Source organism: Apium graveolens, chromosome 2, assembly GCF_009905375.1.
Source record: "Apium graveolens cultivar Ventura chromosome 2, ASM990537v1, whole genome shotgun sequence".
Classification (NCBI taxonomy): domain Eukaryota; kingdom Viridiplantae; phylum Streptophyta; class Magnoliopsida; order Apiales; family Apiaceae; genus Apium; species Apium graveolens.
Window position 1 is genome coordinate 229234394 of NC_133648.1, and position 72089 is coordinate 229306482.

A 72089-nucleotide genomic window follows, 5' to 3' on the forward strand; every position below is an offset into this window, starting at 1 on the left:
CCTACGTTAGACGTCTAAGTATGCTTGACATATCCTCAATAACACATCTACCCATTTGATTTCAAATCCCGACTCATAATTATATAAATTATAATAACACATGCAACAATTAGGGTTCACATTCTTAGAAATAGGTTCAGTGTTTGTTTCCAGAAAATACGTATACTAGTTATTTTACGAAATTAGGGTTATTGGTTATAGCAAAACAATTTACCACTACATACAATCAGGTTTCGCACAAAATATATGTATATAATTATTTATACTTTCTCGATGTTCCGATAATTACAGGGTATATCCCGCATTTTCGAATTTAATTTCCAAAAATTCGGGCAGCACTTCCTCTATTTATCGGCCTACCCGTCGAACAACTTGACGTCAATTCACAAACGCAACCAATCAATCACACAATCCAACATTCCACAAATTCCAATCGTTGACTTATATCAACTAACTATTATTATTCACGTTTGTATATTTATTTATTTTAAAATATTAGGACTCAGAAATAATCATCACGGTCCACCGTCGGCTCGCCGAGGCTCATCACCGGCGGCGGCAAAAATTTGTCGGTGCCCGATTAATTTCGGGTTTCCATACAAATTTTCACCGATTAATCCAATAATAATCTTCCCGCATAAAATAATTATTTCACAAACATTTCTCAATTGATTTTTTTGCAGAAAAGAATTAAAACTAATAAAAATTGTAGCCCAGCAGGAAGCACGCGCAACACGCGCCCCAAACGAGAAAATAATTAAAGAACACAACGACACAGGGGAGACAATGCACACAGGCAACCCGCACGTGCTGGCCACCTCGCCGAAAAAATCACAGCGGAGGCCAGAACTAAGGGAGAATCTGGCAACAATCGGCAACCAAGAAAACGTAGAGCCACACAGACATAACATATATATATATACAGGCATGTGTATATACACGCACCATCACAGAAGTAATTGAAGCAGCCACCAAGCCGAACTGGCGGCAGCTCGCCGGAATAACAAAAGGAACGACGCCCAGAGCACAGAAAACAGGGAGAAGAAAACGGGGAATACAAGAAATAGAAGGAAGAAGTATATTTATATACCGAGCAGAGAATAGAAAATAAAGGGAGAGGAGACAGTTGAGATCGAGTGAGAGGAGGAAGAGGGTTACCCTGTGGTTTGTTTGTACCGAGTGACAGATGCTGCAAAAAGGAACATTACACGTGTCCTTTTAATTTACTAAAAACTGACACACAAGTTTTTAAGATAAATACGATAATTTAAAGGCCTATTTCGGCCCTGGAATTTAAAATTAACAAACTAGGATACGCATAAACAATTTCAGAAAATTACAAAACTAGCCGTAAAATGTTACAAATATTCCGGAATAAGTAAAAACATAAATTTTGTAGAGTTAAAATGATTTCTGAAACTGGCTTTATACCCGGTTTTATCAAATAAACGAATCAGCGCGCGTTTGAAATTAATTCTGAAAATTCCCGAAATAATTTGAAAATTCTCGGAATATTCCAAACTTAAATAAATATGAGTTTCAGAATTTTTGAAGAATTCTGGAATTAAATACGAATTTTACAAATAAATGCACTCAGAAAATCATACAGGGCTAAATAGTTAATAAAATTTTAATTTCTAAATTTTATAAAATCCCAAAAATAAATATTGAGATTATAAAGTCATGAAAACAATTTTAGAGACAATCCACATTTTGACACAAATAATCTTGTATTTAAATCCACTTTTAAAAGTGAAAATAATTCAATACAAGTCCATAATTAATTACGAGGACAATTCCAGTACATCAAAGATCACACATACCTAATAATAAAACAACACATAGCTGACAGAAGCTATACACATATTTTGCTTATTTAAAAATTCCATAATTACGTATTTAAATAATACAGAAATACACGAGTCGTTATAACCTTAGCTAACCTTGTCCTGCGAGCAACATCTTCCATTTTCATATTAATTCCTGACAATACAGATTAAATAAGAAACATTCATATTAAGTAAAAACATACAACTAAAAAGAATCATTACTGATAAAATATAGTAATAAAATAACTCATTCGAAGTGCCGCATAAATATTATAATAAAATAAAACTCACTAAACAAACAAACATGATGAAAACAAATTAAATGAACACAAATATTGTCTTAATGTTTTTGAAAACTTGTTAAAGCATTTTATCAAACAACTGATATGCACATAAAAGTAATAGGATAATGGACCCAAAGAAAGGAGCTCACGACCAATGTGACATGTGATAACAAATATATGTAATCACTGCCTAAAAATCCATAAACACATCATAATCACCTACAATATTCATATAATCAAACACAAATGCTACGATTAAAGCATGAAATATTTTCAAATCAAAATCATAATAAAGAACATCATGTTAGGAACTGAATAACACACAGAGGGGGGAATGTGTTTTACTGTTTTAGTGCTTTTCTTGAATGTTTATGGTTGAATAAAGTAAACTAAATCTTGTAATGAAATGTGTTCATGCAGAATTTAAGCTTCCAGAAAATAAAGAACACAGATCTTCAAAACTCACTTAATTTATATTAAAATTAAGACTGTTTTGCTACAAAATTTCTAGGCTCTTTGTTGATAAAGAGCTTAGCTTCTCCTTGAGAGTGTTACAAGAAATTTTATCTAAATTGTTGCAACCGACTAAAGGACCAGTGTTAACTTTATAACTTAGTTAACTGTTGGTTTACACAGTGTACAATAAGACATGCTATTAGCTTTTCTAAACCGTCACTTGTCATTTTTATTTATAGAAAAGTAGATCTTCCATTTCTGGCTTAGCATATCTTTAGCATCCCGTGTTCACTTTGATCTTCCTTTGTCAGTTAATCTTTACTATTGATATTGTACATTCTTCAAGCTGCTTTTTGTAGACTTGTCAATCCAGCTATTTAGATTGTTTGTTGATTGTTAATCTTGGATATTGAACTGATCTGCAACTTTGTACTTTGAGATTTTACCTCGAGATCTCCAGTTTAGGTCTATAGAACACTTGACATCTCGATAAGTATATTGGCATATCGAGATCTCTAGTACTCCATATTTAGTTTGGCTTGTAGAAGTCTTTAGTTCTTTATAAGAGAATTTTGGCTTGTCGAGATCTCTAGTCTTCATATCTTCACTTTGACTTATCGATAACTCTTAGTTCTCTAGTAGCTTCTTGACTTGTCGATATCTCAGAGTTCTCTAGTGAATTTTGACTTATCGATATCTCTGAGTTCTCTAGTAGACTTAGACTTATCGATATCTCTGAGTTCTCTAGTGGAACTTGACTTATCGATAACTCAGAGTTCTCTAATGAATGTAGACTTGTCGATAACTCTGAGTTCTTTAGTGAAGAAATGACTTGTCGATATCTCCAACCTTCATGTCTTCTAGACTTGTCGATATCTCTCTGATTTCTCTAGTAGCTTTTCTGACTTCTCTATAAGCCATTTTGGAGTCCTCGAATGACTTCTCTATAACATTAAATCTGTGACTTATATAGATCTTGACTTAGAGTATTTTTCCTAAAATAACTTTATTCAACTCCAAGCTTCTTTATAATTCTTCTGAGGCATGATCTTCTTGATCTTCTTCCAGATGAAATTCTTAGGCTTGATACTGTTTATAGAAAAAGGCTCCAGTCTGCTCCTTTGACATTTTTACGGACTTTAAATGTTACAAGTTCAAAATACAAATTAAGGTAACAATACAACTTACTTAGGGTTGACAAAATGTCTTAGTCTTGTTAAAGTACATGCATGTCTTTTACAACAATCTCCCCCAATTTATGAGAAGATTGCTTAACACAAATTCATGCCTGCTAACAAGACTAACCCCAAGTTTTAAAAAAAATGAAAAATTAAATTGATACACAAAGCTTGATCAACTTACAACTATTTGTACATTAGGAAATTTACAGAGTTTAATGGTTACAAGTGTCAAGTAAAGACATTTTTTACATCAGCTTGTTTTCTTTGTAGGTCCTTTAAGTAATCAAGAATCCCAAGTTCTTCTATAATAGGTGTCCCACTTAGAGCTTCTATGAGTTTCTGTCTTGCTGCTTTTGAGTAACCATTGTCCAGTAAATCAATCTTGAATCTAGAAAATTGACCAGCTTTAATGTTGAGAAATTTTCCATCTTTAGAGATTCTACCCATCCCTTTTGCTTTCAACTCTTCAGATCTTTTTATGTACATCTCTATATCTTCATCATACTTCCTCATTCTCTCTTCATCTTCAACCTCTTCTCTTTTCTTTGTTTCCTACCTTTCAATCAACCATTCAGCTAGTACTGATCTCCATACTCTTGTAGCAGTATCCTTGCCCTTTACCAAGCTTATTATTCTCTTAATTGCTGTGTTTGAAAGAGAGTCCATTAATTTGTTACTAAAAAAGGTGAAGGAACCATCTTCACATAAAATTCCGACTTCCTAATAGATACAATCCAAACTTTGACTATTTTTTCAGCAAGTTATTGAGAATGGTCTTCATCTGAGATGTACCAATTTAGAGGTAGAAAGTCAGATTGCTTAAAACAGTTCCAGATGGCCCTTTCAGTGACTTCCACTTTCTTTGCAGGCTTGACTTTCTTAGGCTTTCTCCCAATATATTTGTGCTTGAATTTTAGTGAAGGTTTGGCTAAAGGTAGGGTTGTCATTTTCTTGAGATTTGTCTAGCTTGTGGTGATTGGGATTTTTAGAAGAGAGTTGGCTGTTTGTTTGTACAAAAACTTTGGCTTTGAGGTTTGAGGTGGTTTGATGTTTGAGATAGTTGATATTGTGGGTTGAGCTGAGATTTGAGTTGGTTGTGTTTGGATTTTTAGGGTTTTCTGAGTTTCTGAATCATCATGAGGCTTTTTGCTCTTCCTCTCACCTCTTCTCCTCATTTCTTCATCTTTCTTGTCAACCTCCTTCTTTTTCTCTCCACCCTTGCTGCCAGATGGCTTACTGGACTAACTTGGATTTGAGACAGAAGGATTTTGATCATCTTTCTTCTGCTCATCATCATCCAAGTCATCCTTGTTGATTTGTGTTTTGGGCAAGTTGGCTTCTGCATTGTCCAGATATCTCCTCAGTAGCTTTATTATTTCCATATCATCATTGTTCTTGTTTTTCTTAGCTCTTAAGCCAGTTCCTAGGATCATGATAAGCTTCTTGTTGCTCATGACATAATATTTGGGGATCTGAAAATATTTGAAGTGATTGGTGTTTGGACAGATGTATGCTATACCCTTGCTTGGCTATAAATATGCTTCAGGAAAAGCAACCATTTGAGCATCCCTCAATTCAGTCAATAACAAGGTATCTTTATGAGTTATAACTTTGACTTTGCTGATGAAGATATCTAACTCAGATGCCCTCCTTGAGACAAGTTAATTTAGGGACACTTGCATACATCTGTCTGTCCCAGAGTCATTTGCATTGATCACTATCCTCTTATGCAAAAAGTTGTCCTGATTAACCATGATCACTCTTATGAAATTAATTGTCTTGTCCGGGGCCTTATTGTATGTGAAGAGATTGTTATTGAGAGAAACTTTTAGAGCTGTGAGTAATTCATCAAACTCTCTACTCAGACTAGGTCCTTCAACAACCCTAATAAGTCTCTCCATGTCAAGATCAACTTCTTTAGATTTCTTTTCAGCACCCTGGACTTGCTATTGAGATGACTTTGATCGTGTCAACCTAGCCTCTATCTCCCCCTTAGTCTTGTTGACAAGCATTAAAAGGGGAGTAGGGATTTCTGGCCTTATTTGTTCAGGCAAAGAAGGTAGTGGTATGTTGAGTTTACCCATGATGGCTCCCAAAGCTACAGAATTTTGCATTTGAAGATGCTTATAGGAGTCCACTAGGGTTTGAATATCTATTTGTTGGCTCTTGACAAGAGATGTCAAGGCCTGAACTTGTGCAGTGAGAGAAGAGTTGGAGTCTTGTAATATTGTGACTTGACCTTGTAGAGACTGAATTTACAGAATTGTTGAAGTAAATCCAGGCTAATAAGAGCTGCTAGATGTGCCAAAGTGTTCTTCTACAGCCTGTTTGATCCCTTCCATTAGAAAAGCTGAAGGCTTATATCTGCTATGGTGAAGTTGATCCAGCTGGACTTTGGTCTCATTTGAGTGAGTAATTTGTTGCTGGACCACTGTATGGAGATTGACGAAGGATAGTTTGAGGTTTTTGACTTCCTTCTCAATAGAGGCAAGATCTATCCTAGACCATTTTCTCAGTAAAATGCTTGAATTTATAAGAGATATGCTCTTGAGATGGTATGTTCTTGTCTATTTTCTCATTCACCAGTTTTCTGATTCTGTCTTCATGGCCAGTAAGCTTGATCTCAAGAGCCTTACCAAACAGATGAAATGCTTTGAGCTGAGCTTTTTATACATCTGTAATGGCATCATACACAACTTCTGGACTCAAGTATTTTGCATTGCTTCCCAGAATGGTAACATATTCTTCTCTGAATCTGGCAAGAACTTAATTCATCTCCAAGGCAAAGTCATCAGACAGCCATGCATCCACATTCCCATCTTGCTCAGAATCATTAAAAATTTTCTCATTTTTCTCCTCAACCTCTTCATTGTAAGCAAGCATAATAGCTTGATAGTCCTGGTTGCTCATATTTGAAGTCAGGAGATGCTGTGAGATGTTGGCCAGTCCAAATATCTGCTCTACTAGTAGATCATCTATAGAAGCTGGTTGAGAAGCAGATTCTTGTAGCCACTGAGAGAGTATGTGAGATTGTTGAGGTTGTGAGGTGGATGGTTCATCAGAAACACCTGTGACTGGGGTCACAGTTTGACTCACAGATGGCTCTGTGGTTTTGACAGTGTGTTATCCTCCACTTACAGTGGGAACCTCCAATTGAATTGGAGGGGATTTGACTGGGTTACTGTCATGTACACCAGCCTCAAATCCTTGTGTGTCTTGCAACACACTTGCACTTAAATGTGCTATGCTTTCCTCCCCTATGACGGGATCATGGGCAATTGTACTTCTAGCTTCAACTGTCAAGGCGATCTCTGCTAGAGTTGAGAGGGGAGTTGTCCCTTCTTGAGGAACCTCCAACTGAATTGGAGAGGATTTAGATAGCTCCCCCTCAGGAGTACTACCCTCAAACCTTTCAGTCTCTGAAGACTGTTTTGCACATGAAGGTACATTAGAAGTATCCATGGGGTCTTCAGTAAAAACTGATGAATCCCCCATGTTTGTGATGGTGTCATCTAGGTCTACCCCAGCATGTAGCCTCTCACCATCTAAATAGAATGTCTGGGTGATGAGCAAAGTTTCTTGAGATAAGTCACTTGATTTTTGTTGCACTTGAGAAGTGGATTCAAGTGGAGTTGGAATAGAAGAAATTTTAGTTATAAGAATTTGTTGCTCAGTTGTGAGTTTTGGCAGCTCCCCTTAAATATATGAGGGAGCTTCAAGTGATGTGTCCTCACAGTGTGTACCTTCCTTGTTTCTCCTACCATACACTTGAATTACTTCACGTGTTGGCTGTGCAGACTCACTCATGATTATTTTTACAACCGCGTCCTGTTGGGAGGATACAGAGGTGGCTAGAGTGGTCAGCTCAGGTTGTTTATTTCTTTTGGATCTTTTGACCAGAGGTGATTCTCTTTCAACTATCTCCTCACCACTCTCAGTTATGACAGTCAAGGTTGCCTCCTTTCTCTTCTTTTTACTCACCTCATCCTTTTGAGAAGATGAGGTGGTTGGTTGCCTAGCTTCTAAAGGTTTTAAATAAATGGTTGCAGCTTGGGAAGATCCCTGTGGGTGTTCTAGTGTTTGTTCTTCCACAGGTTCAGGGATCATAGCTTTGCTAGATTGATTACCAATACTTCTCATGTCTGGCATATAATAAGGATAAGTCTTAAATCTTTCAATCATGAAAGGTGTTAACTTAAGACTTACTGGAATCTTATTCTTAGTAAGAAGTGATCCAAATAGAATTTTGGATACTTGCTTACAATTGCCAATTAGTGTTCTATTCACACCTTCTAACATGTGTATGTCATTCACCTTATAATTTAAAGCTGACATAATAAATCTAGGCAGAAAGATCTCCTTACCTCTTGATTCCAATAGCATAGTCAATCTGGTGCTCAACTCCTCCAATATGTAGTGTCCTACATTTATCTGTTTATTGTGAGCAATCGAGTAGACCAGTTTCTGGACAACACTGGATATGTTGTCAAATCCTGACTTTCTGCAGGTAAATGCCCTTATCACAGAGTCAAATAGGAATGGACATTCCCTCCTCAGATACTTCTTATTCATGCTGGCCAGTTTAATCCTCTCAGAATAGTTTATGAAGTCCATGAACTCATGCAGCTCATCCTGAGTTGGAGCCTCCACCAGATTGTCAGTGGGAATGCCCAAAGCCTTGTTGACATCATCCTCAAGAATCTCCACTTGTTGCCCCTTAAATGTGCAGTTTATCACTATAGCCGCAACTTGATTCTCATGCACAACTGTCCTGGTTGTTGCTGTGTTCCAGAAATCACCTAGCACATCTAAGTACAGCACAAGATTAGAGGTTAGAGCACCTACAAAGTAGGTCTCAGAAAGGAACTTAACAAAGCACTGAAAAACTTTAGGTGCTTGATTTGCATCTAGAAATGCAAGAAAGTTGGTTTCCTTGGGGAGAAAGGGTACAAGATTGTTTGTCACACCCCCAACTTAAATAGCGAAATAAATATAGCTATTACATCATTTTAATGAAGGATACACAACCAATCCAAGATCTTACAGTTTAGGGTTTGGAACAGCCCATCACTACCAGCTATTACATCTGATTACAAATACCGAATCCTCACAGCTATTATTACTTATTCTACCTGAGCTCGAACATAAGCATCAGCATCACAGGTCTTACGGGCAGTCTGCTTGAATCTAACCATAGCTGCTAGCTGTAATATCAGGGTAAAGCAAGAAGTGAGCCAAAAGCTCAACAAGTGCTAACAGTACAACGCAAAACATAAATCGAGATATACCTTTAGGAATGACAATGGAAAGACATAATCAATGATAACGAGAGATAAAACTTATGTGAGTTGGCATCATTTTGCTTGCATCAAAACAATTTTAAAATCATTCTTAATCAAAATCATTTTATGACGCTACGGATTACAGCCGGTGATCAGCCGCGAAGTAATCCCGAACCTCGCTGGGTTCTAAAACATTATTGGGAATCCCTAGGCAACTTTTAAGCCTAATATAAGTGTGGAAAGGACTCGCATCTCAGTCCAGATCCACCATTCAAAGAAAACATTTATCCCCCTTTGGGACTGAAAAATCCACATTTTAATCATTTTAAAAACTGATGCCGATTTATGACAAAATCTCTTTCGACTGTAATCATTTTTATCAAGGAATTATAGATCAACTTGAAACACTGGAAATATGACACTAAATCTCAGGGCCATGATCCACTAGACTTTACTATATTAGGGTAATTGAGAGGTTTCCATAAACAAGAACTTTGACAAGGAAATTGAGCAAGGCTATTGGATAATATGAAAGAGTAATGCCAAACTAGGCTTAAAGCAATGGTTGTAGACAAGGTATAGGTATTAGAACATCAAGAAGATAAGCATCACTGGTTCCAATAGGATAGAGGTGTTAAAATATAAAGAAAGTGATCATCAGCTCAAGATATAACAGGGTATCAAGCTTTAGGGTAAGGATAGGGTTATCAAACAATCATGAATGAATTTAAGAAATGATTGGCTTTTAGGTATCAAGATAAAGTTTCTATCGAGGTTATTTCAAGAGTTGAATCAAAGCATCAGGGTGCAATATCAAGATTTCTCAGGGATCAATAGCATGATAATCAAAAGGATCAATAAAGTATTATAACAAATCTCTATTTTATCATGGCATTAAACTATCATGAAAGACTTTTGAACTACTTGCAATACGTACTCGAGGGTTCATGGCATCTCTATGTAACTCAAAGATAAACAAAAGATACACTTGATTTAAATATATCAAAATGACTCAGGATAATTGCATCGATATATATATGAATTGTTTACAGTAAATACGAAGGTCAAGTTGAATCACTTGCCTTGAGATAGACTGGTCTGGTCTGACTGGTAGGAGCAACAACTGGAGCTTCACTCGACTTTTATGGCAAGTTTTCCCTCGTCTCGAGATCCTACATAAATAATAATAATCCTCATTATAATATATTCTTACCATCTTAACCTATTTACAACCCGAAATTAAACATGGATGGCACTTAGGCCTATACGCACTTAATTCATATCCACCATTATATTTTCAAATGTACACACGTAGCCACATAATCACATATCGTATATTAATACCAAATAACATCATATACACCATAATGCCACACTAGGCTTGGATGATCTCGACTCACCACTTACTTGGTCGCTAACTAAACAAAGTCTTCAAATTTGGGCTTCCTAACTCAATGTGCCTTTCCTAAATTATCCAAAACCTATTGACCCTCACTTGTGCCTTTTGCTCTACTGACCTTATACTATCTTAAAACTATGGTGGTCGACCTAATACTCACTTCTAAGTGTTCTAAAGCTATGTGGTAAGTGAAAGTGCTCACTGGTGCAAATTTCAGAATGGTAACTAAGGTTTCTTGAGTGCATTAGACACTCTTAAACTACAAGTTTTTCTTCAAAATTTTTACACAAGACTCTCCTGACCTAAGGGCATCTCACAAGCTTGATGTGGCTCAAAGGCCTGGCTTGGGCCTTCTTGGGCCTAAGCTAAAAGTCCAAGGTTCCCCTGTTTTTCTGGGCAGAAAATGCCCTGACTTGAATTATCTTGTGACACATGGTTCTAGCTCATATCCTATGAACTATGGTTGGAAAAACTTCTCTGACATTCCCTCTAACTAAGGCCCAATTGGGCCTAATGAGGGCCTACCCATGACATGGCCAAATCTCCCTATTTCTAAGTTGCAACAAAACTGTCCCCTGCTGGACAGATTTTGTTATTCTACTTGTGCACCTAACCAAATGACATGCAAACCTCCAACCAACTCCTAAAACCTATTATATACTCCCCATACTAACTTCTGGTAGCTTGGGCCTCAAAGTGCACATCAATGACATGGTCAAAACTCACTCTAAACCTCAGGGTACTAAACTGATTTTTCTGCAGAAACTATAACTCTCATTTTTCCAAGGCTTTGACTTGACAAACCTATCTAACAACAACTCAAAACTTAAACAAAGACTTATACATGGTATTCTACTGAACTAACTCCCTTTTTCTCAAAATAACCTTGGTGAGATCATCCTTACCTAAGGTGCAACTATGGCAAAACAAAAGAGACTACTCTTTACAAATCACAAACCTTTATGCTCTTGAAGCAACAAGATATATATATTTTTTTATAATAGATAACCACGAATTATTACCATGCAATAAGAAGTATAAATCAATATTAATACATTATTCCTACTGAAATTAAGACTTACTAACAACATGAATCTAAATGATCAAAACTTCCAAAAAAAATCAAAAATGATTTACATGCATGCATGCTTTCGGATCTTTCAAGCCAAAGCAACATGATTTCCAAATAAATTTTTATCATAATTCAACATGCAAGCCTAACATGGATTACAACTAAATGATCAACTAGCATGCAAAAGGGTTTTATCAAGCTTTTACTATAAAATTCACGTTGTCATCACAAAATACACAAAAATGTAACAAGGCAACAAAACACCATCCATTCGGCTCCTATCAAGTCATGGCCGAATGGATTAGGGTAAGAACAACATTTCATAAGTGTAACACTCTTATGTCTAGCCATTCTTGACCCTATGATACTATATCTCATGGTGAAAGCCTTAGATTCACAAGAATCAAGGAGGTTCACTTTGAGTTTAACAAAAACATCACCATGCAAGGTCAAAACATAGGTTTTTCACTCTAAACTTTTGAAATATATATAAGAATAACATATAGGGAGTAAAATTACTTGGATATAAGATGATTTTTTGAGTGAGAGTTGAAGAAAGAAGGGGATGGGGCTCAGTTTTGGTGGTTGCCGAGAGGGGAGGGGAAAAACCGAGAGGTGAGGGAGGAGGGAGGGAGAAGAGAGTGAAGTGGTGGGGTGAAGTGAGGTGATGATCACTTCTTGGACTTGTTTTTATGCATTGATTTGACTATAATGTGAGTGGGTTTGAGATTTTACAAGAGTAACCCTCCAATATAGTTAGGTAGATTTGCATGCAAGGGTAAAGGGGTAAATTGGTTAGCAAAATGTGAGTTAGTGGGGTTGAGAATGTCTTCTTTGCCCTTTGATTAAATAGAAGAGAGTTTGCATGCAAGGTTATTCATGTAATTTGATAAATATGACAACTAAAATTTATAATGATTTATTTTTATAAAATAAAATACAAGTTCAAAAATTATAACATTTATACCATAAATTAACTTGTATTTTTAGAGACTTTATAAAATCATTTTCAAAATTTGTGAACAAAATGCCTTTTAAAAGAAGATTTTTCCAAAGCTTAGAATATTCCTTATAAATCAAAAATAAAGAAATTAAATAAACTCTTGCTTTGAAAAATCATATACTACCCAAAGCAAATTTATAATGCAGAAATTTTCACTCACACAAACGTACAATCATTGAATATATTTTCATTTGACTTAATATTATACCAAATTCATAAATAATATTACATAAAATGCTGGTCGTAACATCCTCTCCCCCTTAAGGGATTCTGTCCCCAGAATCTAAGAGAACAGATGAGGATACCGGGAACGCATATCAGACTCTAACTCCCAAGTCGACTCTTCGACCTTAGGGTTCCTCCAAAGTACTTTTACTAACTTTACTGACTTATTTCTAAGACTCTTTACTTGCCAGTCGAGTATTTTAACCGGTTGCTCCACAAATGACAGGTCTGCCTGAATTTCTACGGGTTCATATTCTATCACATGGCTAGTGTCAGGATTATATTTCTTAAGTAACGACACATGGAACACATTATGCACATGCCGATACTGAGGTGGTAAGGCCAACTCGTAGGCCACCTTTCCTACTTGACTCAAAATCTCAAAAGGACCTATGTATCTAGGTGCTAACTTTCCTTTCTTGCCATATCTCATCAACCCTTTCCTAGGTGACACCTTTAGCAACACAGCTTCGCCAATTTGGAATTGAACATCCTTACGCGCTGGATCCGCATACTTCCTCTGTCTATCTTGAGCAGCAAGCAACCTTTTCTGAATTAACTTGACTGAGTCATGCAACTGTTGTACCAATTCTGAGCCGAGAATTCTTCCTTCTCCTACTTCATCCCAACTTGTTGGTGATCTACATTTTCGCCCGTACAAAGCTTCATATGGTGGCATGCCGATACTGGAATGATAGCTGTTGTTATATGAGAATTCAATCAATGGCAGGTGGTCGTCCCAACTTCCTGCAAAATCAATTGCACAACTGCGCAACATGTCTTCGATTGTTTGAATCGTCCTTTCGCTCTGACCATCAGTCTGCGGGTGATACGCCGTGCTCATATTCAACTTCGTGCCAAGACATTCCTGGAATTGCTTCCAGAATCTCGAGTTAAATCGGGGATCTCTGTCTGAAACTATTGATACGGGTACTCCATGCCTTAATACGATTTCGTGCACATACAGATGAACCAACTTGTCCAGTGACGACTTCTCATTTATTGGAAGGAAATGCGCCGACTTCGTAAGACGATCAATTATAACCCATATTGCGTCATGTCCGGATTTTGTTCGCGGTAGTCCTACTATAAAGTCCATAGCGATATTTTCCCATTTCCATTCTGGAATCTTCAGGGGCTGAATTAATCCGCTTGGCCGTTGATGTTCTGCCTTTACTTTCTGACAAGTATAGCACTTCGCAACCCATTCTGCCACGTCTCGCTTCATATTTGGCCACCAAAAGTTCTTCTTTAAGTCTTGATACATCTTGGTGCTTCCCGGGTGGATTGAAAATTTCGAATGGTGGGCTTCACGGAGGATCTTATTCTTTAATTCAGGTACATGAGGAATCCATATTCTGGATGAAAACCTTAGTATTCCTTGCTCATCCCTTTTAGTATTAATCTCTTCTCCAGATAACTGATTTTTCTCTTTTTCCATTACTTCCTCTTGACACTTCTTTATCTTTTCCATTAGTGTTGGCTGAAAGGTCATTGCACGACAAACTTCTTTGACTTTCCCATAAGCACAAAGTTCCAATTCAAATTTTCCGATTTCTTCAGATAACTCTTTTGATGTTATCATCATATTCAATCTCTCCTTCCGACTCAGCGCATCGGCCACTACGTTCGCCTTTCCAGGATGGTAATTTATCGAACAGTCATAGTCCTTGATCAATTCCAGCCATCTCCTCTGCCTCATATTGAGCTCTTTCTGAGTAAAAATGTACTTTAAACTCTTGTGATCCGTGTAGATTTCACACTTCTCTCCATAGAGATAGTGTCTCCAAATCTTGAGTGCGAACACTATGGCGGTTAGTCCCAAGTCATGCGTCGGATACTTTAACTCGTGCGGCTTCAACTGTCTTGACGCATATGCTATTACCTTACTGTGTTGCATCAACACACAACCCAAACCCTTATGTGAAGCGTCGCTGAATATTACAAAATTCCCTTGATCATCTGGAAGTACCAACACCGGAGCTGTTACCAACTTCTGTTTTAACTCTTGAAAGCTATTTTCACATTCTGCACTCCATTCAAACTTTTGATTCTTTCTGGTTAACTTGGTCAATGGCGTGGCGATCTTCGAGAAATCCTTGACGAATCTTCTATAGTATCCGGCCAATCCTAGAAAACTTCGCACTTCCGTAGGAGTCTTTGGCCTCTCCCAACTCATAACTGCCTCAATCTTCGCCGGATCCACTTTAACTCCCTCATTTCCAATAACATGCCCCAAAAATTGAACTTCCTTTAACCAAAACTCACATTTGGTAAACTTGGCATACAACTTCTCTTGTCGGAGTATCTCCAATGCTATCCAGAGGTGCTGCTTATGTTCTTCTTCCGACTTAGAATAAATAAGGATGTCATCAATAAATACCACGACAAATTTATCCAAATACTTCTTAAATACTCGATTCATCAGATCCATAAATGCGGCCGGAGCGTTGGTCAATCCAAACGGCATTACTAGGAATTCATAATGCCCATATCTGGTCCTAAATGCGGTCTTGGGAATATCTTCTTCCTTGATCTTTAATTGATGGTATCCCGATCTCAAATCAATCTTCGAAAAGCATTTTGCTCCCTTTAACTGATCAAAAAGGTCATCTATCCTTGGTAGCGGGTAGCGGTTCTTGATCGTTACTTTATTCAACTCCCGGTAATCTATGCATAGACGCATACTCCCATCTTTCTTCTTCACAAAGAGAACAGGTGCTCCCCATGGCGACGTACTTGGTCGTATCACTCCCTTATCCAATAATTCTTGTAGCTGGCTCGCCAACTCTTTCATTTCTGCTGGTGCCATCCTATACGGAGCCTTTGAAACTGGTTCCGTGCCTGGAGCAAGGTTGATCTCGAACTCAATTTGTCGATCTGGTGGTAAGCCTAGTAGTTCGTCGGGAAACACATCGGGGAACTCATTAACTACAGGAATATCTTCCACGCTGAAGCTGCCTCTCTCTGAATCCACTACATATGCTAGGAATGACTCACAACCTTTTCTAAGTAACTTCTTAGCCTGAATAATTGTAAGAAATAGTTGCTCTTGCCTCTGCCCCTTAAATACTACCTTCTCTCCACTCTTCGTCTTTAAATACACTCTCTTGGTCTTACAATTTATCTGAGCGCTATTCTCTCCTAACCAATCCATTCCTAAAATTATATCAAACTCTCCCAGCTTGAAGAGTATCAAGTCGGCTGAGAACTTATATCCCGAAATATCAATCTCACATTTTGGACAAAATTGATTCACAGGAATCTTCTCTTGGTTCGCAATTACCACATTTACTACCTCACTCATAACCGTTTTATCACATTGGAGCTTATCAATAAAAGATTCTGATATGAAAGATCTTGTTGCTCCCGAATCAATCAATACTTTAGCTTTGACATTATTGAATAAAAGTGTACCTGCTATCACCTCAGAATTCTGAACAGCATCTTTCATCTTTAGATCAAATGTCCTTGCTGTTGCTTGCGGGGTTGGTGCGGGTGGTGGAGGTAATGCCAATACCTCAGCTGGCACGCTTGCACTGGTACTTGCCACGTTCATCAGAGCTCTGACTGGTCCTGTTGCCTTACACTCCCTAGCCATGTGTCCAGTCTTCCCACACTTGTAACACGTAACTCCTGGCTTCGGCATCTTGCACTCGTTTGCCAAATGTCCCTTCTGATTGCACCTATAACAGGTCATACTCAGCTTATTGCATACTCCGGGGTGCCTTCTTCCACAGTGCTTGCATTCTGGCCTCTGGAACCTGTTTTCTCCAACTTGCCCTTGGCTTGCCTGATTGTTCCCTTTTGATTCTTGCCTTTTGCCCAAATTTCCCTTCCTTTGAAAATTTCCGCCCTTCTGGAAACCAATCCTCTTTACATTCCGATCTTGCGAACTTCCAGCTTCAGACTTTTCTCCATAAAATGGAACCTTCCTCTTCTTGTTATCCCTTTCTTTCCTTGACTGCATCCCATTATTCTCAATCAGAGCAGCTTTCTGTACTACTCCCGCATAAGTTTCAAGTTCAAACATAGCCACCCTATCTCTGATCCAAGGCTCCAATCCTTGCTGAAATTTCTTTGCTTTTTCTTCCTCAGTGCTAGTATACTTTGTCACAAACCTTGACAACTCAGTGAACTTCTTCTCATATTCTAGTACAGTCATGTTCCCTTGCTTTAACTCAAGAAATTTTAGCTCCATCTGATTCTGCATGTACTTAGGGTAATACTTGTCCAGAAATAACTTCTTAAATCTCTCCCAAGAAACCTGCTGAGTGACTTCCATAGCTTTTACTGATTCCCACCAATAGATGACTTCTCCCTTCAAGAAGTAAGTGGCATACGGCGTCTTCTGATCGTCTCCTAACTGTACCAACTCAAAAGCCCTTTCCATCTCCTTGATCCATGTGTTTGCTATCACTGGATCAGTGGTATCATGAAATACAGGTGGATTCACATTCTGAAAAGCTTTGAAAGTGACAATTTGTCTAGGTGGTACTGGTGGTTCAGGTGGTTGGTGTGGCTCACGGTTATCTTGGTTTTCAATTCGTTGTTGAAGAGTTAGTTGTTGTTGAGCTATAGCATTGGTTTGCTGTTGCAAGGTTTCCAGTAGTCGAAGAATGTTTGGGTCTGTGGTGAAGGTGGTTGTTGGGTTCTTCTTTTTGGGAGGCATGATCCTGAAATAAGAGTTGTGTCATAACAGATATGAATGATAAAATGATTCGAAGGTATCGCATGGCATTCTCATTGACATATGGGGTCAAGTTTCCAAATTAAGCAGATATGATGATAAAAACATAAAATAACAGTTGAGAGCAAATGGAACAATAGCACATAATTATTGAAATTTTTAAAGGTCACAGTACATAGGATTGGGACATAGTCTGATTCTAGGAATAACAGGCTTATTTAAAGGAAAGACGGAAACAACTAGGGATTCCATAGAGTCTGATAGTACAACAACATGAAAGGTAAATGGAAAGAACTAAGGCTCCACTCCATCTGAACGGGGCTTGGTAGTCTTTTCCTCTCGAAGCGTCTTCACAATGCTCTGGAGCTCATCCGCCACCATCTGAATGACATACTGGCTGGTACGGTCCCGGTGTGCTGGCATCTCCTCAAGCTTAGTGTTGACGTACTGAACCAAGGTTTCAAGTCTCGCAATCATCTGCTCCTTGGGCTTCCCTTCGTAGTTTTGGCTATCCGGATACACGTTCTTCAGTCGGTCTATCAGTCGGTCGTACTTGCCCTGAAGCATGTCGAACTCGCGCCTCAACTCAGCATACACGGAGAAAGCAATAGTGTCGTCCGACCCAGAGGATGACGAGGAATGCGCCCTTTGCTGACAACTAATAAGAGGAGTATTAATAATAATTTACTTAACCTACTCTCTCGCATAATATCTATAACCTACACACAAATCCTATAACCTATTTGGGCTGTCCAGGGACTCTAAACCGTAGCTCTGATACCAAAACCTGTCACACCCCCAACTTAAATAGCGAAATAAATATAGCTATTACATCATTTTAATGAAGGATACACAACCAATCCAAGATCTTACAGTTTAGGGTTTGGAACAGCCCATCACTACCAGCTATTACATCTGATTACAAATACCGAATCCTCACAGCTATTATTACTTATTCTACCTGAGCTCGAACATAAGCATCAGCATCACAGGTCTTACGGGCAGTCTGCTTGAATCTAACCATAGCTGCTAGCTGTAATATCAGGGTAAAGCAAGAAGTGAGCCAAAAGCTCAACAAGTGCTAACAGTACAACGCAAAACATAAATCGAGATATACCTTTAGGAATGACAATGGAAAGACATAATCAATGATAACGAGAGATAAAACTTATGTGAGTTGGCATCATTTTGCTTGCATCAAAACAATTTTAAAATCATTCTTAATCAAAATCATTTTATGACGCTACGGATTACAGCCGGTGATCAACCGCGAAGTAATCCCGAACCTCGCTGGGTTCTAAAACATTATTGGGAATCCCTAGGCAACTTTTAAGCCTAATATAAGTGTGGAAAGGACTCGCGTCTCAGTCCAGATCCACCATTCAAAGAAAACATTTATCCCCCTTTGGGACTGAAAAATCCACATTTTAATCATTTTAAAAACTGATGCCGATTTATGACAAAATCTCTTTCGACTGTAATCATTTTTATCAAGGAATTATAGATCAACTTGAAACACTGGAAATATGACACTAAATCTCAGGGCCATGATCCACTAGACTTTACTATATTAGGGTAATTGAGAGGTTTCCATAAACAAGAACTTTGACAAGGAAATTGAGCAAGGCTATTGGATAATATGAAAGAGTAATGCCAAACTAGGCTTAAAGCAATGGTTGTAGACAAGGTATAGGTATTAGAACATCAAGAAGATAAGCATCACTGGTTCCAATAGGATAGAGGTGTTAAAATATAAAGAAAGTGATCATCAGCTCAAGATATAACAGGGTATCAAGCTTTAGGGTAAGGATAGGGTTATCAAACAATCATGAATGAATTTAAGAAATGATTGGCTTTTAGGTATCAAGATAAAGTTTCTATCGAGGTTATTTCAAGAGTTGAATCAAAGCATCAGGGTGCAATATCAAGATTTCTCAGGGATCAATAGCATGATAATCAAAAGGATCAATAAAGTATTATAACAAATCTCTATTTTATCATGGCATTAAACTATCATGAAAGACTTTTGAACTACTTGCAATACGTACTCGAGGGTTCATGGCATCTCTATGTAACTCAAAGATAAACAAAAGATACGCTTGATTTAAATATATCAAAATGACTCAGGATAATTGCATCGATATATATATGAACTGTTTACAGTAAATACGAAGGTCAAGTTGAATCACTTGCCTTGAGATAGACTGGTCTGGTCTGACTGGTAGGAGCAACAACTGGAGCTTCACTCGACTTTTATGGCAAGTTTTCCCTCGTCTCGAGATCCTACATAAATAATAATAATCCTCATTATAATATATTCTTACCATCTTAACCTATTTACAACCCGAAATTAAACATGGATGGCACTTAGGCCTATACGCACTTAATTCATATCCACCATTATATTTTCAAATGTACACACGTAGCCACATAATCACATATCGTATATTAATACCAAATAACATCATATACACCATAATGCCACACTAGGCTTGGATGATCTCGACTCACCACTTAAGTCACTTGGTCGCTAACTAAACAAAGTCTTCAAATTTGGGCTTCCTAACTCAATGTGCCTTTCCTAAATTATCCAAAACCTATTGACCCTCACTTGTGCCTTTTACTCTACTGACCTTATACTATCTTAAAACTATGGTGGTCGACCTAATACTCACTTCTAAGTGTTCTAAAGCTATGTGGTAAGTGAAAGTGCTCACTGGTGCAAATTTCAGAATGGTAACTAAGGTTTCTTGAGTGCATTAGACACTCTTAAACTACAAGTTTTTCTTCAAAATTTTTACACAAGACTCTCCTGACCTAAGGGCATCTCACAAGCTTGATGTGGCTCAAAGGCCTGGCTTGGGCCTTCTTGGGCCTAAGCTAAAAGTCCAAGGTTCCCCTGTTTTTCTGGGCAGAAAATGCCCTGACTTGAATTATCTTGTGACACATGGTTCTAGCTCATATCCTATGAACTATGGTTGGAAAAACTTCTCTGACATTCCCTCTAACTAAGGCCCAATTGGGCCTAATGAGGGCCTACCCATGACATGGCCAAATCTCCCTATTTCTAAGTTGCAACAAAACTGTCCCCTGCTGGACAGATTTTGTTATTCTACTTGTGCACCTAACCAAATGACATGCAAACCTCCAACCAACTCCTAAAACCTATTATATACTCCCCATACTAACTTCTGGTAGCTTGGGCCTCAAAGTGCACATCAATGACATGGTCAAAACTCACTCTAAACCTCAGGGTACTAAACTGATTTTTCTGCAGAAACTATAACTCTCATTTTTCCAAGGCTTTGACTTGACAAACCTATCTAACAACAACTCAAAACTTAAACAAAGACTTATACATGGTATTCTACTGAACTAACTCCCTTTTTCTCAAAATAACCTTGGTGAGATCATCCTTACCTAAGGTGCAACTATGGCAAAACAAAAGAGACTACTCTTTACAAATCACAAACCTTTATGCTCTTGAAGCAACAAGATATATATTTTTTTTATAATAGATAACCACGAATTATTACCATGCAATAAGAAGTATAAATCAATATTAATACATTATTCCTACTGAAATTAAGGCTTACTAACAACATGAATCTAAATGATCAAAACTTCCAAAAAAAATCAAAAATGATTTACATGCATGCATGCTTTCGGATCTTTCAAGCCAAAGCAACATGATTTCCAAATAAATTTTTATCATAATTCAACATGCAAGCCTAACATGGATTACAACTAAATGATCAACTAGCATGCAAAAGGGTTTTATCTAGCTTTTACTATAAAATTCACGTTGTCATCACAAAATACACAAAAATGTAACAAGGCAACAAAACACCATCCATTCGGCTCCTATCAAGTCATGGCCGAATGGATTAGGGTAAGAACAACATTTCATAAGTGTAACACTCTTATGTCTAGCCATTCTTGACCCTATGATACTATATCTCATGGTGAAAGCCTTAGATTCATAAGAATCAAGGAGGTTCACTTTGAGTTTAACAAAAACATCACCATGCAAGGTCAAAACATAGGTTTTTCACTCTAAACTTTTGAAATATATATAAGAATAACATATAGGGAGTAAAATTACTTGGATATAAGATGATTGTTTGAGTGAGAGTTGAAGAAAGAAGGGGATGGGGCTCGGTTTTGGTGGTTGCCGAGAGGGGAGGGGAAAAACCGAGAGGTGAGGGAGGAGGGAGGGAGAAGAGAGTGAAGTGGTGGGGTGAAGTGAGGTGATGATCACTTCTTGGACTTGTTTTTATGCATTGATTTGACTATAATGTGAGTGGGTTTGAGATTTTACAAGAGTAACCCTCCAATATAGTTAGGTAGATTTGCATGCAAGGGTAAAGGGGTAAATTGGTTAGCAAAATGTGAGTTAGTGGGGTTGAGAATGTCTTCTTTGCCCTTTGATTAAATAGAAGAGAGTTTGCATGCAAGGTTATTCATGTAATTTGATAAATATGACAACTAAAATTTATAATGATTTATTTTTATAAAATAAAATACAAGTTCAAAAATTATAACATTTATACCATAAATTAACTTGTATTTTTAGAGACTTTATAAAATCATTTTCAAAATTTGTGAACAAAATGCCTTTTAAAAGAAGATTTTTCCAAAGCTTAGAATATTCCTTATAAATCAAAAATAAAGAAATTAAATAAACTCTTGCTTTGAAAAATCATATACTACCCAAAGCAAATTTATAATGCAGAAATTTTCACTCACACAAACGTACAATCATTGAATATATTTTCATTTGACTTAATATTATACCAAATTCACAAATAATATTACATAAAATGCCGGTCGTAACATTGTTGGTTGCCATTGATATGAGTATGAAGTTTAGTGAGTAAAAGAGATTTGTGAGAAAGAAGGAAAAATGAGAGAGAAATCGGTTTTGGATTGAAAGCTAGGTCTCTTTAGATCTCGAAAGTTATAAGTAAGTGTATGTATCGAGAAGTCTGGGTATTTATAGTAAAATTAAATGACTTGCCGAGAACTCAAAAATAGACGTTTGAAGTTTGTCTATCGATAAGTCATTTTAAGAAATAAAGTACATATCGAGAAGTCATTTTAAATTACTCCTTTAAAGAACTCAAAATTGACTTATCGAGATGTCAAATAAATACCCAGTTTGTCCAAAAAGTGGACTGAATTAATTTCAACTTTTATTTGAATAAATTTAAAAATAAAAATTAGAATAAATTTCCCAAGAGTATTTTACCAAAATAATTTATTGATTTAAATTATCTCAGTTCTGAGTTATTGATAAGTCAATAATTGTACTTGTAGAGAACTCTGTGAACTATCAGTACTAGAGAACTCTTTAAGGACTTATCGATAGGTCATTGTTAAGCCTATCGATGAGTCACTCGAGAAGTCAGTAAATTGACTTATCGAGGACTCACTCGAGAAGTCCTAAAATGACTTGTCGAGAAGTCAATTTTGACTTATCGAGAACTCAGTTCTCTATATACTTTTCGTTTATGAAATTATGCCTTGTATTAATTTTACATAATAAGGATGTAAATTAACAACTGAGCAGTTTACTTAGAATTTGAAAAATTCCAAGTTGAATTTGAATTTGAAAAACAAATATGCATAGATTTCTGAGATATTTATAATTCATATTTTAGTTAATTTCCAATTAAATCAAATTAATTTTGATTTACTGGAGATTAATCTGCTGCAAAACATTAGCTGAGTTCTTGCCTTAGGATGAAGAATTAAGCATTCCAATTTCACCTACAAGTTTAATGAAAGTTGCTTCATCCAAAGGTTTAGTAAAAATGTCAGCTAATTGTTTTTCTGTTGGAACAAAAATGAGCTCAATGGTACCATTTATAGCATGCTCTCTAATAAAATGGTACCTTACATCAATGTGCTTTGTCCTAGAATGATTAACTGGATTAGCTACTATAGATATAGCACTAATATTGTCACACATAATAGGAATTTTGTGTAGCACTAGGCCATAATCTATTAGCTGATTTCTAATCCAAAGCACTTGAGCACAACAACTTCCTGCAGCTATGTATTCAGCTTCAACTGTAGAAGTTGATGCAGATTGTTGTTTCTTGCTATACCAGGATACAAGTCTTTGTCCAAGAAATTGACAGGTTCCACTGGTACTCTTCTTGTGAACCCTGCATCCAGCAAAATCTGCATATGTGTAACCAACAGCTTCAAAACCAGTTCCCTTAGGATACCATAATCCCAAGTTTAAAGTCCCCTTTAAGTATCTGAAGATCCTCTTTACAACCATCAAATGTGATTCTTTTGGATTGACTTGAAATCTTGCCATCAAAATCACTATCAATGTTGAGGTTCTCAAATACAAGAGCTTCAGCTCCATTGTCATAAAGGCATTCCAAGTCTGGATGCTTGTCATCATCGAAAGTCATATATGTGCTCTCCATAATCTTCTTTTTGATTAATCACATAAACTTTGTAGGCTGTTCTTTCCAGTGAATATCCCAGAAAAATTGCTTCAAAAACCTTTGAGTCAACTTTTCCCACATATTCAGAGTTGTCTTTCAAAAGGTAACACTTGCTTCCAGACACATGAAGATGCTTTACAGTAGGCTTGCTTTTAGACATGATTTAGATGTTCCAGCAGCTGAGAATTCCACTGTCACTTCTCAATCTTTTCACACAATTGTAATCTTCAGCCAGTTTTTCTATCTTCTTGATGTGCTCAATTATGATATGTGGAGTTTCATCTTCAGAGTGCATAAACTCTACCCAAGTGTATCTTGAGAAATCATCCACTATCCCAAGTGCATATTTGTTCCTTGAAATTGATAAGACATTTACTGACCCAAACAAGTCCATATGAATTGGCTGCAAAGGAGTACTTATAGAGTTCTCAGTTTTTTTTGACTTGTGACTCGATCTCTTCATTCTTCTTCTCTGACAAGCTTCACAAACTTCAACTTGAGCAAATTCCAGTTTTAGGCATGTCTCTTACTAACTCCTTTTAGACCAATGTGTTAATTACCTTGGAATTCAAGTGAGACAACTTTATGCCAGAGCTTGCTTTGTTCTTCTGATGCCTTGATGTAGAAGCAACAAACACCATCCTTATTTGTTGAGTCAAAATCTGTAACAAACAAGCTTTCTTTCTTTGCTCCTTTCAAAGCAACTTCACCAGTCTTCTCGCTAATAAAAATGCATTCTTCTTTGTTGAATAAAACTTCAAAGCCTTTGTCTGCAAATTGGCTAACAATGAGAAGATTCACTTCAAGACCAACTACTAGTGCTACATCATCAATGACAACATTTTCAGAAACAATCTTGCCATATCCCATTGTGAATTCTTTGCTGTTGTCTCCAAAGGGCCATCTTTCTCTTCAAACTGTGATAACAGGGCTTTATCACCTGTCATATGCCTGGAACATCCACTGTCTATGATCCAGATGACTTTCTTCACTTTGCCTCACGCACAATGAATTTTAAGTGTGTTTAGCAACCCAAGCAGTGTTGGGTAAGTTCTTCTTGTTAACTGATTTAGCAGAAGTAGAATGAATAGTTTCAGACAAAATAGAGTTCATTGACTGTTGAGCTTTTTCCCTTTCTGTTGTAGATCCAATTCTTATTTCTTTAAGGTCTACTCTCAGTTTGTAGCAGCTCTTCATCACTTTCAAATTGCAAGGAATGCAGTCAAACTTGTCACAGAATGAGTAGGGACCATTTGTATTTGCTTCATTGTATTTGCAAGCTCCTTCAGTTGGCTTGCTATCTGCCTTTTTACACAGGTGAGTTAGGTGATTCACAGAGCCACATTTTTCACATTTCTTTCTTGGAGCATCTGCAATATAGGCAAAATTGTTGTTTTTGTTTATCCCTATTTTTCCATTTCTATTTTTCTTTTTCTTTCTTGCATCTTCAGTTTTAGTTTATTTAACAGGAGTCTTGGGACTTTGTTTGTTCATGAGCTTCTCTTCAGTATTGGAAGACTGAACTGATTCTTCAGTTTTCTTCTCTTTATCCTCATCAACAATTTCTTGCTTGATAATCAATTCTTCATCACTGAAGTTGACTTCACATGCTTTGAATATAGGTGCATTAACCTCTTTCAAAAAGGTCGGATCATTCTCAGTTTTCTTTGCTTTCCCTTTGTCACCTACAGTCTTCTTTTTATCATTCATGGCATCATAGTCAAGGCCAATAGCAATGTTTGCACATGGCTTATTCTTCTCATGGTATTGTCCGACCAGTTCAGATGCATTTCTGAAAGATTTCATCTTCACTTCATTCTTTTCAAGCTTCTCCCTTAGCATTGCTTCAATTTCACTTGCACACCTGAGCTTGTTCTTTAGATATGCATTTTCTTGTTTTAAAGCTTCAAGCTCTTCCAACAATAATTCAGTTTCTTGCTTCTCACTTTCAAGCTTCTCATTTATCTTTGTTAATCTGCTAACTTCTTCATTAGCAGCAACCATGCTTGTTTGAATGTGAAACATTTCTGTTCTCATCTTTTCAACAGTTTCCTTATATTGATTCATATTTAAATCAATAGTGGTAAGAGTTGGTGTCTGTGCTTTTGATGAGGATGATTCACCTTGCTCAAAAGCCATTAGAGAATAGTTTCCAACTTCCTCATCTTCATCATTATCTGAATCATCCCAACTCTTTCCCTCTGCAATGTAAGCTTTGCTTTGCTGCTTTTCAGAAGAGCTTCATACTTTGATTCCAGTTCAAGATAAGCTTTGTCTTTCTTTATCTTCTTGGGTTTCCTGCATTCTGTAGCAAAGTGGCCTAATTCATCACAATTGAAGCACCTTATATTAGATCTGTCAACAGATCCAGTTTTGTAGCCATTCTTATTATCAGAATTGTACTTCCCTTTTTCTTTCCAGCTACTGTCTTTATTGAAAGACTGTCCTTTACTCTTGAAGTATCTTGGCTTCTTTACTCTAATATTAGAGATTTTTCTAGCCAAATAGGCCATTGACTGATCTAGCTCATCCAGTTCTTCAAGAGTGTAGAACTCATCTTTTTCTAATTCCAGAATGACTTGTTCCTATGAATCATTTGTTTTTTGCTCACTTGTCGAGGCAACTGGAATTTAAGATCTTGACTCATCAGTCGATGTTTGGCTTTCATTGACAATTAAAGCACTTGAGCCATCTACAACATGTCCTTGGCCAAATCTCAATGATTTTCTCTGAATCATTTCAAGTTTATATGTTTTGAGAATTCCATATAGAACTTCCAGTGTTATCCTACTTAACTCTCTTCCTTCCCTGATTGCTGAGATTTTCTGTTCTAAGTGATCAGGGAGAGTAAGCAAGAACTTCAGATTCACTTCTTCAGCTTCATAATATTTGTTATGAAGCTGTAAATCATTTATCAACTTGTTAAACCTTTCAAACACATCAATAATACTATCCTTTGGCTTTTCCATAAAACCCTCATACTGTAATATCAGTATTCTTCTTTGGTTTGACCTAACTTCTTCAGTTCCTTCACAGAGTATCTCAATCTTTTCCCATATTTGCTTGGCAGTGTCACAATTGACAATGTTGTTGTACATCACATTGTCAAGTGACTCAATCAATATTAATTTCAAGCTACTATCCAGGGAGACTTTCTCCTTTTCAGGGTCAGAATACTCAGAAGGATCTTTTGGAGCAAAATGAGCTGGGATAACCATGTCTTCATCTGTAGATTCCTCAACTCTAACCATAAGAATGAAAGGTCCATTCTTGAGGATCTGAATGTAGAGTGGATTGGCCATTTTGATAAACATCATCATTTTCTTTTTCCAAAGAGTATAGTTAGCTTTCTCAAAGGTAGGAATTTTGATGCTACTGATTTTCTGCGTATTCATTCTTCCAAGATCTTGAATCTGTTTACTTTCAGATTTTGCTCTGATACCACTTGTTAGGAAATGAATAACACACAGAAGGGGGGGTGAATGTGTTTTACTGTTTTAGTGCTTTTCTTGAATGTTTATGGTTGAACAAAGTAAACTAAATCTTGTAATGAAATGTGTTCATGCAGAATTTAAGCTTGCAGAAAATAAAGAACATAGATCTTCAAAACTCACTTAATTTTACATTAAAAACAAAATTTCTAGGCTCTTTGTTGATAAAGAGCTTAGCTTCTCCTTGAGAGTGTTCCAAGAAATTTTATCTAAATTGTTGTAACTGACTAAAGGACCAGTGTTAACTTTATAACTTAGTTAACTGCTGGTTTACACAGTGTACAATAAGACATGCTATTAGCTCTTCTAAACCGTCCCTTGTCATTTCTATTTATAGAAAAGTAGATCTTCCATTTTTGGCTTAACATATCTTTAGTATCCCGTGTTCACTTTGATCTTCCTTTGTCAGTTAATCTTTACCATTGATCTTGCACATTCTTCAAGCTGCTTTTTGTAGTCTTGTCAATCCAGCTATTTGGATTGTTTGTTGATTTTTAATCTTGGATATTGAACTAATCTGCAACTTTGTACTTTGAGATTTTACCTCGAGATCTCCAGTTTAGGTCTATAGAACACTTGATATCTCGATAAGTATATTGGCTTATCGAGATCTCTAGTACTCTATATTTAGTTTGGCTTGTAGAGGTCTTCAGTTCTCTATAAGAGAATTTTGGCTTGTCGAGATCTCTAGTCTTCATATCTTCACTTTGACTTATCAATAACTCTTAGTTCTCTAGTAGCTTCTTGACTTGTCAACATCTCAGAGTTCTCTAGTCAAATTTAACTTGTCGATATCTCAGAGTTCTCTAGTCAAAATTTAACTTGTCGATATCTCTGAGTTCTCTAGTGAATTTTGACTTATCGATATCTCTGAGTTCTCTAGTAGACTTAGACTTATCGATATCTCTAAGTTCTCTAATGGAACTTGACTTATCGATAACTCAGAGTTCTCTAATGAATGTAGACTTGTCGATAACTCTGAGTTCTTTAGTGAAGAAATGACTTGTCGATATCTCCAACCTTCATGTCTTCTTGACTTGTCGATATCTCTCTGAGTTCTCTAGTAGCTTTCCTGACTTCTCTATAATCCATTTTGGAGTCCTCGAATGACTTCTCTATAACATTAAAGCTGTGACTTGTAGAGATCTTGACTTAGAGTATTTTTTCTAAAACAACTTTATTCAACTCCAAGCTTCTTTATAATTCTTCCGAGGCATGATCTTCTTGATCTTCTTCCAGATGGAATTCTTAGGCTTGATACTGTTTATAGAAAAAGGCTCCAGTCTGCTCCTTTGACATTTTTACAGACTTTAAATGTTACAAGTACAAAATACAAATTAAGATAACAATACAACTTACTTAGGGTTGACAAAATATCTTAGTCTTGTTAAAGTACAGGCATGTCTTTTACAACACATCAGTCATATTTTCACATAACTGTGCATATAAATTATGCTTTTTTGTCTATTAATGAAGTTGATAAAGGATGTTAAATTAATGATAGATATATATTGTGATCGCAAATAAATAAAAATTAAGACAAAAAATTAAAAAAGATGATCATATTTGCGTCATTAAATTAATGGCAAATAACACGCTAACTAATCAAATTAAATTTAATTTTACATGTATGAAATAAATCGATGAAGATACATTTTCTTCATAAATAAATAAAATTAAAGTCAAATGAGAATGTGGAAGAAATTTTAAAAGAATGATTAAATTAGTGATATCGGTATGAGTAAAAATAATTGAAAATAGTTGGGAAGTTAGTGGTTGAGTCAAGTTAATAGTTTGTTGAGTTTTGTCCAAATTGGGCTTTATTGTAATAAAAAGAAAAAATTAGTAATTTGAAAAATCACATTAAACTGTTGAATCAAAGAGTGTCTTGGAAGTTGTAACTGAAGAAAACTTATCTCTCTGATATGGGCTGATTCATTCTCTCCGACTTATATCACCGCTCTCCGGCGACATTGCAGGTATGAATCCAATAACCTGGCCATTGTTTGTATGGAAAAGCATGTACTTTATTGTATATTCCTTTCTTCCTAATGTAAGACCCTTTTAGTACAGTATACTAAATCAGTGCCATCCCTTTTTATATGATATTACATTCAGAGTTTTTGTTATTGTTTTACTGTAAAGATGTGTTATTTATACATGATTTGGCTGTTCTTGATGAAAGGCCACAATACAACTGAACATTTCATTGGTATAGCATTGCACGTGGTTCTAGGCATAGTGTTTGATAGAATTGAGTATCATGTACCCATAGTGTATGAGAAATGCATGGATTAAAGTGAGTATTGTGGCCTACATTGTATGAAACAATAATTATTTTGATCTGTGAATGATATGCTCTAAAATGTTGTTGTGTCGCCATTTTTTTGTCATGTACAATTCATGGATTTATTGGTGATCAGTACATAATAACGTGCATGACCAAAGTTTTTGTTATTAGATATTGAGTGTGTCCAACATAAAAATTATCCATAAGTTCATGAACATAAATTTGATCATAGTGTATTGGTGATTAGTACTTAATAATGTGACTAACCAAAGGTTTTGTTATTAGATATTGAGTGTGTTTGATACAAATTATGATCTATAGCCTGAATGAAAGTGATCGGTGCAACGTGCACTGTGTGAATTTTTTTCGATATAACTGTACTAACCCATACTCTCCAAATTGGATATGCTTGAATGAAAATGATCGGTGCAGCCTTGTTATCACAAAACTGCTTACTGAAGTAGACTGTTCTTCCAATAACTTGGTCAATATTCCAGGTTACTTTTTTCTCTTTAAACCCTTTACTATCAATCAGAAAAAGATGAAATTGTGTCCGGTTGATGAGCTTAAAAGTTAGCATTTCAGATCCTTCCCGAGTAGCTATCTTTATTACATGGGGGTGACATGCCACTAGGAGTAAATATCATTGCCCAGAATGGGTACACTGCATGGCTGGATCATAATAAAGAAGATGGGCGCTTGGAATGGATGAAGCATTTTTTCAAGTTTCTTAATATTGAGGATGGTGAGACGCTTGTGTTTGAACATATGGGCGGGTTTGAGTACAGAGTAAAGGTGTATAACATGTTCGGGTGTGAGAACAATTATCCAAGAATGCCTACGCCTTATCTTGTAGAAAGGGATAATATGTACTAAATTATTACTGAACGCCAAGTCCTGTATTTAATTTAATTAAATAGAACTCTAAACATTCTTTTGCGACTGGCTATGCGTGCAGTTTATGTTGATCATAGTGGTTGGAGCTTTATTCGCCATCTATCCCGGGGACCAACATTATCAGTTTCTATTGTATGTTACCACACTTATTTATTTAGTGACATAACTTTATGAATTTTTTAGTTAAAGATTCTGATCCAGTAAACATGAATTCCAGATTATTCCATTTGAGTTCATGGATGTACTTGGTGTGAATATTTCTCTAACGATTTATTTTGTGATCTGTACTGGTCATGAGACAGTCAGATCATATAGCCAAAACAACAATAGAATTAGAGGACTGACAAGCGTGTGTAATATGTTAGATTCTCTCGATTTCAGCGGCAAATACATGCTGTTATTTGTGTTTGACAGTGTTTCAAGGTTTTGAGTCAAGGTTTTTGAGAATTCTCATATTGAGACACCTATTGGTCAATTTCTATGTGGACTGGGTAGTTTTCTATATTCACAACCACAACTGAAGTTTTTTAGTTTAATATTAACAGGAAATAATTTATTTCAAAACTATTGTCATAGGTGTCGCTGGCGAGGGGAACATGACAACATTTTATTTTAAAGTAAAAGACTGACACATGCGTGCTTATGAGTATGGCGGGATAGGTATCCTTCTTTGGCTAGTTTATTCCCCTTTTTCTATATTTTGATTGGTATAGCCTACCAAACATTAAATATTGTGATATTCTGAATATAATATGTATTTTGAAAATGTAGGATATTCCAGCTGAATATAGGAATGTGTGTCAGTCGTGGCAGATGGCAGATCATATATCACCCTTTGTCGGTTTTCGCTGCTGGACACTCCAAACTCACCACAGACGCGATAGAAAGTGCACTACAATAAATGCCGGCTGGCTGACATTCAACGATATTGAAGAATGTGATATATGCGTGTTTGAGTGGATGAACAACTGTGCAAGGAACTTTAAAGTTCTTATCATCAAGAATAATAATTTAATTTGAACTGTTATCGCAAGTTATTATATTTATACTTTAATGCTAGAGGATTCTATTTGGTTTAGTATGGTCTAATTTGAATTGGGGCTGGATGTTTATATATTATTGTAATTTGACGTGGATGTCTGTAACATTGGTTCTCTTATGTTTATGTTTATTTGGATCAATCATCTGAGATGGGAAAATGTTGCATTATGAATCTTTCTTGCTGTGAACCATGATTTCTATTATTGGAATGGGATCATGATCAATATATTATAAGGATTAAAGATAGCCAAATAGAAATGAGTTGTGCAAGGCACCGTACTTTGGAACACCTAAATCAGGTTTATGGGCTCAATAATATATGTTTCAAATTTCATTCTCTGATCATGAAGCAGAACATTAAAAAAAAGGGGACAAAATGGGAAAAGGGTGAGATTGGAAATCAAAATTGGCCTGGGTAATGAGGTAGTCCTGGCCTTTATTTTGTTCAATAATCTGACCATAGTTAACTATGAGGGATCCTATACTATTACATGGGTTGGTTAAGCATGTAGACTTTTATATGCTTGTAATATCATTGTTTGTAACATATAGACATATCCATATCACCATCTGAGTTAGATTTCAGTTTGTCCCTTCTTCATTTTCTCTATGTTTAATAATTCTGTGTTATATCATAACAACAAGAAGTATTTTAGGGATGATCTGTGTTGTGTCTTCACAGTAAGCACTGGCACATGTAACTTTGTGTTATGTGATAACGACAAGAAGTATTATAGGGATGATATGTGTTGTGTCTTTACAATAAGCAGCGACACATGTATGTTCATTCTTTTCCAAATCATTTAAGCTGCTATGCTCTTATTTACCTCTTTATTATATGTAACTGGTTTAATTTAAAGTGAGATGATCAGCTCTGAAGTGGTTGTCCTATATTTAAATCTGAATGGTATAATCCTAAATGGTGTTATTATGTTTTAAGTGCGGATAAATAGACATGGATCTGAACCGAAGTTTTGTGAAATGCTTAAGCACCTCAGAATGTCAGTCAAATAAGATGGTAAGTTTGTATCATGGGAATAATCAATTTGTTATTTTTGAGGTATCAAATCATTATTTTTAAGGTACCATTCATAAATGATGAAATTTTATTGGCTAGATTGTCCCGCGTGAATTTTGTGTCATATATGCGGTTCATATACCTCTTACTGTCAAAGTACTTGTGTGAAATGGATATGTCACTTGGCTTGATTTTGATAAAGTGAAAGAACAGTTTGTTGGTATCCGCGTTATATTGGATAACTTTAACTTGACCGGAGGAGAGACATTAGTATTTAATTATGCAGGTGATTTTGATTTAAAAGTCCGTATATGTGACATGTACGGTTCTAAAATCATGTATCATAACCGTGCCCATTTTTTGAGAAGTTGGCAGCCATCAAATGGTACTTGATAAATTTGTCATTATTGAATAGTATAACGTGAGCTGTTCTTATATCTGTGAACTAACACCATTAACCAATTTTTTCGCCATCAAGTTTCAAACTATGATGGAGGGTGGTATTTTGTTCGGCACCTGGCCTGGGGAAAGAAAGTGCATGATCATGTTGTAAGTAATATCTAGCACGCATTGTTCAGTTTGTTAAATGTATTAGGAATTTTTTTATAAAAATATTGTATTGTGCAGAGCAAATAACGGAAAAAATGTTGCAGGATGTGCCTTTTGAATTCTGTGACCGTATAGGCCTGCAAATACCTTCGATTGTAGATTTTATGATGCCTAGCGATTATCAATGTGCAGGTTCGTTTTCTGAAAAGGATCTGGTAATCAGAGGGCTAAAAAATATATGCAATATGTTAAATGAGAATAACCTAAATTCATTCGCCTTGTTGATACTCACATATGGCGCTATATCCACATTTGCTGTTAGATTATTTGACACTTCCCTCCTTGAAATTCCAATCTCTCCAACTATCTCCACAGATGGTATTCCAAATCATGTAACTGATAAATAGTGGCTAAGAAAAAACATATTTATTTGAGAATTGTTTTTTTTCTTTTTGAATCCTTTGCAGGCTACACCGCTTTCAAGATTGCTATCCAGGCCTCCAACATGGGTGATTATGCACATGGCGTAGGAAGCCTGATTATCCATTTTTGTTACCAAAACTTAAATATTTTTGGCCTCTGCAAACTGCGGACCCTCAACAAATTTCTAGTTGTTTTTTTTATTTTTGGAGGATATTCATGTTTAATATAGGAGCGTCTGTCAACCGTGGAATAATATTGACCACATAACTGTGTATGTGGACATGCGATACTGGAAACTTGAGATTCATCATCACTGCAAGATGAAACGCACAACAATTCACACTGTCTGGATATAATTTCGAAGAGATTTACAACTTGAAGCCGGTGATATCTGTGACTTTCAGTGGATGAGCGAATCAATACACAACTTCAAACTCTTCGTTGCCAAGAAAAATTGTCTCACGACATAAACTGATTATTACTTGTTTTGTCTGGTATAACTAATATTATGATCAGCAGTGCAACTCATATAATGATGCTTTACACTGGTGAAAAGTATCTATTCTTAAAACCTTATCTTAGTCACCACTTTTGAAAAAAATTATATCTTTATAACCAAACTTACAGACAATCTTCTAAAATGGTTTAATCCAAGCTGCTTATTCTAGTAAGCTTGACTCTTATATGCTGTGAATTTAATTTCTGTATTTGTTCTTATGTGATGGACTTATGTTCTTCTTTAATAAGAATTGATTCATGAATATAGAAACTCAGGAATTAAGATGGAACAATTAAAAATACATTATATAAGCGAGGAGATAGTGTCAAGCAGGGACATATAAATTGCATAAACAAATACAATCATAAATACTAAATAAATGAGAAGTCGTGAAATAATGAAGAGCAACCTTGCAGGATATCAAACAATAGTCCAAAACGTAAGCTCTCAGTGAAATATCCCATATGCCCAATATCTGCATGCAGCGAGTCAAAACAATTAAGAAAGTATAATAGAAGCATATGGCCATAAAAATCTATGACACACACCTGTCTCTAAGAGAATGAACCCTAGCATGATTATGATTGACATAAAACTGCGTGAATGCACAATCCGAGAGAGTAACTCGACCACACCTTGGGTCGATTTTCATTCTACAGCCTATCACAATGATAATGGTTGGCTGGACAAAGTAGTCAGCGTCATTGTCTAGGGCATTGTTACATTCCACAATCAAATCATCCCACAAATAGAGTGTTACTGGAGCGATGTGATTTAAAAAAAATAACAAATGAAGGGTGAGAGCACTGTCTAAGAAAAAATAAAAGTTGATAGATGCTGGTGTATTGGACCAGCTCATTAAAATTGATGGAGAATAAAGCTGAAAAATACATTATGTCAGAAATCACTAGTTGAAGAATATAATGTTCTTCATTACGATGGTCAATGATTGAGAGCAAATTCTTCCGTTCATGAACTATCCCTACAACATCTACACCAAAAAATTGAAATAAGGACTAAAGTGATGCAAAAACTTATGAAAAAATGTAAGAGATTATTAAAAGATTCTTCTAAAATTTTACCAATACAATGACTATCCAGGAAGTTAGCTTGATTAACAGAGAACAAATTGTAGAAGTGAAAAACTTGTTCAATCTGAAGACTGTTATCCCCCCAAACCCCTCGTTATCACTGTCCTCCTGGTGAATACTATACGAGCATCACCTTCCACGTACATGTACCTGGATACGTTGTTAACAACCTTGAAATTTTCAATATCATAAGTCTCACCAACGACCAAAAGCCCGTCGACAACATCAGCTATAGCATAAGGCACTATTACCTGCATCCGATTTTCCTACATTGTCAAAGAAGATCATTTTTGATTAATTAGATACCAGAACTATTTTATACGTGACCCTTAAACAACACTGGTGAACTTACATTCCGATCAACAATAATGAAATTGAGGCAACCATGATATAGGTCTGCTCTTATCATCCCTCTCCATTTTCTGACAACCTGTACCCTGATTTTCCAATCCATCCTCTGATCAATGATAAGTTGATCAAGGGACTGAGAAAGATTGTTTTCCATCTTATGTAGCCTTATCTTGTTAAAATAGATATGGAAATCTAGATAGCAAGTCCAATAGTATTAAATGGTTGATTGGCTAGACAATATATGTTGTTTGAGCATTCAAAAAAGCATTGGAGATAAGGGAATATATTCTCCTTGTGTCAGGTTGAACGTGAATATTGATGCTTTTTTGGGATGGGAAAGCTCAGGATGCACATATAAACCATGCAGCAAGAGTATGAGGCCGAGCAGTTTTACTTGGAGAGCGTGTTGTGGTCCTAAAGTATTAACATATTTCCCAAAATTAAATTTGTTCGGGGATGATCATGTTTTCTCCATATCATTTTATGAATACAAAATAATTCATGGATGTGAGAAGATTTATTTTCAATTTAAATACAATAACTGGCATGAAGACACAAAACAAATCATTAAATTTATACGAATTCATCATAGCTTGTATATGAAAAAAAAAGAAATTGGACAGGAGCTTGATATCAAGCCACAAAACAAATCATTAAATTTATACGCACTAATCATACTTTATATATGAAAGAAAATTAAATTTGATATGTTTCTCTACCTATAATAAATAGAGGGTAGCCCCCAAATATTTTAAAAACACCACTGTCTCAGAAAATAACAATTATAACTGGAAACCAAGAGAAATTATTTTGCGGTTTGTTCGTAATTTACATGAGCTTCATAGATTATTTGCTCTATATTGCTTGTAAACAGTAATTGTCCATGATACATATGAAGAAACTAATATCACAGTAATAGCAAGCCATAACCGTAATAGTCCAAGATACAAAAGAAGAAACTAAAACAGAAGTAACTGCGTGGCCTAACAAAATATACACACTATATTACAAAAACAGGACCACCGATTGGAAATGTAGTCTGTATATAGAGCTGATAATATTTCCACGCTGCAAGCGAAAGGCAGGTCCTGTAATGCAAAAATACTAAACATCACAATACGTCTGATAATTATCGACCAACCATTAAATTAATATAGGAGGATAATATGAAATTTTCCATCATCTAACCTGGTTGTTAAGACTGACCATGATTAACAGTCAAACTGGGAAATCTGGTCAAGATGATAGGATGATCCGGATGGCTAGTAAGCAGCAAACAATCAATATCTTTGTAAAAAAGTTAAAACATTAGTACAGAGAGTCAACTGTCACCACTCCAACTGAATCTCGAACCTGCACAATTTTTCCACCGCTTTCTTCCTCTCCGTGAATGAGCTGAAACCCTGGTACAATGCCAGTTGCAACGTAGTTGAAGTTTTTTTTTTGCAACGTTGTCAGCACTGATGATGAGCTTGATTGTGTAATCTTTTCCTTGGATATATTTCACCTCCTTGGGAAAAGAATTATCCTGATTCATAGTCAATGCTCAGTAAGATGACTCTGGAAAGTGAACAACAACAGTTGCCAAAAATCTTACCTTTGTTTCAACATCCTCCACATTTTTACCAATAAGCAAACGAACTTCTCGATCTTTCAAAAGTACCTCAAGACCTCCACTACTATCCTTGATCACAGTTGAAATACAGAACCTGCATTTCTAGAACAACTGATTAGGTCTGAACAACAGATCTTATATTTCTCAAAATGAAGTATCATCATATTTGTTTAATTTTGTTACTCTCATTCTTTTACGAATTCCCTATTTAACTAATTATTCATTCTAAGTTTTTCATATATAAAAATTTATTAAAATTCAAATACTATAATGATTTAAGCATGAACAAATAAAAATATATATAATAATATTTAAAATAATATATTTTAATATTAAAATATTCCCTATTTGCAACTAATCTTAAATCAGTAACAAAACCGTTGAGACTTACAACTCCTAAGCAGTTCTTTTATTAATCCGTCTCGTTTGTTTTGTTCAATTACTTTGCATTGTTTCATTCCTACTCATTTTTTCTTTAAATCGTGACATCCGGCCTGAGTCGTCAATCATAAATTCAATCTCATAAGAAATTCTATCACTAAATCAAAATTCTGAAAAATTAATAAAATTAAAATGTTGCACCAAGAGGAGAGATGGTCCACACACCTCTTCAAAACCTCATGTACTTCTCTGTCACAGGTGGTACAAAAGTCAACACCATTTTTTAATTACATGCCTAAGTAGCATGGAGTGCATACGTTTACTTTCCAATTCTTTGTCGGCTCTACCAATTTTACCGTCCCTTACAATAAAACCTCATGCTACAGGAAATTCCCATGTAAATTAATGTCAAACAAACCTAAACTCAAACGATAGCAAAAACAAAGGTTCCACAGCATACCTGCACGAAATCGTGTGTTAGAAGCTTAATCTCAGCTATCTTGTACAACAATAATTTTTTTCTGGGCAAACCTTAGGTGTGTAAAATTAGGCTCCTCCATCCTGTGTGGTAAACGGTCAATGGCATAGACCTAATACTTCTGAATGCAAATAATAAACAAAGATACACCTTTTCCGCAGTGTAGAAACACTGGGATGCTCAGAATTCAGGTAAAATTGAGTTGACGAGTAGTTACAAAGATCCAACTCGTCTGATTCACAATTTTATCAGTGTCGACTCCGCAATATATTAATGAATAAAGTTAGTAGATTAAACGAAACACTAACCCTGCCACATTGTAATTTTTTCACCAGCAATGATAATTATGATTGGTTGTTTCAAGTCCTTGGAAACAACAATCTCCAACTGTTCCGCAATTGTGTTCCAAAATGTAATATTAATATTCTTGCTGAAACACAGATAAATCTTATGAATCAAGGGTATTATAAGAGGTCAATGTTCACGCCATATTAATTGCATAACCAACCTTCCTTTCGTTATCTTGAACTCAATGTGGGCTTGTTTGCCTGAAGGACGATTATATTTAGGTACGTTATGCAGTATTCCAATAACATCTGAATAAAAGAAAAAGGATTTAATCATCTACAGAAGATAGGGCATACATATTTCATCTTGTTTGAGCATCCCTATAAGGTAAAGCTTTTGCTTAGCTACTTCCTTGAGGTTGCCATACTGAAACAGATCAAAGCAATTCTGAGGAATAAATATTTTACTTTCATCCAACTCCTTCACTCTTGTATCCTGAGTAAACATGATTTGTCTATCCATCTGTACTTGTCTATACTTGTCACTCTCCTTGTATTCCCTGACCTGGAAATTCTTAAGCAAGTATATTTTCCCCAATTGTATAAAGCAGGACATTTTTCAGGGAGATTCTGAGGCACATAAGCATGCATCCTACAGTTCTGCCATTGTTTAAAAAATATGAGGTATATAACTCGATAATGTTCAGCATAAAAAATGTAACAAAAAATGCAACAAATACTCACCTTGTTATCCAAGAGAATGATGTTGTAACCCCTGAAAGTTATGCTTGTTGTAGTGATACACTGATACTCTATAATAATTCTAACCTTAACCTTCTAATCTGCCCTACCTTTCTGAACATTCCTCAGAGTTTCACAGCTTGCTGTTGATATTGAAGGTATTATGAACAATATGATAGAGCTAGCTTAGATATTATCTTACTGTAAATAAAGTCAATTGAGTGGGCAATTATAGCACTGTTGTGGTTGGTGGTAACTGCATCCATAACATTAATTATGGATGAGATACTTTTGTTATCATCTTTTTAAAAGTATAAATCTGCATTTTCTCTAATGTGTTCTGAAAAAGCATATATTTAGAGTAATTAATCATTTTGTTTAAGTATAACAACATCAAAAATAAAATTAGATAATTTTTTGGTGGTTTGATCGTCTAGAGCAAATTTCTTTGTCAATATTTCCATACCTCTAAATTAAACATTTTGCTTGCAAGAACTACCACGGTAATAGCGATGACATGGTTGTCAATGTTTTCGCAATAAAAAACGATACACAACTTAACCACTTGGTAAAAAGGTAACAAAAGTAGCAAAAAATATATCAGAATGAGTATACAATGCCCAGGTATTTTACAAAATGTGCCAGATGACTAAATGCTGCACAAAATTAATATAATAACGCCATCCAGCATGGCACAAGACATTTTTATACGGTCATCGCTGAGTTTATCACAGACCCTGTAAATGACATTTAAAAATAGTATGAGATTTACATTTATTTATTGAAGTTGATATTCACTGTGGACTTGTCAATGTCGTAGGCAGCGGGAATACACCTTTTCCATCTTGATGTTCCAGAATTTTGGCTGTCTCACTTCAATCTGAGCCTTTTTTCCTAAAGCCTCGTCCCTAGTCCTATGTCTAGTGCGATATGTTGATTTTTCCGTTGGCGGATAATTAGTGAGAGATATTAGTCTGCTATCATTTTTCTCCTGTAAACATCCCTAACATTTTAATATGTTTGATATGCAATGTAAATCAGGTTATTAATACAATGAATACCTACATTAGTATTCACAGGTATCAGAATCAGAAGCTGAACCACAGTAGTGGGGGAATGAGTATCCGACCTCTTCACAGGTTTTAAAATGTGTGTTGCAAGATATACCTTTGATCCACACTTTAAATTTTTCTCGTTAAGTTGAATCTTAATTTTGTATTCCTTTTTCTCAAACGCTCTGAGTATAGGCGGGATCTGCAGCACACCCGAAACTTGTTCAAAAACATAAAAATTATATTAAATTACTACAACAAATATATATGAAAGGAACTGAGGGAGTAAGCCACCAAAAGAAACCAAAATTATTGTTAACATTAGCTAGAAAAATAGGAAAACGTATAATAACATAGCATCACAGAGTAGAGTCCTATATCATGGCTCTGTCCATGTACAACAACAGGAAAACTGAGCAATAAGATTAACCTGTGTGATATCCGCATCAACATCATATACAGTCTTGCCTGCCAGATGGCTGATCTCGTGATCAGGCCATACAATTGATATCGTTCCACTCTCATCAGAATACAGGTTGTACAACCGAAACCTAAATAGAAAATAAGCAAAAACTGTATAATGCCCAAACATATAATTTAATTCAGCAAATAAATAAGCAAAACCTTATATCTGGATACTCAAATGTCCTCCCACAATACTGATACAGGCTTGCAACCTCGTGCAAGTCTTTCTCGCAACTAATACAAAAAGGGGAATACCAATTTTTCTTCTCATCAATTTTTTTGACTAATACCTGGAAACTAACCATTTTCTGCAACAAATATCACCCAAACTGTAAACTAAACATAAAATGTCACCGTCACTCATAATCCTGAACAACGCCTCACCTGAATCTAGTGCTCATCTAATTTCTGAATGACTCTAATGTGACGCCCTCCAAACCCAAGTTAGAAGTTTGGGGTTAACAACACACATACAATATATAAACCTGTACATGAAATATTATATGTAATGACCCTTATTTGCACAACCACGAATCGCAACAGGTTAAAGTATGAAAACAAGCCACAATCTTAACTTTTATTATAACGTACCAAATCCTAACTAGTTTAACTTACAACTGATAATGAAATTATTCTTACAATCTTGCATAAATCAACTACAATATAAAGCTCCTGCTAGCTCGATCCAACTCAACCTGGAATCCTAGCTCACACACTGGACTGGGAAATCTCGTTATCAACCATTTCCTTTTTTAACTGTAGAATACAAAAACAGATTCGCAAGAGTGAGCTAACTAGCTCAGCAAGTCATAATAACAATAATTGAGGTTAAACAATGATCAATTGAGATGATTCAGAGGAATTAAGTTTCTTGTCAAACAATCATTAGAACTGGATATTCACTTTAAATTTGAAAACCAAGGTTAGGCTGCTGATCAGTCACGCACTAACCCCGAGCAAGGCACACGACTCTGCTTTATAAACTGGATCCAAGGCACGCATTGGCCTAATTCGACCATAAATCTGGTCTGACCACGAATCTGGTCCACATAAAGAAAACTATCCAATTCTAAAATAATTCAATATGATAAACATTGTAATTCAATAAAACGGAATCATGATTAACATTGATAAAACATTTATCTCAGAGTATAAAGCAATTCATGAGTATCACCAGGGTTTATCAAGGTATATATATGAAGAACGACTTCAAGCCAGTTGAAGAATCAGGAATAAGATGAACAATGGTTCAATGATTATACAAGGTGTGGATCTTTGATGTCATAAGGTATTATAGGGTATATAAATTTCTGTATTTTCAAGTAATTCTATTTCAGTGTTTGGTATATGGTGTATATGTATTTGTGGGGTGGTATCGTATATTTATGGTTTAATCTCTAGGAAATTAACAATCGATGGTTTACAAAAATAAGGCTTACACCTCAAATATCAAATGATGTGATCAGGGTTCAAAGTTGAATATTTTGAAGCACTTGCAATATAAAACAAAATTATTTGGTATACTAGAAACATGTTATGAGAAAGTTCAGAAATACTTGAAATATATCTCGAGAAAGATTCAGAAGTACTTGCCTTATCACAATTTATTCCAACTTCACTTGTACTTGTCTAATGATTCTATTCAATAACCCCTTGTATACTTTTTCTATGCCTCGCTTCTATTCACTGATCACTTGCTTTCTTTTCTATGCATCGGTTCTATTTTCTGATCACCTGCTTTCTTTTTCTATGCCTCGCTTACTCTGCTAGACATCATTAGTATCTATCAATATTCAATCTCATATTATTCTAATCATCACATAGACGTCATAAGGTTTTATCTACCATTTGTTTCACCCAAATCCGATTTACGGACTGAAACTAAAACAGTCAAACAATAAACACATAGCCATATAACACATTAATCAGATAGCACATAGCATATAGCACGCAAGGTATTCGATAAAAATAATTTTTCAGAGAAGGTTCGGGGATAAAATGATTTTTATGGTATTTAATACGATTTTTTGGATATTTTTCGGAATTAAAATGGATACCAGAATCATTTTATAGTTAAATAAAAAGGTTTGAATACCCGAAACTGGCTTTAAAATCATTTAATAATAGTAATAATCGAGCTTTGAACATAATTTAGAAAAATATTTTAAAGCTCAAAACTATTTTCCGAAATTTTTAATCAAAAGAAATAATTAAAAATAATAAATTAAAATCAATTAATAAATAATTAAATTAATTAATCAATTAATATTTAAATTAATTGACCAATTAAATAATTAATTATTAACTAAAATTAATTAATCAAATAATTCAGATTTATTTCCGAATTTTTATATAATTAAAAAGTATTTTTGGAATTGAAAATGAATTTGAGAAAATAAATAATGAAATTTTGAATTTATTTTTAAATAAAATCTGTAGAAACAGATTTTTAGAAACATAATTTGGGAAAAGTGAATTGAAAGCGGGTCAGGAAGTCGGATTGTCGGGTCGGGAAGATAAAAAAATGGGTCGGAATGAAGTTGCTGGTTTTCTGCAGATTCCGACGAAGCTTTCATCTCCGTCCACCTTCAATATAGCCCATTTACAAACCCTTTGACCCGTATTTTGTATCAAAAACATCATATCTCACTTCATCAACTCAGAATTAGCAACGAATCACACAAACACATCACAGAACTCAGATTCCGATCAAAAGTTCTAAAATAACCGGCGAAGCTCGACTTTTCTGATGAGCTCAAACCAGAAATCATTTGGCCTCCAAACTAGCATCATTCGATTCCTTTTTACACGATCTTTATGACATCATTCAATTAAACTAATAACCCCTGATTCAAGAATGCCTAATTTCCAATCAAGAACACTCAAGAACATTCAAACCCTAATTTATGAATTAAAAAAATCAAACTTTAATTTCTCAATGTTATTGAACTCAAAATTCAACATATAATATATCAAATTGACCAGAATTTTATGATCTACAACATGCAATCATTAAAACACATAAACAACTTCAAAATCAAAAAGTCCTAATTTAAATCTATTTAAATTCAAATTTAAATAAAATTATAGAAAATTACCAATTATATCTGCAGTTAAATAGATCATGAAACTTGATTTTACTCATCGAGAGCTTCGATTCGACTACTTACACGCCAAATCGGAGTTCGATTACGCCTTCAAATCTCCGTTTGATTATGAAGAACGCGATGAATTCTAGAGTTTTTCTATGAAATTTATATAATTTTACTGTTTGTTTATGATTATCTATACAAAATACAATACTGTATTGCCTATTTATATTTACGAAATATTGGTACCTCGTTGAATCATATCAGATATAAAAATAGAATACTTAATAGCTAATTATTAACAAAACTGATCCAATTTGGTACCGGTTTTAGGATAATTATCAAAACCGGGATTTTGTACATACAGTCTTGGTCTCAGCGCTTTGGTTACATGAACTACGAGAAGATAATATAATAGTATAATCAAAATATCTAGTTTCTCGAAAATACGAGTGTTATCGATTTACCGAAACGAATATTATATCAAAAATTTTACGTCCGGACCCGTACGGGTAAAACCGTACTCCGGATCTAAAAAGTCAAAATATGGAAAATGCTCGGAATATTCAAATTTGGTTAGAAAGGAGTTTTCTGAGACTTCCGGTTTATAAAAACGTAAAAACGGTTGAAGTCGGGTGATTCCCGTTTATACAAAATAATTTATAATTACTCCGAAAATAATTTGTTAAATCCATAAATTATTTATAAAATCATATAGTTACATATAAATTAATAGAAAAATATCAAAATTATCTATACTTTATTTTGGACATATAAAAATTAAAATACTCAAATTTTTATCACATTTAAATATCCAAACACAAATACCAATCAACAGATAATTCACCAAAATTCACATAATAATCATAGAATATTTATTTATTGATAAAAAAATGATTACACGTCATATCCCGGATATTACATCCTTCCCCCCTTAAAAGGATTCTGTCCCCAAAATCACTTAAGCAATGACTAAGGGTACTATTTCACACATATCACTTTCTAACTCCCAGGTTGACTTTTCAACCCTTGGGTTTCTCCATAATACTCTTACTAACTTTGCAACTTCATTTCTTAACACTTTCTCTCTATTTTCTATGATCTCTATTGGATTCTCCATATAGGACAACTCTGCCTGAAATTCTATCGGCTCATATTCTATTGCATTCCTAGAATTCTGAATTATACTTTTTAAATATTGCCACATGAAAAACATTATGAATATGTTCCATATGCGGGGGTAACGCCAAATCATATGCTACCTTGCTGACACGTTTCAAAATTTTAAAAGGTCGAACGTATCTAGGGCTCAAATTTCCTTTCTTTTCGATCCTGAATAATCCCTGTCACGGTGACACTTTTGACAATATTAAATCTCCTTCTTCAAACTCCATGTTCTTTCTAGCTTGATCTGCATATTTCCTTTGACGATCCTGTGTTGCACCTAACCTTTTCTAACTAATCTCGACAACTTCCTTCATCTGTTGTACCAACTCTAGTCCAAGTATCTCACGTTTCCCAACTTCATCTCAATTTCTTCTAAAACCACACATAATTTATCTTCAATTGTCTGGATCATTCTTTTGCTTTAGCCGTTAGTCGGTGTATGATATGATGTACTCATATTCAACTTGGTTCCCAAACATTCTTGAAATTTTTTCTAGAACCTTGAATTAAATCTTGAATCTTGGTCAAATACAATAGACACGGGAACTCTATAATGAACTACTACCTCCTTCAATTACATGTAAACCAACTTGTCCAATGAAAATCTTTCATTAATAGGTAGAAAATGAGCTGACTTAATTAGTCTGTCCACTATAACCCAAATGGTATTGTGGTTCACTTTTGTCCTTGGTAATCTGACTATAAAATCCAGAGAAATATGCTCCCATTTTCATTCTGCATCTCTAACATTTGCAATAATCCACTAGGTCTCTGATACTCCGCTTTTATTCTTTGATATGCCTAACACCTACTCATCCATTCTGAAATTTTCCTTTTTATATATGATCACCAATATTCTTCTTTAAATTTCTGTATATCTTGACGCTTTCAGGATAGATTGAATACTTGGAATTATAAGTTTCCTGTAGGATCTCATTCTTTAATTCTGTCACTTGTGGCATCCAAATTCTGGAAGAAAATATGAGAATACTGTGATCATTCTTTTGAGTGCATAACTTTCCTCTTACTAAACTGTTAACATCCTGATCCATTATCTCCTCTTGACATCTCTTTATCTTTTCTAACAACTATGGCTGAAAGGTCATACTATACATCCTTGCTTCTTTTGGATTATAAATTCTGACATCAAATTCCAACTTCTGGAATCCCATAGATAACTCTTCTGGTGCAGTCAACACATTTACTTTCTCCTTTTTGCTTATCGTGTTGCCACTATATTTGCTTTTCGCCGTGAATACATACTTCAAACTCTTATGGTCCGTATAAATCTCACGCATTTCTCCTTACAGATAACGTTTCCAAATATTCAGGGTGAATATTATTGCTACTAATTCCATGTCATGAGTATGATACTTCTACTCATGAGGTTTCGGTTGTCTAGATGCATATGCAATAACTTTATTGTGCTGCATCAATACACAACATAATCCCTTATGAGAAGCATCACTATAGATTACAAACTCTCCTTGATCATCTAGAAGTGATAAAACAGGTGCCGTGATCAATCTTTTCTTCGATTCCTGAAAACTTTCTTCACATTTCTCGATTCCATATAAACTTCTCACTTTTCCTAGTAAGCTTCGCCAAAGGTGTCGCAATCTTCGAGAAATCTTGAATAAATTTTCGATAATATCCTGCCAATATTAAAAACTTCTCACTTTTGTTGGTGCTTTTGGTCTTTTCCCATTCATAGTAGCTTTAATCCTTGCTGGATCCACTTTGGTTCCTTCATCACTGACTATTTATCATAAGAATTAAACTTCATGCAACCAAAACTCACACTTTGAAAACTTAGCATACAACTTTTCCTTATCAAATTCCCAAAACTATCCTTAAATACTTTGCATGGTCCTTCGTTGACCTCTAGTAATTCAAATATCATCTATAAACACAAATATAACTTATCCGGATACTCCTTAAAGATTTTGTCCATCAAATTTGTATGTTGCCGGTGTATTGGTCAATCCCTCCTTAAAGATTCTGTCCATCAAGTTAAAATGTTGCTGGTGTATTGGTCAATCCAGAAGACATTACCAGAATTTCATAATGACCGTAATTAGTTCTGAAAGCTGTCTTCGGTACGTCCTCAGGTTCAATCTTCAATTGATGATATTCAAATCTTAAATCAATCTTAGAAAATATTTTGCTTCTTTAAACTGATCAAACAAATCATTAATTCGAGGTAACAGATACTTGTTCTTGATAGTAAACTTTTTGAGCTTCCGCTAGTTGACACATAATCTCATGCTTCCATTTTTTTCTTAACAAATAATACCGGTGCACCCCATGGGGACACACTAGGTCTAATCGCTCCTTTTTCTAACAACTCTTGCGATTGCTTTGCTAACTCCTTCCTTTCAACTGGCGCCATTTTGTATGGGGCCTGGGATGCTGGTTTCGTTCCAGGTGCTAAGTCGATCGCAAACTAAATTTCCCTGTCTGGAGGAAATCCTGGTAACTTATCTGGAAACACGTCTAGAAATTTATTAACCACCAGAATATCTTCAAATCTTTACTAACCTTCGGCTTCTATTTATCACAAAGCAAATTTATATGCCCATCTTTGCCACAATTATCTTTTATCTTGATTCATCTTTAAAAACTTCTTTACTTGCCTTTGACCTCTAAACGTCACCATTTTTTATCCGGCGTCTTCAGAATTATCTTCTTATCATGACGGTCTATCTGAGCATCACGCTTAAATAGCCGGTCCGTTTCTATAATAATATCAAATTTTCCTCTCTTAAACGGTATCAAATCAGCACAAACTTATTTCCAGAAATCTTCATCTCACAATTGATACACCCTTTCTTAACATATACACGTTCTTAATTTACTAGTTTTATAGTCATGATCTCATTTAATAATACAATTGGGCAATTCAACTTATCAGCAAAACCCATTGAAATAAATGATCGAATTGCTCCCGAATCTACTAATACTTTATCACATAAAGAATTCACAGTAAGCATACCCGCCATCACATCCGTATTCTGAATAACATCTTTTACAAACATATCATAAATTCCCACCCTTGGAGACTCATTTACTATCGAAGTAGATCCCACGATTCTTAGCGTATCACTGAATGAGGATGGTGATTTACAATCCTTGCCATATACCCTGGTTTTTTTCACACTTAAAGCATGTAAACTCAATGATTGGAACTTTGTCCGCTTGGTTCTTGGTAGATTGATTTTGTTTAGAAAACTTTTGTAAGGAACAACAGTGCAACAAAACAATTAGAAGGATCCATAATTCAATAGATATATAGTTGAGAAAGAAAAAATGAGTAATGATTTGAATATGAATGAGACAACCATATTGGTACTTAAGATGGCCAGTCTTTCATACCATATGGCATACAACACATGATTAGGTGACGACCCACCCGACTCTTCGTCATTCTGACAAAGCGTCTCACCATAACACTGCGTGTCCCAATCAGAAAGCAAAACTTGAGGGAAAAATAAATTTGAAAGGAATTGAATATTCTTCTTTTTTATTATCACCATAAAGAATTTATTAATGAAAGAAGTTCATACGTATTCAGGAATCAAGAAGAATATACACTGTAGTATTGTAGAAAAGAATGATACCATTGATCACCATCCATATTTTAATTATGTACACCTTCTGGTCTTGTTCGATCAATAGATCGCATTCGGGTCATATAATAACTTTAGAAAGTCTGGTGAAATGCCTTCATAATTTAAGCATTATGATAAATTCTTAATTATTAAGTCTTGTGTCTTTAGCGTCGTACCTGCACGTGTAATACTTTAACAATTCAATCATAATTGCATTCATACGGTATTTTCAATATAACTTCAAATTTTGATTATGCGACTTAGAATAACCACTAATCCTTCAACATATCGACTCTTTTGCTAATAATGTACTTCCTTTAGAAAAGTATGGAGATTTGATCAACATTCTTAGATCATGCTCAGGCTTCTTTTAAATCAACAGATTCTTTAAACTCTAATAGTCTTAGAAATTGGATGAATAGTTTCTATGTACGCTAATTTTGTTGTTAACATTATCAAACAAGATTTGCACTTTTCTGTTAGGAATAATCGAAACTTCTCCATAATGGCGGGTCCATTTGGCCCTCTGATTTAACCATACTAATTTCTGAACACATATTTTCTAAGTAATCTGGGTCTTAAAACAAACAAGAAACTCAAGTAGTAACTTGACAACCAATTTTTTTAAAACTAATTTTGTTTAAAGAACTTTTTAAAAATTTTGTTAAGAAAATCTTTTTCGAAAACTTGTTTAAAATTTTGAAAATCATACATCTGGTTGTCCTTACTATATGAGTTGGTTGTTATCCTCCTTAACTACAATAAGGTACCAAATTAAAGAAACAATCATATAAGGGTCCATTCACTTCAATCTATCTTCTATCCCTTACTGGGTCCATTTGCCTTCCTTAATCAATTAAAACAACTGTTGTCGTTGCATATTATCTTATTTATAACTTCACTTTAAAGCTTCCATACTGGTAATACTCCCATCATCATTTTTTTCTATTGTTAAGTACAACAGGTCTACCCAATAGTCAACAAGTCTATTCTATAAAACGAGTCTGTTGATATCACATCACATTGCTACTATACATATCACATTCATCATAACACCATCATCTAACTTCAAGAAAACTCTGGATCTCCAATCTTCTCAAATTCCTTTAAAATCCATCTAGCCCACTCCACAAGATAATCATGGGTGGCATATTCACTAGTGGCTCCATTTAACCTCGTAGCAGCTATTCTCCGGAACACATGAATCCTCTTTCTAAACTCCTTCTCACCTTTCTCAGTACCTTGGTATTTAAAATATGCTATAGCTCTCGAATCCATCCTTATAAGTGTTGTTGCTCCATAAGACAGATCTTAAACTGATGGTATAGAACAGGGTGTAGGGTAAACTGAAAAGATGCACTCACAGCTGAATGTCCGGTGGAACCAGAATCAGCAGGTGGGGGTCCTCAAATAGGTAGTCTCACATTAGAGGGTGGAAGAATAGTTTGAAGAGGTGCAACTATCACAACAGGAGGTAGTATAGCTAATACCGGTGGAAGAACAAGGTGTGAATTAAATCGGGGTGGAGATGACGGTCCTTGAACAGAAGGCTCCAAATGATCAGATGATACAGGAAGAATATGATCTGCCATTGCCGCTATCTGGAAATCATATTGCAAGATAAGAATCTCGAATCGCAACACAAATCGTACTGAAAACCTACTATACAGGCGCACTCAACCTCACGATATCCTATCTTTCTATTTCTTATTCCTAATCCTAACCATCTACCTAATCCCGACAATCTAGGCTTTTTTCAGTGACTTATAACCTGTAGCTCTGATACCAACCTGTGACGCCCTCCAAACCCGGGTCAGAAGTTTGGGGTTCATAACACACATACAATATATAAACCTGTACATGAAATATTATATGCAATGAACCTTATTTACACATCCACGGATCACAACAGGTTAAAGTATGAAAATAAACTACAATCTTAACTTTTATTACTACGTACCAAATCCCAACTAGTTTAACTTACAACTAATAATGAAATTATTCTTACAATCTTGCATAACTCAACTACAATATAAAGCTCCTGCAAGCTCGATCCAACTCAACCTGGAATCCTAGCTCGCACACTGGACTGGGAAATCTCGCTATCAACCATTTCACTTTTTAACCGTTGAATACATAAACAGATTCACAAGAGTGAGCTAACTAGCTCAGCAAGTCATAATAACAATAACTGAGGTTAAACAATGATCAATTGAGATGATTCAGAGGAATCAAGTTTCTTATCAAACAATCATTAGAATTGAATATTCATTTTAAATTTGAAAACCAAGGTTAGGCTGCTGATCAATCACGCACTAACCCCGAGCAAGGCACACGACTCTGCTTTATAAACTGGATCCAAGGCACACATTGGCCTAATTCGACCACGAATCTGGTCTGACCACGAATCTGGTCCACATAAAGAAACCTATCAAATTCTAAAACAATTCAATATGATAAACATTGTAATTCAATAAAACAGAATCATGATTAACATTGATAAAACATTTATCTCAGAGTATAAAGCAATTCATGAGTATCACCAGGGTTTATCAAGGTATATATATGAAGAACGGCTTCAAGCCAGTGGAAGAATCAGGAATAAGATGAACAATGGTTCAATGATTATACAAGGTGTGGATCTTTGATATCATAAGGTATTATTGTTCTGTATATGTTATGAACTTGATGATTTCATTAACAAAACACCTTGATAGATTTTACTTAGTGAAAATGTAGCACTCGACGGATAAGGATTATAGTCCCGACGGATGACTCAATATAGTCCCGACGGATGATGATTTATTATCCATCGAGTGGGTAGCTTATGTAACAATAAGTCTGTAGCACATTTCTGCATACACATTGTTTAGAATCTGTAGTAGTACTTAATTCATGTTGACTTTAACTAGATATGCAGAATAGATTGATTAATTGTACATAGATGATGTCTTGTAATTCTGCATAAATGAAATGAAGTCCAATGCCTGATTGCTTCCCGACGAATAAACAACAATGAATTCGACGAATGATCAACAACCCGACAGATGATCATTAACTCGACGGATGATCATGAACCCGAAGGATAAAGAATTCAAATATTTATTGATAGTGACAACACAATCACATGCGTCGAGTGTATGCAAATGGAATATGGTAGCCTATTCAACTGGGTTTTCGAGAACAAAGAAGCATTGCCATTTCCATGCTATTATGAAGATATTCAAAGATGCTGGAATAGAGTAATGAAGTAGCATTGTAATAGACTCGATAGTTTTTGTTTTATTATCTTGTCTTATTGCTTTGTAATCTTGGTGATATATAAACCAAGAAGCAACAAATAGAACAACGAACGAACCAAAAATAAACTAAGCAACCAAGAGAGAAATCTTTGTAAGCTGAATTCTCAGTATTTCTCTGTATTCTTAGTTGTTCATTTGTAAGAAGCTGTGAGATTTTTGCACACAGAGTTCTCTCGATATATATTATATATCTCTGGCGGAATCATTCAAATCCACCAGAAAGTTTTTAAAGACTCTTGTTTTTAATTACTTGTGTTTTGATTCATTTCAAGTGATTATTTCGCATTCTGCTAATCAATTCACACTGATATATATAATTGAGTTAGAACAATTTTTATTCAAGAAAAAGTTTCAAGAATTCCATTCAACCCCCTTCTATAATTCTTGTTATATTGTTAAGGGACTAACAATTGGTATCAGAGCAAGCTCTTGAAGAACAAAGAGTTTAAAGATCACAACAACACATCAAGATGAACAAGAAGGATGTTGGAGTCAAGATTCCTTTTCTGGATAAAGATAATTACCATCATTGGAAGGTAAAGATGCATCTTCATTTACTTTCTCAAGATGAGGCCTATGTAGACTGCATAGAAAGAGGTCCTCATGTACCTATGAGAGCTGCAACTGGAAATGAGCCATCTGTCCCCAAGCCAAGGCATGAATGGTCTGATCCTGATATTGAACAAGTCAGGAAAGATAAGAAGGCCATGAATATCCTGTTCAATGGAGTTGATGGTGACATGTTTGACAACATCATCAATTACAAAACTGCCAAGGATGTTTGGGATACTATATAGATTATCTGTGATGGCACTGAGCAAGTTAGAGAAAACAAGATGCAGCTACTGATTCCGCAATATGAGCATTTTCATAGTGAAGAAAGTGAGTCTCTCACTGACATTTTTAGTAGGTTTCAAAAACTATAAAATGCTCTAAAGCTGCATGGAAGGGTCTATCAGACAAAAGACTCCAATCTGAAATTCCTTATATCTCTTCCAAAGGAATGGAAACCAATAACAGTCTCATTGAGAAACTCACAAGATTATAAGGAGTTTACTTTGGAGAGACTGTATGGCATCCTGAAAACATATGAGCTTGAAATAGAGCAAGATGAGAGGATGGAGAGAGGAAAGAAGAAAGGAGGGTCCATTGCACTAGTTGCTGAGTTAGAAAAGGAGAAGGAGATGAAGATGGAAGCTGTTGAATCAACTTCAAGGGTCTGTGAAAACAAGGGCAAGGGGCTTGCAGTAGAAAATGAAGATTCTTTGAGCCAAGATTATATGGAAGACATTGATGAACATTTAGCATTTCTTTCCAGAAGATTTGCCAAGCTCAAGTTCAAAAAGAACTTTGGAGCAGCCAAGCTAAATAGAAACATGGTGGATAAATCAAAATTCAAATGTTTCAAATGGCTTGGTAGGGCACTTTGCCAGTGAGTGTAGAAAGTCAGAGTACAGCAAGAAAAAGTTTGAGCCTGTGGATTATAAGCAAAAATACTTTGAGCTGCTCAAACAAAAGGAAAGGGCTTTCATTACACAAGAAAATGACTGGGTAGCAGATGGTCTGGATGAAGATAAAGATGTCAGCTATGTCAATCTAGCCCTAATGGCCAAGTCTGATGAAACAGAAATGAGTTCTTCAAGTAATCAGGTAATTACTACAAACCTTGCATATTTATCTAAATCTGAGTGTAATGATGCTATAAATGACATCTCCACAGAGTTATATCATTTGCGTGTTACACTTAAGTCTCTTACTAAAGAAAATGCTAAAATCAAAGAAAACAGTTTGTTTTTTAGTGAGAGAAATAATGTGCTAGAGTCTCAGTTCATTGATTTTGAAAAATTAAGAATTGAGTGTAAGATTGCCAAGGAGGAATTAACTGAGTCCTTGAAGAAAGAAGAAATTTTGAAGAAGCAGCTCGAGCGTGAACATGAGGTGATTAAAGCAGGGAAACATCTATAGATGTCCATGCTCAAATCACCAAAGTTCAAGGAATCGAGTCCTTCTGTGATGCAGCCTGGAAAAAGAACAAGGAGAAACTAGAACCAAATTTGGTGGATGGAGAGCTTAAAAATGTAGACTCGACGGATGATGAGGATTATCCGTCAGAGAATAAAAAGGGTTATCCTTCGACTGATACAAATCCTCATCCATCGACTTTAAGCAAGCCTATTAGGAAAGACAAACTTGTTAAGTTGAATGAAAAGTATGGATCTGTTTCCAAGAACTTTGTTCCAGGAGAATCGAGTCAAGTTAAGAAAGGGAAAAAGGCTAATGTTGGTCACATGACTGTCAAACAATTAAGTGATAGAACTGAAAAGATTGAGGTTAAAACAGAGGCAAAAAGGAAAAATAAAGAAATGGTAAAGGAGGAATTAACAAACACAATAACTACACACCTGATAAATTTGTTCCAAGAAAATCTGTGTCAAGTGTGGTAGTGTAAATCATTTGTCTGTTAATTGCAAATCTGCCATGCCTACTTCCATGTCTGTGCCACCTCACTCTCCCAATATGAATGCCATGCCTCCCATGCCTATGAATGTTATGTCTACACAGAATATGATCACAGTTTGCTAAAATGCCATTTGCACCTAATCCTTATTATGCTGCATTTAGTATGCCACAAATGCCATTTAGCATGCCTTACTGGAATAACATGTTCACTAGTAGCATGCCATTCCCTATTAATTATAATATGCATGATAATTCTGTTGCAATGAATGGTCTCAAAGGTCCAACTCAAATGACTAAGGATGAATATGATATCCCCAATTCAAATGAGATAAAGCCTAAGAAACAGAAAAAGAAAGTTAACAAGGTAGGACCCAAGGAAACTTGGGTACCAAAATCAACTTGATTTGATTTTGATGTGTGCAGGGAAACAAAAAGAATCTTTGGTACTTGGATAGTGGTTGTTCAAGACACATGATTGGTAATTCTACCCTGCTCACAGAGTTCAAGGAGAAAGCTGGCCCGAGTATTACTGTTGGAGATGACAGCAAGGGTTATACTATGGGATATGGCTTGATTTCAAAGGACAATGTCATCATTGAGGAGGTTGCCTTAGTGGATGGTCTCAAACACAACTTGTTGAGTATCAGCCAGCTTTGTGATAAAGGCAATTCAGTAACCTTCAACTCAGAAGCCTGTGTTGTTACTAACAAAAGGAGCAACAAAGTGGTTCTCACTGGTGTGAGGAAAGGATATGTGTACCTAGCTAATTTCAACTCATCTAATGCAGAATCTGTTACTTGACTTCTCAGTAAAGCAAGTCAGGATGAAAGTTGGCTATGACACAAGAAGCTATCCCATCTAAACTTCAAGACCATGAATGAGCTAGTAAAGAAAGAACTGGTTAGAGGCATACCTCTAGTGGAGTTTTCTAAGGATGGATTGTGTGATGCCTGCCAAAAGGGAAAGCAAATCAAAGCATCATTCAGAAAGAAACTTGATTCAACAATTCAAGAACCTTTGTAACTGCTACACATGGATTTGTTTGGACCAGTCAATGTGTTGTCCATCTCAAGGAAAAGATTTTGCCTAGTAATTGTAGATGATTTCTCAAAGTTCTCTTGGACATATTTCCTAAAGTCTAAAGATAAGGCTAGTGAAATCATCATCAATCATATAAGGCAAGTCAATAATCATCCTGATTTCAAGGTTATAAGAATCAAAAGTGACAATGGAACTGAGTTCAAGAATTCTGTCATGAGAGCATTTTGTGAGGAAAATGGGATTCTGTATGAGTTTTTAGCAACAAGAACTCCACAACAGAATGGAGTAGTGGAAAGGAAGAACAGATCACTTATTGAAGCTGCCATGACAATGCTTGAAAAATCTAAACTGCCAATATATTTCTGGGCTGAAGCTGTAAATACTGCATGCTACACTCAGAATATTTCCCTGGTTAATCAAGCAAGATGCATGACTCCCTATCAATTGTTCAAGAACAAGAAGCCAACTCTAAATTTTCTTCATGTCTTTGGCTGCAAATGCTATATTCTGAGAAATCAAACTGATCAAAATGGGAAGTTTGATGCTAAAGCAGATGAAGGAATTTTTGTTGGATATGCTGTTGGTAAAGCATATAGAGTCTACAATCTAAGAACCAACATTGTTGTGGAATTAATACATATTGTGTTTGATGATAAAAAGATTAAAGGACTGTAAGATGGAGACTACCATGAGAGCCTCAAATTCGACAATGTGGAGATGATTAGTGATGGCAGTGATGATGAAAGTGATCAAGAAACAGTATCAAAGGATAATACAGAATAATCCACTACCAATGAGCACAAAACTCAACATCTGTCGAGTTGCATAATGCTTCATTTGTCGGGAGGCAATCTGCTTTATCCATCGGGAGACAACCAGCTTCATCCGTCGGTACTCTAAATTCATCATCCGTCGGGTTATCAAGAGAAGCTAGAAATCAGAATAGATCACCTGTAGAAAGTTCCCCTTTCTCAAATCAAAGATCCACAAACTCAGGGGGAGTTTCTAACAATCAAAACTCAGTCACACATCAAGACAACAATGAGGCCTCTTCATCTAGAGCTAATCTACCTCAACAAAGGAAATGGACAAAAGATCACCCATTTGAGCTCATAATTGGTGATGTTTCTTCTAGAGTTCAAACCAGGAGAGCAACTCAAGAAAAATGTCTATACATCAGCTTTCTTTCCAAGGAAGAACCAAAAAAGGTAGAAGAAGCTTTGTTGGATCCTGATTGGATTTTAGCTATGCAGGAGGAGCTAAACCAATTTGAAAGGAATAATGTATGGAAGCTGGTGCCCAAGCCTAAAGGAAAGATTCCAATAGACACTAAATGGGTATTCAAAAACAAGATGGATGAGAATGGCATAGTAGTCAGGAACAAAGCCAGATTGGTTGCAAAGGGCTATTGCCAACAAGAAGGAATATATTTTGATGAAACATTTGCTCCTGTTGCAAGACTTGAAGCCATCAGAATCTTCTTAGCCTATGCAGCCCATGCCAATTTCAAGATCTATCAAATGGATGTCAAAAGTGCCTTTCTGAATGGAGATTTGGAGGAGGAAGTCTATGTCAGTCAACCTCCTGGTTTTGAAGATCCAAATTTTCCAGAATATGTCAATTATCTTTTGAAAGCACTTTATGAATTGAAGCAAGCACCTAGAGCCTGGTATGACACATTATCAAAGTTCCTTTTGGAAAATCATTCACAAGAGGTACTGTAGATAAAACTTAATTCGTTAGAAATGTAAATGGCTCTAGTATACTTGTTCAAATTTATGTAGATGACATTATTTTTGGCTCTACAGATGAGAAACTTTTCAAAAAGTTTGCCAAATTGATGCAAAGTAAGTATGAAATGAGTATGATGGGAGAACTAACTAACTTTCTTGGTTTGCAAGTTAAGCAAGTTAGTGATGGAATATTCATTAGTCAAACTAAATATATTTTTGATCTTTTAAAGAAGTTTGATCTAATGGATTGCACATCTGCAAAAACTCCCATGGCCACTGCAACTAAACTTGAATTAAACACTACTGAAAAGTCTGTGGATATTTCAAGTTATAGGGGCATGGTTGGCTCACTTCTGTACTTAACAGCTAGTAGGCCAGATATAATGTTTTCTACATGTTTATGTGCTAGATTTCAGGTTGATCCTAGAGAATCTCACTTAGTAGCTATTAAGAGAATTTTCAAATATCTCAAGGGAACACCAAAACTTGGCATTTGGTACCCTAGAGATTCTGGTTTTGATCTAACTGGTTATTCAGATGCAGATTATGCAGGTTATAGAATTGATAGAAAAAGTACAACAGGAACCTATCAATTTATAGGAAACAAGCTTGTGTCCTGGTTCAGTAAAAAGCAAAATTCAGTTTCTACTTCTACAGCTGAAGCTGAATACATTGCTGCTGGCAGTTGCTGTGCACATATTTTATGGATGAAAAATCAATTGCTAGATTATCGTCTGCAAGTTTAAAGGATTCCTATTTTCTGTGATAACACAAGTACAATTGCCATCACTGAAAATCCAGTACAACATTCAACGATAAAGCACATAGACATCAAGTACCACTTCATAAGGGAACATGTAATGAATGGTACTGTGGAACTACATTTTGTTCCAAGTGAGAAGCAACTTGCAGATATTTTTACCAAACCACTCGATGAATCCACCTTTTCAAGGTTGGTAAATGAATTAGGTATGCTCAATTATTCTTAAATCTTTATGAGATAATTTGCAAGCTGTAATGCAGCCAGAAATTTAATTGATTTTTCAGTCTTGGATGAAATTTTGGCTAAGTCAAAATTTACATCTCGACGGATGATCTTTATCCATCGAGTTTGATCATCCGTCGGTATACATTTTGCTAATAAAAATCAATTATTTTTCTAGAATATTTTATGACTCGACGGATAACAATTTATCCTCATCCGTCGAATTGTCTTAATCTTAGCCGTTAATTCCCTGAACATTATCCATCGAGTATACTTACAGTTTGTAAGCATAACACGATGGATAATGGGTGGAATTTTTACAGTTTATATTTAAACGGCTATTTTAGGCAATTTTTATTGGTTACTTTATTTTACTTTATTATTTTTAACAGTTATTTTTGAGATAGTATAAAAGCTTATTTCATTTCCATTGCGTTTCTTTTATCATTCTCAAACCAACTGCTCCAATTTCTTTCTTTTTCAAAGCACTTACTCTCCTTTTCAAGATCTTATTCTCTGACAATGGCGCCCGTTGTCAAGATTATGTCTCAAACTGGGTTTATTTATGAGAAGAACAATTTCACTGCACTAGTAAATAAGGGATTCAGCAATCTGGTGACTATCACAAGATGATGGACTTTGTGAAGAATTGCAAGCTTAGCTATGCCATGCTGGAATCACCCACAATCTTTTGTGAAGTTGTTGAAGAGATGTGGACCACTGCTACATACAACTCAACAGATAAGACAATCACACTCACCATTAAAGGTAAGGAATTCTGTATCAATAGTGATGTTATAAAAGCATATTTCAAGATTCCTGATAACACTGTGACCTCACCACACACTGACACTGACATAATCAATATGCTTAATTCCATAAACTATGCTCTTTCTACTTCTAATTTAAGTGACATTAGGAGATTGTGCCTTAGGAAAGAATGGAGTTTTACGTGTGATGTAGTGACAAAGGTCTTTTCAGGTAAAATCAGTAATTTTGATTCAGTCAATATCTCCATGCTTAACATGCACTACCTGCTAGTTACATATAGGTTCTATAATTTTAGTGACCTTATTTTGTTTGAGTTGGGATTCAAACTAGGAGAGTTAAATAAGAGAGGTAAGAATGTGTATTATGCTAGATTTTTTATGATGTTAGCTAACCACCTCTTTGAGGGAATTGTGCTTGAGAACCCTAACAACAAATTAGATTGTTGGGTTCAAGAGAGAAGGATCATTGCAGATTTGAACAGGGCCAATCATCACAAGGAGGTGCCACTATTCTATTTCCCTGCAATGGAATCACCTCAGGTAAGTGAGGTAAGTTCATCTATCCCTGCTATTCCAACCTCACAAGTTTCTTTGAGTTCCAGTGTAGCTATGGCAAATGTGTCAATGACCCAACAGTTGCCTACCCAAGCTACCAAACCAGCAAAAATTTCTAAATCCAAATCAAAGAAAACCCCCTCTAGTATCTCTCAAAAGATGCCAGTTGCAAAATCCACCAAAACCAAAGAGGGGAGTGTGCAGGTGGGTAAGGCAGGTGAGGGAATGGGTGAACATAAAAGAAACCCTAAGGATAAGGATGGAGAGTTGAGTGGTTCCCAGCCTAGCCACACTGCAGTTTCCTAACAAACTGCAATGCTTAAAAAGGGTAAAAGCTCATTTCTAGCTGCATCCTCCCAAAAGGATGTAGCTACTGAACAAAGCTCTTAACCAAGAGCATATGTCAAGAGGGTTAGGGACACAATCTCACCCCAAACTTATGCCAGAAAGAAGATATCTAAAACCGTTGGGGATGCACAGGGTACACACACTGTGCAAATTGGTGCTGAAGACACAGTCACTGCAACTTCACAAAATCAGTTTGATGTGGTTCCAATAAATGTGGGGTCACAACCAAAATCTCTAGTAATAGAAGCACCTCAAACACCAAACTCACCCACAAACTCTCTGGATGTCGATATGATAAATACATCAATTCCTGATTCCCCTTCTTTAACTTTGTTGGGGAAGCCAAAATCTAGTGCAAGTGAGCATCATCTTTTAGATGATTTGTTGGCTCACTTGCCAATTCTTTCAGGAACTGTTGAATCATCTGTGCCCAAAATGTCATCAATCAGCACAGAGTCCACAATAGTTTCTATTCCAAGTTCATTCATTTCTACTCTCTCGATAGATATTTCTCATCCGTCGAGTAGTGACTGTATCCCGACGGATAAGCTTAACAATAGTTATTCGTCGGTTAGCAAAATCACTAACCTGATGGATATTCCTTATCCGTCGAGTGTCTCTGCACCACCTCAAACTTCATTTATTTCAAGTGCAGAAGAATTAGTGGTTGTACAGTCACTATTAGGATTGAGAGAGAAGAGTGTTTTGAGTGAGAGTCTGGGTTGCTCCCAGGAAAAAGGAGAGGAAATAGGTGAAACTATGCAGTCCATTTCTTCAGGACTGGCAAAAGAGAGTGAGAGGAGTCCCACCTTAGATGGTGAAGGTGAGGGTGTGAGGGTGGGGAGCCAGGGTGAGACCCTGATGCAACAAAAGAGAGAAAACGAGAGAAATGCAGGTACTGGAGCTATAAGGATGGATGTCATTGCTAGTGAGTCGATGAATGTCCAGGATACAGACAGGGAGGCATTATCTCAGCAACCTCAAGCTGTTATAGATTCCACCTCCCTTGATGCCAAGGCATTTAATCACCCTGTTCCAGCTTATCAACTTCTAGCTGAGTAGGGCAGTGACAATGCAGAAAGGATGCTCAATCTGGTGCATCCCACACAGTCTATGCTAAGAGCTAAGGATGCCATCACAGCTTTGCCCTCTACAGCTGGTGATGTGGATTATGAGACTGGTGGTTCAACTGATTTCTTTGGTGATGGAAGTGGGGATAGTGAAGATGAAGCAATGGACATAGGGGGAGAAGTAGGTTCCAATTCAAGATCAGGTATGCCATCATGGGCATTTTCAAAGCACTGTGATGAGCACTACTTCAAGACAACCCTGATCCAACTAATCAATCAGACAAATACTGCTCTTCAAACCACTATAAATGTCAGCACCAAGAAGCTCCTTTAGGCACATCTAGCCTCTCTGCAACTTCAACAAATTCAAGGCTTCCAACATGCTAGGGATGTAAACACCATCAAGGGTGTTATTGAGGAGATGAAAAAGGCCATTTCAGACAAGATGGATTCTAAGCTTCCAGAAGATACAATGCTTGACATCAAGAGGCAATTAAGGAAAAATTATGATCTTGCAACCAAGATAGATGCCTTGGATACAAGAATGTCAGCCATGGAAGCATCTTTAACATCCATTCATCTTCATCAATCCCAACAGACAGATTTACTTCAAAAACTGGTGGCTGCTCAAACCTCTTCCTCTACTGAACTTGATGATAACAAAAAGGGGGAGAAAGGACCAAGTGAGAGGGAGAGGCTTCAAATTCAAATCAGTAAAGTAATTGTGCCTTCAATTACTATCTCAAAGCCACCAGTTACAGATAGTATAGATCTGATAAATGCAGCATCAGCTAATATTAGAGCAGCTGAAATGAAGTAGTTGAAACCAATCAACTGGGAGAAGATTGATGAGGATATACAAAGGAAATTTTGGCTAGTAGCCAGAAAAGTCAGCCATCCATCATTTTCAAATCAAGCAAATTTCTGTGAATGAGATGAGCATGAACTATCTAGAAAGGGGACAGTTATCCTGCATCAAATCTCCAAAGGCTGAGATAATTCTGAAACCAAGGGTGAACTATCCAAAATCATCATTGAAGAACCCTTTGGATACTGTGTATGAGACACCTAAGCCTGATGAGAAGAAACTTCTGTCAAGGTCAATTGCCTTCAACAAGGATCCAGCTGATTCAGCTTTAAAAAGAAGAATTGCTAAAGTTTCCAGGAATGAGAAAGAAATCTGTGTGGTGGCTGGACATCCTCAATTTGCTCAAGCAAAGAGAGAAGAAAAGGCAAGATTGAAGCAATAAAAGAAGCAAGCTATTCTAGATGCCAAAAAGGCTAAGCAAAAGAAAGAGCAAACTGCTATCTTGGCCAAGCTACAAGCTGTGAAACCAACACAACAGATTCCTTCTCAGCCATCTGGAATCACTGAATCTCAAGACCCACATAAGCAAGTTTAACAAGAATAGAAGAAATCTCCAAGAATCAAGGAATTGGCTAAAAGAACCAAAAGGAAACTGGACATTATTGATAAGGAATTGGAGAATCAGTTTCCCAAGGAATCCACTCAAACAACAACTCAAGCATCAAAACCCTCTGTGGTATTTGAAGATATCAAGGTGGTGGATCCTTACAGGAACATTCATGGTGAACCTATTGTGCCTAAGGATGAACCAATAGAATGGGAGAACATACCAATTCCTGACTTCAATTTGCAAATCCTTAACAAGCCAAAGAGAACAAAGTCAAGAGCAGTCAAGAAAGTGAAGTTGTCACCTCTCAAATCCAAATCTTTAGTCAAAGCTCAATCTAAAGTCAATAAGGGAGATTACATGTACTCGTATGATATCAAGGAATTCTCTGATCTAAATCTCTATCTAGATGAACTAGAAGAAGTAAGAGGGATTGATGCATACAGAAACCTACCTGAAAGGCTAGTTTTCAATTACAAGGGAGGAAAGAAGATTCAATGGCCACTTCACAAGATCCTTCAAGAAAGCCAAACTGTACTGATTAAGGTTTATTCATCTTTCAAGAAGAACTTTGGGTTCAATGTTACTGCAAGAAGATTGGTTCTAAAGAAGATTGAAGAACTAAGGAGTGTTAGAGCTAAAGATGCACTCCCAAAGACTTTAATTATCCCTTACACAGGGAGAAGAGTGCATCTAAGGCCCTACTGGCTGATGAAGTTCATGGATGACAAAGGAGTGAGAAGATTTTTCAGATTAGAAGACCAACTGAGCATCTCTAGCAATGAGACTCTATTGGAAATGCAAGAAAAGCTAAATCTCTCAGAATCTGATGAACTGGAATTCCACAGGCAGCTCCAAAATCAGATTGAAGAAAATAACAGAAAGCTTGGAAAGAGATCCAGACCTTCAAGGAACTAGATAAATCTGCTCAGGCTAGAGGAGCATCTTGAAAATGACTGTGAGCAAAACTTTGTACATTTTGTTAATTGAAGCACTTTACAGTTTTATCTATCTACTTTCAAAGTTGTATTTTTAGGGTGTTTTGTTATCATCAAGCATCTCTTAATTTATGGCTACAATTCCAGTAGACATAAATTGGGGGAGATTGTTGTGTATATATTGTGAACTTGATGATTTCATTAACAAAACACCTTGGTAGATTTTACTTAGTGAAAATGTAGCAATCGACAGATAAGGATTATAGTCCCAATGGATGACTCAATATAGTCCCGACGGATGACTCAATATAGTCCCGACGGATGATGATTTATTATCCATCGAGTGAGTAACTTATGTAACAATAAGTCTGTAGCACATTTCTGCATACACATTGTTTAGAATCTGTAGTAGTACTTAAGTCATGTTGACTTTAACTAGATATACAGAATAAGTTGATTAATTGTACATAGATGATGTCTTGTAATTCTGCATAAATGAAATGAAGTCTAGTGCCTGATTGCTACCCGACGGATAAACAACAATGAATTCGACCGATGATCAACAACCCGACAGATGATCATTAACTCGACGGATGATCATGAATCTGACGGATAAAGAATTCAAATATCTGTTGACAGTGGCAACACCGTCACATGCATCGAGTGTATGCAAATGGAATGTGGTAGCCTATTCAACTGGGTTTTCGAGAACAAAGAAGCATTGCCATTTCTATGCTATTATGAAGATATTCAAAGATGCTGAAATAGAGTAATGAAGTAGCATTGTAATAGACTCGATAGTTTTTGTTTTATTATCTTGTCTTATTGCTTTGTAATCTTGATGATATATAAACCAAGAAGCAGCAAATAGAACAACGAACGAACCAAAAATAAACTAAGCAACCAAGAGAGAAATCTTTGTAAGCTGAATTCTCAGTATTTCTCTGTATTCTTAGTTGTTCATTTATAAGCAGCTGTGAGCTTTTTGCACACAGAGTTCTCTCGATATATATTATATATCTCTGGTGGAATCATTCAAATCCACCAGAAAGTTTTTAAAGACTCTTATTTTTAATTACTTGTGTTTTGATTCACTTCAAGTGATTATTCCGCATTCTGCTAATCAATTCACACTGATATATATAATTGAGTTAGAACAATTTTTATTCAAGAAAAAGTTTCAAGAATTCCATTCAACCCCCCTTCTGTAATTCTTGTTATATTGTTAAGGGACTAACAATTATAGGGTATATAAATTTATGTATGTTCAAGTAATTCTATTTTAGTGTTTAGTATATGGTGTATATGTATTTGTGGGGTGGTATCGTATTTGTATGGTTTAATCTCTGGGAAATCAACAATCGATTGTTTACAAAGAATAAGGCTTACAGCTCAAAGATCAAATGATGTGATCAGGGTTCAAAGTTGAATATTTTGAAGCACTTGCAATATAAAACATAATTATCTAGTATACTAGCAACATGTTATGAGAAAGTTCAGAACTTGAAATATATCTCGAGAAAGATTCATAAGTACTTACCTTATCACAATTGATTCCAACTTCATTTGTACTTGTCTGATGATTCTATTCAACAACCCCTTGTCTACTTTTTCTATGCCTCGCTTCTATTCACTGATCACTTGCTTTCTTTTCTACGCATCAGTTCTATTTTCTGATCACCTGCTTTCTTTTTCTACGCCTCGCTTACTTTTCTAGGTTTCATAAGTATCTATCATTATTCAATCTCATATTATTCTAATCATCACATAGACGTCATAAAGTTTTATCTACCCTTTGTTTCACCCAAATCCGATTTACGGATTGAAAGCTATTACTAAAACAGTCAAACAACAAATACATAGCCATATTACACATTAATCAGATAGCACATAACACATAGCACGCAAGGTATTCGATAAAAATAATTTTTCAAAGAAGGTTCGAGGTTAAAATGATTTTTCTGGCATTTAATACGAATTTTTGGACATATTTCGGAATTAAAACGGGTACCAGAATCATTTTAAAGTTAAATAACAAGGTTTGAATACCCGAAACTGGCTTTAAAATCATTTAATAATGATTATCGAGCCCTGAACATAATTTAGAAAATTATTTTAAAGCTCAAAACTATTTTCTGGAATTTTTAAATCAAAAGAAATAATTAAATCTGATTAAATAATAAATTAAAATCAATTAATAAATAATTAAATTAATTAATCAAATAATATTTAAATTAATTAACCAATTAAATAATTAATTATTTACTAAAATTAGTTAATTAAATAATTCAGATTTATTTCTAAATTTTTAAATAATTAAATAGTAATTTTGAAATTAAAAATGAATTTTAGAAAATTAATAATGAATTTTTGAATTTATTTTTAAATAAAATATGCAGAATCAGATTTTTAGAAACAGAATTAGGAAAAATGGATTAAAAAATGGGTCGGGATGAAGCTGCCGGTATTCTGCAGATTCCGACAAAGCTTTCATCTCCGACCACCTTTAATCCAGCCCATTTACAAACCCTTTGACCCGTATTTTGTATCAAAAACATCGTATCTCACTTTAGCAACTCAGAATTAGCAACGAATCACACAAACACATCACAGAACTCAGATTCCGATCAAAGGTTCGAAAATAACTGGTGAAGCTCGACTTTTCCGATGAGCTCGAACCAGGAATCGTTTGGCCTTCAAACTAGTGTCATTCAATTCCTTTTTACACGATCTTTATGATGGTATCATTCAATTAAACTAATAACCCCTGATTCAAGAACGCCTAATTTCCAATAAAGAACACTCAAGAACATTCAAACCCTAATTTATGAATTCGAAAATCAAACATTAATTTCTCTATGTTATTGAACTCAAAATTCAACACATAATATATCAAATTGACCAGAATTTCATGATCTACAACATGCAATCATTAAAACACATAAACAACTTCAAAATCAAAAAATCCTAATTTAAATCTAATTAAATTCGAATTTAAATAAAATAATAGAAAATTACCAATTATATCTGCAGTTAAATAGATCATGAAACTTGATTGTACTTGTCAAGAGCTTCGATTCGACTATTTGCACGCCAAAATCGGAGTTCGATAATGCCTTCAAATCTCCGTTTGATTATGAAGAACGCGATGAATTCTAGGTTTTTTCTCTGGAATCTATATAATTTTACTGTTTGATTATGATGATCTGTACAAAATACAATACTATATTGGCTATATATATTTACGGAATATTGGTACCTCGTTGGATCATATCGGATATAAAAATAGAATACTTAATAGCTAAGTATTAACAAAACTATTCCAATTCGGTACCGGTTTTAGGATAATTATCAAAACCGGGCTTTTGTACATACAGTCTTGGTCTCAGCGCTTTGGTTACACGAAGTACGAGAAGATAATATAATAGTTTAATCAAAATATCATGTTTCTCGAAAATACGGGTTTTATTGATTTACCGAAATGAATATTGTATCAAAAATTTTACGTCGGGACCGTCACGGGTAAAACCGTACTCCAGATCGAAAAAGTCAAAACATGGAAAATGCTCGGAATATTCAAATTTGGTTAGAAAGGAGTGTTCCCGAGACTTCTGGGTTGTAAAAACGTAAAAATGGTTGAAGTCGGGTGATTCCCGTTTATACAAAATAATCTATAATTACTCGGAAAATAATTTGTTAAATCCATAAATCATTTATAAAATCATATAGTAACATATAAATCAATTGAAAAATATTAAAATTATCTATACTTTATTTTGGACATATAAAAATTAAAATATTCAAATTTTATTATATTTAAATATCGAAACACAAATACCAATCAACTGATAAGTCACCAAAATTCACATAATAACCACTATATATTTATTTATTGATAAAAAAATAATTACACGTCATATCCCGGATATTACAATTAACTTTCATAGCGGGGATGTCAGTTGTGTCGTCATCATTATCATCATCTATATCCATGACATAGAAATTTGGATCTTTATATCTGTTGAAACAACACAATACTTAACATTAATTTTATGTTGAATGATTATCTATCCATCCAGAGAATTGACATATTAATAAATGAAAGTAACAACATTTACCTATTTTTCAGTCTGTCGACAGCAGGATGATCAAGGTTCAGGTAAAATCGCGTCGCTGGGAAGTTGGTCGCGTACAAAACATCTGCATTCTTTTCCAGCATTACATAATTCATCATGTTGTGTACTTAAAAGAGAACAATTTTTTTACCTTTCCACTCGCTAATTTTTGCACAAGCGATAACAATGAAAACCGGTTTCTGTGTTATCTGGTCATAGTCTTTCTAAAATTCATCACCAAATTCATTAAAGAAAGTTACATTAACAGCACTCATGGGATCACATAATTATGTATTAGCGTTAACAACAGGCACATAATTCAATTCTTACAGTATTACCTTCCATCTGAAATTGTTAATGCTACATGTGATTTCTCATTTTGTATTTTACATAAACCTATCTTGGTTGCACGTCCTGTATTACACCAACAACATCTGCAAGGAATAGCATATAAATTCAGAAAATTACTAATAAGAATATGACTGGACGGATTGAACAAAAATCAAATAAAGGACCTGTCAAGTGTCTATTGTCCTTTTTCAATCCATCCAGTTGTGCCAAGGTGAAAAAATCAAAGCTATGACTTGGTATTTTCACGTCTGTCCCCAGATCCTTCTCCAACCTAGTGTCAAATGTAAAAAATATCTGCTTGCTAATCCCAGCGGCCCTGCTGGTGTCATCTCCATTGTAGAATTTAACTTTAAAATTTTCTAGACTGTAGACCATCCCCTCTTCTAGTTTTTCCTCGAATACTTGTTTCAGCTGTGCTGATATGAAGTCATGAATTTTACAGCCCTACATGTCATTAAATGCATCGACTTATATAAAAAAAATGTTAGGTCACACACACTGTAGAAGGGGGTTGAATAAAGTGTATAGTACAATCAAATCGAATTAAGAACACAAGTATATAACAAAGAATAATCTTATTAATAAAACAGTATTGCAATGGAACCGTCCTCTCTCAGTGATGAACAAATATCACGAGAGCTGTTAGGGTTACAATGAATAATATTCTCGATTATGATAACACTTATAGTGTAAACCCTATGCTGTGTTTATATAGACACACAGTTACAAGATAATCTTCTAATTGATATCGAATATGATTTTGTATCCTAAAATATATCAATTAGCTATCTTTTCTTCCAAGTCTTCTATTCTTCATATAATTCTTCTCCATGCATATCTATTCTTGTTTTAGTCTTGATCTTCTTTCCTTAATCAACCGCCTTCCTTATCTGAATGTCTTCTTAAGTCCTGATATTATCTTCTGATGAATATCTTCTGATATCTTAAGTTCTGATAACTTAAGTTCTGATATCTTAAGCTCTGACTTCAGTATAAGTACTGATTTGTCCTGTTAGTCAAGATCTGAAAACTAAACACAAATCATTATTAGACATGATATCACAAATATATATAACAATCTCCCCCAACTTGTAAATTAGCATAATATACAAGTTCAATAGATATTTGATGATGTCAAAAACATTAAGTACAAATGCATATGAGAATTTGACTAGATAACTACAACTCACAGTCCTTGTAGATTTTACCATCCTTAAAGTCTAATATCAGCTTTAGCGTGTATATCCTTCAAAATTTAACAGTTGTAATCCTTGACTTGGCTTCAGTGTGTGATCTCTCGAATATCAGGAGTTGTTCTGAGATAGTTCTTTAACAAACTCCTCTCAGCATATTCAAGTTCATTCTGCATCCTCCTTTTTGCATCTTTAAGTTCAGCTGTGTCTTCTCCTGTCTGAAAGATAGAATCTTTGCTTTCCTTATTTCCTAATCCAATCTGATCAGATAAGCTTTCTCAGACTCCAGATTAAATTCCAGTCCCTTAATACCCAAAAATGTAGTGATTTTGGCAGTATTAGGCTTCATCTCAACTAGTTCTTCATTGTAAGCTCTGTACTTACGATAGTATGGCTTGTCAGACTTTACAGAGTATAATTTCTTCTGTCTTTCAATATCAGACCTTATGTATCTGGCAGCACCATCTGTTGATATGTTCTTCACTTGAAGTAAAAATAGCACATGTTGCAATTCTTCAAAGTACTTCAAACGAATAACATCCTTTCTTATCTGGAGTACCCTCCCATCTGTCATGAAATATAGCATGATATCTTCTTTTAGCACAGAGTGGGTAGACCATTTGTACAGACTCCAATTGATTCAATCTTTCAAGAATTGTTCCTACTCCTGGTGCACTTAAGGAAGTTGGATCATTGGTAGTGTTGTGTATTCTTCTTTCATTAGAACTACCCAATCCTGATTTGTCTTTAGCTTCCTTTCCTAGAATAACTCTTGCTTCAAAACCACTTGATGTAGTCTTTAAAGGTTGAGTAGATTGTTGAGCTTTAGTGAACCCAGGTAGCAGAACTGTTGATGGTTTAACATGAGCAATGTCAAAGGTTAATTCTTCTTTATCTTCTGATATCAAGACAACTTGAGCTCTGTCAGAGGTTGCTTGCTTCATTGTAATATCAGAATTTACTAAGTCCTGATCTTGAACAACATGAGCTCTGTCAGAGGTTGTTTGAATATTTTTCTTCTTCTTCAAAATCAGACTAGTATCTTCATCAGATTTTGCTTCCAGATCCATGATTTGCAGATAGATTTTTACAGAATCATCAACTTTAGTTTTGCCCTTGAACCTTGGATCTACCTCCACTTGTGATTTGGCTTTGGATGTGGATTTGATTGCCTCAGAGTTTGTCTTCTCTTTAATCACAATGCCCTTAGGCTTTGAAGGTTTCTTTGCAGTAATATAAGCTTTAGACTTGGATTTGACATTTTCTGCTTTAAGTCTGGCTTCTTCTTCCTTCAGACTTTCAAAGTCCATTCCTGGATTGTCTTTGAGAAATAGTCTTTTTGAAATTTCTTCATCCAGCTTCTGTATCTTGGGGTCTTGATAGTAGACTGTTATTTCCTTCCCCTTGAGCTTCAGTGTCTGCATAAACTTTTGTGATTCCTGACTCTCACCTTGTATCAGAACATCAGAATTAGTCAGAACTTGTGTATCATAACTTATTCTTTTATCAGCATCAGAGCTTGATCTCTGTGTAGAAGTTCTTGCTTTCCTAGATGAAGAGCCTTTGCCTTGACCATGACCTCTACCCTTTTCAGAGTTTCCCTGGTCATCATTTCCATCATCCTTTTTCTTCAGTGCTAAATTAGTAGAGCATTTGGAATTAACCACCTTCTCCCCCTTTTTGGCATCATTAGGTAGTAGGAGAGAGAGAAGTAGTTCCATTAAAGATTGGATTTCATTTAGTTGAACTTATTGAGAAGCTTGATTCTTTAGTACTTCAGCAATCTGAGCTTGCTGTTTCTCCTGAGCTTTCTCAATAGCCTCAACTCTGTTAAAGGTAGGCTTGAAAAATCTGTTCTTATCCAGTTTAAAGTTCATGTCTTGCTGAATCAGTGTTTCTTGAATTTTGTTCACCTTGGCTTGAGTTATTGAGTGTTGACCTTAAAGGTTCCTTGTACTCAATGCAGTAACTCTGAGCTGTGCTTTAAAGTCATCATTCATCAGCATCTCATCAGCTTTAGCCAGGTGCTCAGCAAGAATATTTGCAGTAGAAACAAAATCAACTTTGTTCCACTCCTTGATCCATTCCCTTCCTCTATTAGTTTCACTCCAAGGTACTGGTGCATCCTCTCTTACAAACTTCTTAATCAAATCAGCTTTACAAACTGTTTGTGGAGGTGCATGTCCTAAGGACCAGCTGCAGCTTCACCAGTATTTTCAGCATTTATTTCAACAGAACTTGCAGAATCTTCAGTATCAGCATCTTATGATAATATAATTGTATGTGAAGCAATAGAAGATTCATCTGCATTGACATCAGCATCTAGCAGTGGAGTTGTTGGTGGAGTTTGCTGAGGGATGGTTGGAGCTTCCAAGTACAGAACCTCAGGCACATTCAAGTTGTGAATATCTATTTTAGCACTTATACCTGGATTATCAGCATGTACTTGATCAATGATAAGAGATACAGGAGGTGTAGGCATGTATTCTTGAGTATTCTCTGACTCTTGAATAGGAGATTTATGAGCTTCAGTAAAGTCTGGTTCAGTAGTGGGAAGCGATTCAATAACAATTAGGTCTTTTGAGATCAGAGATTCCTGACTTCCTTCCTCAACTGCTGCTTCCATTCCTTCATCAGAGAATGATGATTCTACAGCCCTCCTTGCTCTTTGCTTTTTAAGTCTCTTAGCTGATGGAGAGATTCTGGGAGCTTGATCATCAGAGTTTAGCTTTCTAAGCCTTTTTAGGGGCCTAGAACTCCCAGTTTCTTGAGCTTTCGTAGAAGAGACCTTCTCAGCTACTTCAGCACCGGGTTCTGATGGTTGAACCTGTACCTCATCATCAGATTCATCTCTTAAGATCATCTTCCTTCTTTTCTGCTGTGACTGAGGTACTGTCTTAGTCCTCTTTGCTCTAGAAGAAGAAGGCTGCACCTGATTATGTGCTGATGGTTGGTTGGCATGTTCTGATGTGAGTGTTTGTTGAGTGACAGTAGTAGGTGCTGATGGCTGTTGTGTGTTGGTGGGTTGGACATCAGGATATAACAATGAATAGGTAGCAGCATCAGCATTTACAAGAGCTTGCTTTACTGATAAAGGAATTCTAAGGGGTATCAGAACTTCCTTCTTGTTGTTAGCAGTTAAGAGATCAGTAAAAGCCCTTTTTGCTAATCTAAACGGTTCTATTTGTTCACTTACTAATTGTGGTTCTTCTGAAGTACAATGACTGTAGATTAACTGACAAAACCTAGCAAAGTAAACTACATTCCTGTCCTCTTTCATTCTATCACCTATAAAACATAACACAGTCTTTGCATAATCAAAATGAGCCTGATTTAAGAGTGCATACCCAATTTGTTGTGTCAGAATAGGAATGGCATCAAAATTTGAG

General features: G+C 35.5%; 1 long non-coding RNA gene across 1 annotated transcript; it reads left to right on the forward strand.

Annotated features, from left to right (window-relative positions):
* The first annotated feature begins 33086 nt into the window (after nucleotides 1-33086).
* On the forward strand, nucleotides 33087-34092 carry LOC141706179 (uncharacterized). The gene is made up of 3 exons (XR_012568691.1): nucleotides 33087-33174; nucleotides 33279-33366; nucleotides 33642-34092. It is a non-coding gene; the product is annotated as an uncharacterized LOC141706179 (long non-coding RNA).
* Nucleotides 34093-72089: the final 37997 nt, after the last annotated feature.